This window comes from Diceros bicornis, chromosome 15 (genome assembly GCF_020826845.1).
Source record: "Diceros bicornis minor isolate mBicDic1 chromosome 15, mDicBic1.mat.cur, whole genome shotgun sequence".
In the NCBI taxonomy this organism is placed as follows: Eukaryota; Metazoa; Chordata; class Mammalia; order Perissodactyla; family Rhinocerotidae; genus Diceros; species Diceros bicornis.
In genome coordinates this window covers 59,290,819-59,362,907 of record NC_080754.1, presented here as the reverse complement: position 1 = coordinate 59,362,907, position 72,089 = coordinate 59,290,819, and the positions used below count along the sequence as shown (strand labels likewise).

The following is a 72,089-nucleotide window of genomic DNA, read 5'->3' as shown; positions in this document are numbered from 1 at the left end:
ATCTAAATTAAAAATGATAGGGACTCTTTTCCACATAGCACTTATAGAATAGCTAGATTCAACTCTAAATCATAAAATTGTGATAAGAATAATCTGATCAATGTCTAGAATCAGGAATCAAAGTCAATTTGACAAAGGATATATATATACTGCAACAAGAAACCTAAATATCAGTCTTAAATATTTAACCTGAATGATATAGGAAGTCTAGATACCGTTAGTGATCAGAAATGATAGTTCTTGCAAGAAATACTGAGATTGAAAACATGTTAAATAAGACACATTATATAAATAATAAGTAGCTACATAATGAAAACATGCCACAAGAAGCTGAAAATTCTATAATTTTAGGTTGTATTTAGATATAGTGAGTGCTTCTTCACCATAACTAGATCCTCATAACTACATCATTGGGTGATGTAGTTAACATTCCCAGCAATCTTAGAAGACATGTTATACAAGAAGGTAGTCAAAACTGACGTTTGTAACACTTTATAGAGCACAGTTGATAGCGTCCATCATCTGCTGGGGTAACATGACCACACTTTCAGATAGGCATTAATTGTACAGATGGGGAACTGGAGACCCAAGGAGATGAAAAACTTGGTCACAGCCATACAAACAGTAAGTGAGGTCCCTGAGTCTCACACCCAGGCCTGTCTGGCTCTCAGTCTAGTTCGTTCTCAGCTGTAACTTGCACTTCTACTGCATGATAGGAGCAGGTTTCAGGTGTAGAGGCCTCACCCTACCTCAGGGTCTTTGCACTTTCCGTTCTCTGCGTCTAGACAGTTCATTTCACAGATATCCATGCAGCTTGCTCACTCACCTCTTTCAGTTCTCCGCTCTGATGCCTTTCTTTGTGAGTTCTTCCCTGGTTATTTAAAATACCAATTACCCCCACCTCCCACACACACTCAAGAATTTCTTTGCCTTTTTCTTTGCTTTATTTTCCTCAAAGCACTTAGCCTCTAATATATATTTACTTGTTAACATTCGCACGTAAGCTCCACAAGGACAAGAATAAAAATTTCTAATAAAAATTGTTCTGTTCCCTGCTGTATCCTAGACCTAGAGCAATGACTGGCATCTATAAGACAATAAATATTTGTAGGATTTGTACAAATTAAGAAATAAATCCGTTGGGGCCGGCCCGGTGGCGCAAGCGGCTAAGTGCGCACGCTCCGCTGCTGGTGGCCTGGGGTTCACCGGTTCAGAGTCTGGGCGGGCACCAAGGCACTGCTTGGCAAGCCATGCTGTGGTGGCGTCCCATATAAAGTGGAGGAAGATGGGCACAGATGTTAGCCCATGGCCAGTCTTCCTCAACAAAAAGAGGAGGATTGGCAGATGTTAGCTCAGGGCCGATCTTCCTCACGCACGCACACACACACACACACACACAATAGAAAGAAATAAATCTGTGTAATTTCAGTTTGAATTTATAGTGGTAGAATTGGCTTCTATGGCAGTAGTCTAGGGGCATGATTTCTAGCTCTGAGTTCTTCATTCATTCACTCATTCGCTCTGCTCTGCTTTTCTTCACATACCTTATCTTTGCCTGAAACTTTTTAATATATTTGTTCATTTACTTACTTATTATCTCTCTCCTTCCCTTATATAATATAAACTCCAAGAAGGCAGGGACCTTGCCTGCCTTGTAAAGTGCTATATCCCCACATAGAAACAGTGTCTGGAACATAACTGGTGTTCAAGAAATATCTCTTATAATGAATTAGTAAGTGTATTCACTTAAGAAACATTTGTTAAGCACCTACTGTATGCCTGGTACAATCTGTCTTCAGTCTCGTAAGGCAGAAAAACAAGTCAACAGGGAATTGCCACACAGGTAAGACTTACTATGGAAGGAGGAAACATGGAGAGACCCCTAGCCTGACTGTGTGGGGTCACAGAGAACTTTCCATGTCGGATTATCCTGAGCCAGGCTTGAAGGGTGACAGTATGTGCAAGGGAACTGGGCCAGGCAAGAACATGGCAAAGTGTTGTAAGTGCAGATATTTTGATACGAGACTAGGACTCAGGGTAGGAGGAGAAGGGGCCAGAGGAAGTGGGAGAGCCGAGGAGCTTATGTGACATGCCAGGATGTTGGACTTTATTCTGAGGTTAGGGATTTGACACAAGCAGATTCTCTTTATCATCTCAGTGTAAGTGTCTGAGAGGAAGGACAAGGCAGCAAGAATCAATCCTCATATCAGACCCACAAAGTCAGCAAACTGTAGGTTTGAGGCAACAACTGAGCTCTTCAGTTTGTCAAGCACAGGCATGAGATGGGACTGTACAACCCAATTAGCCTCTGGCCTGGCTGGTGAAGAAACCCAATTACAGGCCTAGCCTTCTGTAAGTGGGAGGCTGGAATGTCCCATGTCTCTGTGGAGATGTTCGAATGCCAGCACAGCTATTGGTGACGGTTTATGGGCGTCTTTGAAATGCCTGCCAGGAGCTTTCTCACTAGTGTGAAACTTGGAATTAGGTAAAGCTATAAAAGTCTAAATATCTTGATAAGCTAGTAATTCACACTCTAAATAACTCTAGAGAGTAGTAGGAAGATTAAAAACTCTCCTTTACCCACTTCAATCATGCATATGATTTTAAATAATACATACAAGTACTACATTTAATACTTGGAGTTTTTTTTAAACAGTAAGGTGGGTAACAGAAAATAAGAGTGATAATATGAATCAACTTTGAGCAAATCTCCAGTTTATTGAGAGCTTATGCCAATCTGTGTCAGCAAAGCCAGCCTCCACCTGCGTGTAATAGGGAGAGAGAGAATAGGGGGCCTGTGAATGTATGCTGGGGCAGAGGGATCTGCGCCTCTAGGGGAAAACACCGAGCACAGAGAGATAAAACGTGGTGAGGAGCTAGTGTCCGTTCATTCAGCGCACCTGTAGTTGGCCTACATGTGGAAAGTGTGATGTTAACTATATACCTATAGTATTCAAGGCTGTGTGATATTAATCAGACCCACACATATACGTCTGATTTTTTAAAATTGACATCAAGTTCACATAAAATTAACCTTTTTAAAATTTTAAAAAAAATTTTTTAATTGATGTAATAATAGTTTATAATATTGTGAGATTTCAGTTGTACACTATTATTTGTCAGTCACCATATAAATGCACCCCTTCACCCCTTGTGCCCACCCCCCATCCCCCTTCCCCCGGTAAGCACCAAACTGTTTTCTCTGTCCGTGTGTAAAATTAACCATTTTAAAGTGACATTCAGTGGCATTTAGTGCATTCACAATGTTGTACAACCACCGCCTCTATTTAGTTCCAAAACATTTTTATCACCCCAAAAGGAAACGCCATGCCTGTTAAGCAGTTGCTCCCCATTTGCCACTCACCCCTGCCCCTGGTAATCACCAATCTGCATTCCATCTCTATGAACTTGCCTATTCAGGATATTTCATATAAACGGAATGACACAATATATGGCCTTCTGTGTCTGGCTTCTTTCACTTAGCGTAATGTTTTGGGGTTCATCTACCTTGTAGCGTGTATTTGCATTTCATTCTTTTTTATGGCTGAATAATGTTCCATTTTATGTATATATCATATTTTGTTTATCCATTCATCAATTGATGGACATTTATTTGGGCAGTTTCCACCTTTGGGCTATTGTGAATAATGCTGCTATGAACATATGTGTACATGTAGTTATTTGACTACCTGTTGTCAATTCTTTTCGGTATATACCTCCAACTGATTTCTGGCAAAGAGGCAAAGCAATTCAATGGAGGAAAGATAGTCTTTTCAACAAATGGTGCTGGAGCAACTGGGCATCCACAGGCAAAAAAATAAACCATGACCTACCCCCATACCTATACAAAAATTAATCCAAAATGACTCATAGATTTAAACGTAAAACTATAAAAACTTTTAAAAGAAAACATGAGAGAAGATCTTTTAGACCTAGAGTTAAGTGAAGAGTTCTTAGACATGACACCAAAAGCACACCCATAAAAGGGAAAGTTGATAAATTGGACTGCATCAAAATTTAAAAATTTGTGCTACAAAAGAGACTGTTAAGGGCATGAAAAGACAAGCTATAGGCTGAGAGAAAACATTTGTAAACCACGAGTGACAAAGGTCTTGTATCTAGAGTATACAAAAAATCCTCATGCTCAACAGTAAAAAACCAAACAATTCAATTAGAATTGGGCAAAAGACTGCAAGAGATATTTCTCCAAAAAGGAGATACAGATGGCAAATAAGTACATGAAGTATGTTCAACATTGTTAGCCATTAGGAAAATACAAATTAAAACCACAACAAGATATCACTATCCACCTATCAGATGAGCTAAAATAAATAATAATAATACCAAATGCTGGAGAGAATGCAGAGAAACCGGATTTCTTGTATGTTGCTGGCAGGAATGGCATAGCCACTCTGGAAAGACTTTGGCAGTTTCTTATAAAATTAAACATGCACTTACCATAATGACCCAGCAGTTGCTCTCTTGGGCAATTATCCCAGAGAAATTAAAACTTATGTTCACACAAACCTCTGTGTGTGAATGTTTATAGCAGTTTTATTTGTAATAGCTCCAAACTGGAAACAGCCAAACCCTGGTGCATTCATACCATGGAATACTACTGAGCAATAAAAAGTAACAAACTATTGATACGCAGCAACCTGGATGAATCTACAGGGCATTATGCTTAGTGAAAAAAGTCAATCTCAAAAGGTTACATACTTTATAATTACATTTATATAAGATTCTCAAAATGACAAAACTATGGAGATGGAGCACAGATTAGTGATGATGGGGCAGGGACAGGTGTTGGGAGGGATGTGAATATAAACGGAGAGTGTGAGAGTCCGTTTGTGATTATAGAACAGTTTTGTATCTTGATGGTGGTGGCTACATCTATATATATACATGAGATTGCATATGCATATATTGCGTAGAAACACACCCAAACGAGTGCATATAAGAATTGGTGAAAATTGAACACAGTCTGTTGTCTAGTTAACAGTATTGTACCAGTGTCAGTTTCCTGTTTTGATATTGTATATAAGTTGTCACTATTGGGGGAAGCTGGATGAAGGGTACTATAATTATTTCAAAATAAAAAGTAAAAAACTAAGTAGTGAGTAAAAAGGCTTATAAAAAACTTAAAAATATCTGTATTTTATTGGTAATTTGAATAAAGGCAATAATTTTTGAACATAAAAACAAAAGTGTGATTTTAGGCTTTGCTGAACATTCTAGGCAAGTTAGAGGGAGTCCTTGTCCTCTAGATGCTTATGGGCAGTGGGAACGATAGTTCAGTGAATGGCACATTGTCTACTGGGAAGTGAGCATGTAAACAACCTCCTATAATCTCTGAGTCAAACAAATTGAGTAATTCCAAGTGAAGTGTGGCAGGAATTAAGAAGAAGAAGATTTTAGGGCTGGCCCCGTGGCATAGTGGTTAAGTGCGCACACTCTGCTGCTGGTGGCCCAGGTTCGGATCCCGGGCGCACACCGACCCACCGCTTCTCCGGCCATGCTGAGGCCGCGTCCCACGTACAGCAACTAGAAGGATATGCAGCTATGACATACAGCTATCTACTGGGGCTTTGGGGAGAAAAAAATAAATAAAATTATTAAAAAAAAAAAAGAGAAGAATATTTTAAAGTGGCCAGAGGGGCCGGCCTGGTGGCTTAGCAGTTAAGTTCACACACTCCGCTTTGGTGGCCCACGGTTCGCAGGTTGGGATCCCAGGCGTGGACCTACACATCGCTTATCAAGCTGTGCTGTGGCGGTGTCCCTTATAAAGTAGAGGAAGATGGTCGCAGATGTTAGCCCAGGGCCAGTCTTCCTCGGCAAAAAAGAGGAAGATTGGCAACAGATTTTAGCTCAGGGATAAATCTTCCTCAAAAAGAAAAAAAAAAAGTGGCCAGAGAGGCTGGGAAAAAATTTCTTGAAGGAGGTGATTTCTGAAGTGAACCTTGAAGGATGGGTACAGAAGACAATAAGGAACAGAAGAGAGTAAGGAAGTTTTTCATGTGTATCTTAGATTTTTTTTGGTTAGTATTTTCTTAATTAAACTTCTACTTTTCCCCCAAACTTAATATTTCATGTCTTTAGCCTATGAAGCTAGATGTGTTTATATATGGTAAAAATGCACTGTGGGGACTGGCTTGAAAATGTGCTTGTCTTGCAGCTCCAAGAGTGTTTAGAGTCACTTAATAGTTCTTCAAAGAGAAGTAGTATGAGAGAGAACTTGAAGTCCTGGGACCTATTGCCATTTGCCCATAGGTACTAAGCTGCAGTCACGTGGCTGGGAACCCACCCCAAATAAAACAGTATTTCTTCCACCCTCAGAGTTTTTCTCGGGAAGAACTTGAAAAGTGAATTGAAATTGAAAACCAAGTACTGCTGACAATGAAGAATATTGCCCCAGGTAGGGACACGACACAACAAACCATTTGCCGTTAATAGAGTCTCCATTCTGTATTTTCTTGCATTTACTTAAATTTGGGCTCTAGCCCAGAGGAGCCAAATTCCAAAGGAAAGCTAAGTGCCAGCTATAAGTAGACTCGGGGCACAGGCAGTGTATTCCATCATTTGTTGTAATGAGGGACTTACATTTTACCAGGCCCTACCTTACCTTATTGGCAAGTGTTAACTGTATTATTTACCTAGTAAAGTTTTACTCTATTTTGGCAGGTATGAATTCATATTTTAGGACAATATTGAAACAGCCCTTTAAACTATTTGTAGAGAAAAGATGCCCTTGCAGAGCCAACCATTAGAGGGCATGTGCCATTACAGAAGGAACCCTGGACACCCGGCTGAAAGGAGCCCTGGAGATCACCTTATTCAACAGGCTCTTTTCACAGGTGAGGAAACCGAGACCAGAAGAAAATGCTCCTTCTTCAGAGAATAAGTGATTTTCAAGCTGTTCATTCATTCATTTATTTTTTTGTTCAATACCTTCCGAGCACCTATGAGCCAGATATTGTTCCGGGTCTTGGGGATGTAGGGACCTGCTCCCGTGGAGCTTCCGTAAGTGTGTTTGTGAAGGAGGGACTAGATAATTAAAAAGTAAGCAAATAAACTGCCAATTTCATCACAGTGTTAAGTGCTGTAAAGAAAAGAAATCCAAGGAAAGGAACTCTCTGATGGGGGTGGGAGGAGCTCACGGACGGCCTTGTCAAGGAGATGACGTTTAAGCTGAGGCCTGAATGATGAGAAGGAGCCATCTGTGTTAAGACATTGGGGGAGATTGTCACAGGAAGAGGAAGAGCCGTGGCCCTGAGGCAGGAAGGTGACTGGCAGGTTCAAAGAGTAGGAAGCAGACCAGTGCATAGGGAGAGAGATGTGCTGTTAGGTGGAGAGCTTCGGGGCTGGGACCCTGCAGTCCTTGTGGGCCTAGGGGAAGACTGTTGAGGCCATTGAAGGTTTAAATAGAGGAGTTGCAGGATCTCATCTATATTGAGTGTGATGTGGAATGGTGAAGAGGTGAGAGCACAAGCAGGGAGACTAGCACTGCAGTCAGGCCAGCAAGAAGGATATGGCCTGGAAGAGTGTGGTGGCGGAGGTGAGTGGGAGAAGTGAATGGATTTAGGGTGTATTTTGGAGACAGAATTGTGAAGACTACAGTTGGATTGGGTGTGGATATAAGGCCAAATGAGAGTAATCAGAAGGACTGAGGTTTTTGGCTTAAGCAATTGGGTAGGACCATTTCCTGAGATAGGGAAGTCTGAAGAGGAGCAGGTTGGGTGAGGAATCACTTATTAGAAAAAAAAAAAAAAGTATTGAGATCAGGAAAAACAGGAGTAGATCCATTTTGTTAGAGCAGTAAATAAAGGCCTCACTCAGAAGTTGACATATGGGCCGGCCCCGTGGCTTGGTGGTTAAGTGCGCGCGCTCCGATGCTGGTGGCCCGGGTTCGGATCCCAGGCGCGCACCGAGGCACCACTTCTCCGTCCATCCTGAGGCCGAGTCCCACATACAGCAACTAAAAGGATGTGCAGCTATGACATACAACTATCTACTGGGGCTTTGGGGAGAAAAGAATAAAAAAAAAAAAAAAAAAAAAAAAGTTGACATATAAGGTGAGATCTAAAATGTGTGAAGAGCCAGCAGAGAACGTTCCAGATAGCAGGAACCGCAGGTGCAAAGGCCAAGGGAGAAAATGGCTTGGCGAGTCAGAGGTAAGTGAAAGGAGCCATTATGGCTGCAGGACAGGGAGTGAGGTAGTAAAGAGTGGTTTCTATTTTTCATATTGCTCAGGGACAAGTTTAACACTATAACTTAGAGGTGCAAAAAGAAATGTTGCTTTTTCTCCCTTTATAACTACCTGATTTTCCTCATAGCTGCCACCCTGCATAGGAGTTGAGACTGAAAGAAGCAATGAAAACACCTGCAAATTTGTGGTGTATTCATCGCTTTCAGATGACTCCATTGCCTTTGCAAGGAAAAGAGAGGCCTTGAGTCCACACACCAGTTGTCCACTGCCCTCTGGAAGAAGCTCAGTTAGCTTCGGATACAGATTTTAGGACTCTTCATGAAAGTGAAGGATGAGGAGGCTTCCAGCTGGCAACAGAGCTGGTGTAACTGGATATGGGCAAATGAGGCTTCTTGGGTGTGTCTTTTGGCAAAAACACCCACATTGCTTTGGCTAATAACAGGAGGCTGGTAACTATCTGTGCTGCCTAGAGCCGAAGATGATGGACTAGGTGGGAGGGAGGGTGGAGAAGGAGAGCGTTCCTCTGAGGTTTGACTTGGCAGGAAACTCTGCCATTATGGTGCCTGCTCCACCTCTCTGGTATGCTTGGGTCTAGGCTGTATGTGTACCTAACAGCTAGAACAGAGTTTCATCAAAGAGGGCAAATTGATTACTGATATGACTCCAATGACATGGCCACCCCAGAGCCAGCCTCATCCTGTCCAAGGGAGCCAGGAGGAAGCTCTGACCAGTAAGGGAACATGGTGAGGAGGCCGTGAGTCACACACAGGTTAGATTCAGCTGACATGTGAGCAGGTGTGACTTGCGTTTCATATAATTATTACAAGAAAAAGCCCTATAATTTTGCACAACCCTAGGACTCATTCACGTGAAACTGAAAGTTTAAAAAAATGAGTTAGAGCTCTTGGGATGGGACACTATTTTGATATTTTTACCCTTTGCTTTTCTTCTGTATTTTCTTCTTTCTGTTCCTTCCATAGAAGAGGTGGTTAAGTCTGTTCTTTGCTTCCATGGAGGAATATGGTCAGGAGAACAGTGAACATAGTCTGCGCGTCTTCCCGGCTTTGGGAGCAGAGGCAGGGAGGGTGTGGTCAGAAAGCACAGAAACAACAGGTTGGAAAGAAATCCCCCAAAAAGATTGCTCTGAGACTAGAGAAAGATTTCCCAGGGCTGGAAGAGGGAGCATGAAGAGAAGTCCTGGGATAGAGAAGAAACATGCCCTGAATTTTTCAACATTGATTGATTGATTAACTCATTCAACTTCTGTACATCCCATGCACTCTTCTAAGAGCAGGGAATAAATACGTAAAAATCTTTGCCTCACGAAGCTTACATGTTAGTGAATATCAAAACGTATGGGATTCTGATATGCCAGACACTATTCTAAGTGCATGGCGTATATTTACTTCTCACAACCCATTGAGTTACATACTATATTCTCAGCTGACAAATGAAGAAATTGAGACAGAGAGAGGTTACATAATTTGCTGATCTCATCACTAATAAGTATCAGTGCTGAAAATCGAACCCGGATAAGCGGGCTTCATTTCCCTTAACTGCTTGCTTAATTTCCAGGTAGGGCTTTGGGAGGGTGGCGAGACATTAGAGTTGAGAAAGCTGCTTAGGGCAGCTTCACAGAGACTCCCATGCCCCAGGTAGTTTAGGGCAGCAGTGGAAAGACTATGAAATTCTAGGGCAACTGCCTGTAATGATGGTTGTCTGTGAGTCAGTCTTTCCCTGACTGCCTTCCACTGCTTAAGATTCTGGGAGTCCAGCATGACCAGAGCAGAGGAGCCCTGGCCTGAGGTTGTGTTTCCTCCCTGCCCAGCAAGATGGAAGCCCAAAACAGAAATTAAACTCAGTTAAAAGAATAAAGATAAAAAAATAGAAAGAATGACAAAAAATAATACGAGAAAGAGAATAAATATTTTTTGAAATCTTGAGTTTGTGGGCTAAGACCCAGCTGCATATTCTGGGAAGTGTGGAATTAGAGAGAGCTATGTGCTGCCAGTGGGAAGAGTTGAAAATCCAAACCTCTATCCCACATTTCCTCCTCAGTACTGGGGCACTGCAAAAGGAGGACCTAAGATTTCATGATTGCTAAAGATGGAAAGCTAATCATGCCAGAATATTCACTCATTTTTTTCAGATAAATGAGTTGTTAGAATTCTACATGGATGTGGTGTACTCTGTGTGCCTATCAACATTCCATTAAAAATAAATGCACAAGAGCCAGCCCTGATGGCCTGGCAGTTAAAGTTCCATGTGCCCTGCTTTGGCAGCCTGGCTTCGGTTCCTGGGTGTGGAACCACACCACTCGTCTGTCAGCAGCCATGCTGTGGCAGTGGCCTACATAGAAGAACCAGAAGAACTTACAACTATACACAACTAGGTACTGGGACTTCGGGGGGGAAAAAGGAAGAAAAAAGGAGGAAGATTGGCAACAGATGTTAGCTTAGGGCAAATCTTCCCCTGCAAAAAAATTAAAAAAAAATAAACGCACAATATACAATATAATTACTTTCTAATCAGTACAAATATATCAGATTATTTGGTTCCCTGATGAAACACAAACCAGGATGTTCAGTAGAGTGTAAATCCCGGAATATGCAGTTTAGAATTGAACTCCCTGGAGTTGGTGCCCTCAGCTACCCACAGTGGGTAAAGATTTTCAAATCTACCCCACTTGTTATGATCCAGAGACTGAGTAGTTGCATAAATAGATGCAGGTCCTTTCCACACAGGAAGCCTGTTCAGTTCCTCTCTGTTAAAAAAAAATTAGAAGTCACTGCTGGTACATTGGTATTTAAAGCTAACTTTTCTTGAGGTTTGAGGCCATTTCCTTCGAATCACTTTTGGTAATTCATCCAGGTGCTCTAAACTCTAGATTTTTTTATCAAGTCGATTACCACAAATAATATATTCTGACTCAGTTTATCTTGCTCCTATAAAACTTGCTTTCCCTGGGCTGTAATTGAAGAGTATGCTCTTGTTTTCTTGAGGTTTTAAGAACATCTCTATAAAACTGCTGCTTGAAGACATCTGTTATGTTACAAATTTCTCTTTATATGGGAATCCAATGCTTCATTCCTTCTAGAATTTACAGACAGACAAATTGGTTTCCTTTGACGACTAGCAGTATGAACTCGTGGTCCACACTCTCTCGCTGTCTGATTTCCTCATTCCCTGCTCGTGAATCAGCCCCTGAAACCAGGCTTTCTGCTCTCAGTGCTCACTCCAGTCAGGGAACCAGTGAGTTTCCATTTTCCATATTTCTAGTTCAGCTCTTATCACAGGTGCTGAGAGGATGTCTTGCTCTTCCCCACGTGTGTCCATGCAGAAACTCACATCACACCCTCTTGACTGTTACTAAATGAGCCTAAGGCATAAGGTGTCCCACAGCATCAGACAGGGAGAGAGATAAAGATGTTTGTATTAGTTTCCTATTGCTGTTGTAACAAATTATCCCAAATTTAGTGCCTTGAAACAACATAACTTTATCTTTTGTAGTTCTGGAGGTCAGAAGTCCCAAATCAGCTTCACTGGACTAAAGTCAAGGTGTTGGCAAGGCTGGTTCCTTCTGGCAGCTCTGCAGGGAGAATCCATTTCCTTGCCTCTTGCAGCCTCTATGGCCTTATTCCTTGGCTTGTGGCCCCTTCCTTGTTTTTAAAGTTCATCACCCCAATCTCTTTTTCTAACATCCCATTGCCTTCTCTCTGACTCTGACTCCTCCTGCCTCCCTCTTATAAGAACCATTCTGATTATATTGGGCCAACCTGGGTAATCCAGGATAATTTCCTCATCTCATGATCTTTAATTTAATCACAACTGCAAAGTCACTTCTGCCTTGTAAGGTAACATATTCACAGGTTCTGGGGATTACCATATGGATATATTTGGGGAACCATTATTCAGCATACCACAAAGATCAACAGTGAACTTGGCAAACCTGGGATCTCTCCAGCTCCTGGCATATCCAAGGCTGGGATGTTCAGCAGGCCTCCCTCAATGAGAACATTGCTCAGTATTGTTCAGGAACCCCCAGCAGCTCCGGTGCCCTCTAAGATGCAATAACAGCCTAATGCACCTGGTTATCTTCCCTTCAGAATCCAGCAATGCTGCTCCCCATTGCTGCTTTCTCTGTGTGTTCACATTCGCCCATTCACCCTTCCCAAGTGCATGAGTCAGGGGTCACTGGAGAAAAAGAGCAGGAGGATATCTACAGATATAGATACAGATATAACCAGTAGGAGATCGATCGATCGATCTATCTATCTATCTATCTATCTATCTATCTATCTATCTATCTATCTAAGATTTATCATGAAGAATTGGCTCACACAATTATGGAGACTGAGAAGTCCCACGATCTGTTGTCTGCAAACTGGAGACCAAGGAAAGCCAGTGGTGTAATTCAGTCCAAGTCTGAAGGCCTGAGAACCAGGGGGGCTGATGGTATAAATCTCCGTCCGAGGGCTGGAGAAGATGAGATTAAGTGTCCCAGCTCGCAGTGAGGCAGGGAAAAAAGGGGCAGATTCCTCCTTCCAACCTTTTGTTCTGTTCAGACTCTCACTGGATTGGATGATGCCTACCCATATTGGGGAGAGCAGTTGACTTTATTGAGTCCACTGATTCAAATGCTAATCTCATCTGGAAACACTCTCACAGACACACAGAGAAATATTGTTTAATCTGGGCACCCCGTGGCCAGTCAAATGACACGTAATATTAACCATCACACTGAGGGAGAGGCTGTGCCTGCATGGGTTTGTCACCACTTATCATGAAGGGCCCCTGCTGGGCATTGCTGAGTTCTTATTGATCAAATTGCTTCTTGGTCAGATTGACCCAAATGTCAATCAGTAATGCACAGTCTTAAAACTGCAGGTTGTGTGGAGTATTCTTGAATAACGCAGCATGGCCCGTGTGTTATATTTTGTATAGCCTAGGATATGTTTTTATTTTTCTAGGTACATATCCAGCCATTTCGAATTTAATCAATTTTGAACTTGAGATACTTCAAATAAAATGTCTCTCCCCAAAGTGGAAACAATTAAAATTTTGCACAAATTCACTGTGTTTACTGAATACAAACCACACTGACTTTCTCCCCTGAAGCCCCAAGTGTTCTCTGTGCTTGTGCTTTGGCTTGGACATCTAATGCATGGAAACCCTGTCTGTGAATTCAGCCCTCGCCAGTCACCTGCTTCTCCTTCAAGAGAGAGACTACTCCTGACTCCAGCAAGTGCTCCTATAACAGCCTGTACATATTTCAGTTGCTAAATTCATTTCGTTATCATCATTATGTGTCTGTCTACCTCACTGGATGCTGGGCTTTTCAGGTCATTTTTATATCTTCTGGCTTTGTGTCCACAAAGTGAGCATGGCATCTGAGGCATTGTAAGTCCTCCACAAATACTTGGTAAATGGATTCATTTATTGGAGGAAGAACTCATGTTATTTGATGACATGATGAGAGCTTTGCATCATTTTCTGTTTTTTTCCTTTGCATGCCAGAAACTTCAAGCCAGATTGTATGCTCTGTAACAATAACTATTTAATCCTAATTCTAAAATATTTTTGACTTCTGTTTTTATTTTTCTTTAAATTAACTTGACTACATATTTTTATTGTAAGTGATGTCAAATGCTTTTCAGAACTGCAAAGAACATGAATTATAAATAAACATATTTGGCAAATTTTGGTTCAACTCTGATTTATGTTTAAGAAAGATAAATGCCTTTCACTGTAGTTAACCTTATCACCATGATGGTAACATTAAGAAAAATCAAGGAGCAATAATTATTAGATAAATGTGGGGAGGTGCTATGTATTATGCTTATGAATAGGAACGACAAATAGGAATCATTCAAAGAATTGACTATTGATGTATAAACTACAAACAGGTGCATTTATTTGGGGAAATTTGCTGAGGTTCACTTGGCACAGATGGATATTATGTAGTTAGAAGAACCATGTGTTGAAAAAATTCATTTAACCTTTAGTTATTTAATGTTTTTTTTTTTTTTGATATCTAGGAGAAAGAGAAAAGGACATAGAAGATCCAAAAGATTTCTCACAGGAAAAGGAATATGATAAACCTGGTGGGAAAGCTGCACAGTGGTCCAATTATGAGAAAGGTAAGATACACGTCCCAAGGTCAGATGGCAGAGTCTGAAGGTGGCCCTCAATCACAAGGAAAGAAAACAGTGTCAGATCTGAGATTGGGGAATGGTTGCCTTGGCTAGTTACAGTGACGTAAATCAATAAGAAGATTATTTTGTGAAGTGAGGAGGACATTCTTTGTCACATTACTCTTGGTTTTGTTACAAGCTTACTGAGAGGCCTAGGGCCAGAGTGAAATGGGAAAACAGGGAACAGGAGAGAAAAGAAAACTCAACGCTTGATGACAAGGCAGAGCTATTTATTAAAACTTTACTTTGGAAAATTGGAGAAAGTAAATAAGTTCATCATTTTCTTGAGCCAAAACCAGACCATTGGTCTTATTTATAAAGCAAACAGTACTTTCTAAGTGAACACAAACAAATGAAAGAATCAACAAAGAAGCAGTCACCTCGCCACAAAGTGAGTCAGTATTTGCTCTTCATGGTGACCAGAAATATCTGGTTTGGTTTTTTAATTCTGATGGTATAAAATTTTATAAACTTTTATTAAAGAGTAAATAAAGGTAGTTCCGCCTACAGTAAAAAATTGGATAGAACTTCCTAACAGTAGAAGAGGTTATCTTTTATAAATGAATTCTAGTTAGAATGAAGAGTGTCCTCATTTAAAATGTTTTTGGTTGTCAAAGTTGATGGGAATATCTAGATATAGAAAGATGGGAAAAGAACATACCTATGGAAAGTCCTAGGGTCTGTAGTGGACAGGAAGCTCTGAGAGCGTTGGCTGGGCTTGGCTTGTAGTGAGTGAGAGCTCTCATCCTTGACAGTTGCTCTCAGAGGGCACAAAACATTTAGCCCATAACATGTGAAACTTCGTACATTCATTATTAACATGAGATTAGTCAAGAGATTTAACATGAAAGTCCATATTTCTGATTTATCTTGAAAAGTCTGATAGCATTCCACCACAGCAACTATTGCTGAGTAGGACTGAATAGTGGCTGCTCACTTGTGACAGAGCTGGCATCCCCTTCCCACCCCTCTACTTCCTTCAGACGTGGAGGCTGAGTGTCAGTTGCCGCCCATCCATGTGATTGCACAGTTGTTTGTCGTATGGTCGAATTAGTAGGATATTAGAATATGTCCTATACCCTTGTCTGTATCAAAAGTATGATATAGACCAACATGCCACATGATTCAAGAACAATGGGGGAAAGTGTCCTTGTGGAAGTGCAGAGTATCCTAGGGATTAATGTGCATGTAAGATAGATCCATACAGAAATCACCTGCCTGTTTTACTCATTTACTCGCTTGTAGAATTTGGGTTTCGGATGCTTGGTTTAACTTTTGTACCTGGGATTGAATCTTTGGGCACAGATCACCTCTAAGGCTGAAGTATGTTTCTTATCCCAAGACAGTCTCCTTTTCCTTCTTTTCAGTGAAACTCTGAGTTTTTTTATGGTGGCAAAGTTCCCACAACTGGGTCTATGCCAAAAATTTTAATCACATTCCCTTATTTCTCAGCTTCCCTTGTTGCTAGCCACGTAACCCAGTTCTGACTAATGAGATGTAGGCAGAACATGCTGACAAACTGGGGAATTTTTTATTTCCCTGTAAAAGGGGACAGGTGCAGTTGGTTTGGCCCTTGTGCATTCCCTCTTTCCTCCTTCTTTAAACGACAAATTCTCCAGAGATGCAAAAGCCATCTTGTACCCACAGGGAGACAACCATGGGGCTAAAGCCAATTTGTGAAGGACCCTGAGCAGAAATAAAACAAGAGTCTGGGCCCTTGGGTGCAGCTGAGTAGCTAAACCAATTGCCAGTGACTGCCTAGGTTTGGTTATATGAGAAAAATAAATCCTTCATTATTTAAGTCGTGGTTGTTCAGCTTTTCTGTTACTTGCAGACAAAGGCATTGCTAGTTGATACAGTCCTCTTCCCTCCCTTCCACTCATCTGTGCACATTGCTTTCCACTATTTCTGTGCTCCCCACATCTGCCATTTTATGCCAACACCCCTTTTCAGTTCCTAATGGACAATATTTGCAAGGCATGCCCACTTGGAATGGGGTCCTACAAAGATGAGTAAGACAAATTCTTTGTCTTTAAGTAGCTTGTTATCTAGAAGGGAGAATTAGATACATACACACATAGTTGCAACACAAAGTAGAATAAGGACAGTATCATGGAAGCCATGCAGTTGTTATGGAGGGTTCAAAGGTGGGGTGACATAGTGCTATTGCACCTAGTTCCTGGCTGGAGTTGTCAGAAGAGATTTCTTGGAGAAGGTGGAACTAGAAATGAGTCTTGAATGTTGGATAAAATTTTAGAGGATTGCCTTCTAGGAAGAGGGACTGCCAGGAGAACAGGCGTGGAGGCAGAAACATGTAGAACATCTTGGAGAGCATGGGTTCTGCAGCTCCTGCTCCTACGCTCCAGGCCCGCTGGCCTCTCTCATTCTTCCAGTGAGCAGACCTGTCCCAGCTCTGTGCCCTTACATGCGCTTCTCCTCCTGCTTGTGGGTCTGCCCTCTTCTGTTGTCTCCTGTTAAGATGTATTGAAGACCTGTTGTATTCCAGACACTGGGCTTGCCTTGTAGACAAAGACATATTAGTGAATAAAAAAGTCAAGCCCCATGCCCGTACCTTCAGGTAGTGGGACAGACAATAAACAAAAAAACATAAAATTATTACCCATTATGTTAAGTGCTAGGAAGGAAATAAGGGTAATCTGATTGGGAGAAACCTGGGGGCTAGAAGGCGGGGATAAACTCTGTTAATAATAGCGCCTACTTCAGAGGATTCTGTGATGATAATAAAGATAATATACATAAAGAGCTAAATAGGGGCCGGCCCGGTGGCGCAAGAGGTTACGTGCACACGCTCCGCTGGGGTGGCCCAGGGTATGCAGGTTTGGATCCCGGCGCCGACGCACCACTCGTCAAGCCGTGCTGTGGCGGTGTCCCATATAAAGTGGATGAAGATGGGCATGGATGTTAGCCCAGGGCCAGTCTTCCTCAGCAACAAAGAAAGAAGAGGATTGTCAGATGTTAGCTCAGGGCTGATCTTCCTCACAAGAAAAAAAAAAAAAGAGCTAAATAGAGTGACCAGCACATAGCACTAAAATTAGTAATTTTAAATTTGTGTGTGTTTCTAAGTAAACTGTTTATTGAAATACATTTTCAGGAAAGAGCACAAATCAGAAGCATACAGCTTGGTGAATTTTTTTTTTTTTTAAAGATTTGTTTTATTCAGTTGAGTTTTTTTTTTTTGTGATGAAGATGAGCCCTGAGCTAACAGCCATGCCAATCCTCCTCTTTTCACTGAGGAAGACCAGCTCCAGGCTAACATCTATTGCCAATCCTCCTCCTTTTGCTTTTTCCCCCAAAGCCCCAGCAGATAGTTCCATGTCATAGTTGCACATCCTTCTAGTTGCTGTATGTAGGACGCAGCCTCAGCATGGCCAGAGAAGTTGTGCGACCGTGTGCGCCCAGGATCTGAGCCCAGGCTGCCAGTAGCAGAGCGCGCACTTAACAGATAAGCCACGGGGCCGGCCCCAGCTTGGTGAATTTTTATAAATGAAACTCACACATGTAACCAGCCTCAGATCAAGAAACAGAATATGACTAGGACCTTCAAAGCCTCATTATGCTTCCTTCTAGTCACTTCTCTAGCTGAAAGGTAATTATTATTTTGACCTCTAACGACATAGAGTGATTTTGTCTGCTTTTTGAACATTATATAAATGAAATCATAAGGTATGTACTCCTTTGTGCTTGGGTTTTTTTTTTTTCCTCCTGAAAAATGACGTATTTAACAGTGTGGGAATTTTTTTAAATGTGTAGATTCTGTTGAAAATATTGGTATTTAAAGAAGTAGTTTTGGATCTATTCTAAAAATTTAGATTTTACCAATTAATTAAAATCATGTTTTGATTTTATTGTTAGAAGAAATATGAATTCTTGTAAGTCTTAACTGAGACAATTTCTACATAAATGATTGTTTGCTGTACACAGTATCAAATATAAAGAGTAGAGTAGTGTAGCAAGAAAATAAACAGGCATAAAATTATTTACACAGCAAAAGAAATAATCAACAAAGTGAAAAGACAACTTACAGAATGGGAAAAAATATTTGCAAACCATATATCTGATAAGGGATTAATATCCAAAATATATAAAGAATTCATACAACTCAATAGCAAGAAAACAAATAATCCAACTAAAAAACAAAAGGACAAAAGATCTGAATAGATATATTTTCCCAGAGAAGATATACAAATGGCCAACAGGTACATGAAAAGATGCTCAACATCACTAGTCATTAGGGAAATGCAAATCAAAACCAGAGACAGAGCAAGACTAATACTGTATGATCTCACTTATATGTGAAATCTACAAAAACAAAAAAACAAAACTCATAGAAAAAGAGATCAAATTTGTGGTTACCAGAGGTGGGGGTTGGGGGGAGGGGGAACTGGAGGAAGGTGGTCAAAAGGTACAAACTTCCAGGTATAGGATAATTAAGTACTAGGGATATAATGTACAACATGATGACTATGGTTAACACTGCTGTGTGATATATAGGAAAGTTGTTAAGAGAGTAAATCCTAAGAGTTCTCATCACAAGGAAAGAAAATTTTTTTTGCTTTTTATTTTTATTTTATCTATATGAAATGATGGATGCTAAGTAAACTTATTGTGGTATTCATTTTACAACATATGTAAGTCAAAACATTATACTGTACACCTTAAACATATACAGTGATGTATGTCAATTATATCTCAATAAAACTGGGTAAAAAAAGAAAAAATTTATTTAACTGGTATCAATAATCCAGACTACTTTTTCATGGATTTTCGATCCACAAAGGATCGGAAAATATTGTCATAAGATTTTGCAGCATATAAAAGCATTTGATCCTAATTAATCATCATTAATACTCCTTTCTTTAGTTCTTATGGACCTACATTATCTCCTGTCAATTCATTAGGTTGATTACATGAACCATATATGTGGGCATGTGTGCAGGCTAGGTCTTTTTTTTTTTTTTTTAAATTTTATTTATTTATTTTTTCCCCCAAAGCCCCAGTAGATAGTTGTCTGTCATAGCTGCACCTCCTTCTAGTTGCTGTATGTGGGACGCGGCCTCAGCATGGCCAGACAAGCGGTGCGTCGGTGTGTGCCTGGGATCTGAACCCGGGCCGCCAGCAGCACAGCGCACGCACTTAACCGCTAAGCCACAGGGCCGACCCTGCAGGCTAGGTCTTGAATGCCAACATCTGCCACAGGCTGCTTTAGTAAGACACGGAACTTCAATATTGGTTTCATTTACTAGGCTTTTCCTTCTTTTCTTCTGAGATGGATCATGCTATCCTTCTGGTGTTTTTTTCTTGGGAGGAATGGATGAGCTGCAAGGTAGCTAAGTAGTGCAATTGCCTACCAGGACAGCCATAACCAAGGCATGGCGGTGAAGAAAGCCATTCTGACACTGTGCTCCCAGGGCTGGGATGGCTTAGGATACACTGGAAGCAGCACCTTCCCTACTCAGGCCACATTCCCTAGTACCTCTCTGGAGTACCTTTACCTTTAGTTGAAACTGCTGCTCCTGCACCAGCGTTGGCAGCCTCAGTCTTAACTGGGCCATACTGTTGCCTGTGGTTGTAGTTGTTCATTTTTATTGCTGTATAGCATTCTATTGTGTGAACCTGCCACAATTTATTTATCCATTTTACTGTTGACAGATTCTTTTTTAACGTCTGTCATTCCACTAGGCTGCATCTCCATGCAAGGTTCAATAGATTTTTGTTGGATGAATGGATACTGAGTCAGTGATGTCAGATAATACAGGAAAAGCTAGTGGGGGCCATATTGCAGAGAAATGTAAAAGTCTGAGGGGAATGGGCACTAATTTCTTAAGCAAAGAAGCTTCAGGGAGGAAAGGTTAAGAGCATGGACTATGGAGCCAGACTATTTGGGTTTGACGGCCAGTTCTACTTACCAGCACTTACTAGCTGTGTAACCTGGGGCAACTTACCTTCATATTTCTGTGCCTCAGTTTCCTTATCTAAAAAAAAAGTGGGTATCATAGGGATATTGTGAAAATTAAATGAGTTAATATCTATAAACTGCTTAGATCAGTACCCAGCACACAGTATGTTCTACAGCAGTAATTGTTAAATAAAATGAGGGTCCACTGTATGTTTTTGAACTGGGAAGAGGCATTTTTGGAGCGAGAGTGAGAGGCTGTATAAAGGCAGGACCAGTGGTCCGGGTACAGCTACTGTTTTTGTCAGGTGTGTGATTCTTACTAACCCAAGGTGCACTGCCTGTACAAAAGACACTGGTAAGCAACTCACATGGAAAAAAAAATCTTGAAAATGGGGATGAAAAAATTGTTTCCAAGATTTCATCCTTTGCCTCTGCAGACAAGTTGTGAATGGCTAGTTGGACTTATAACCTGTAATTAGAAAATGTTCATCTTTTATAACCATTGGTTAGTGTACAAACTGTAGTTATCACAGTGGTGGAATTTCGGACCAGCAGGAGAAGAATTTTTTCCCATCCCACTAAAATGACACAATGTAAGAATCTCCTTCTGTTGCCTACACATAAGGCTGGTCTGTTGAGGTTTGCAGGAATTTACACTGGAAGTTTCCTGTAGTACAGTTGTCTGTGTTGTGCTAGGTCGTCCCACTGGAGCCAAACCATGGGACAGAGACTATGTAGGAGTCTGGGAAGAAACAGATGCTGCACTCCAACTGCATAATTTGAAAAGAGTTTAAGAAAAGAACCATTTTCAGTGTTAGGAAAAACAACAAAGGATCCAACACTAGCAACCAGGAAGACCTGACCACCCTAGGCCTGAGGGGCAATGGGAAGGAGAGCTTACCAGCACCCAGAGAAGGCTGAGGGCAGAAGCAGTGGGTTTTGTAGGGGAGGCCTCTAACCAATGGCTCCCTGGTAAGGAGGGAGCTGTGAGAATGAATACCGGACTTTCCTCTCATCCCACCCTCCACTCTCTGCCAGTGTGTCCATTGGCTGAACCTGTCTGGAAGCTGGAAGGTGCAGGAGTCCATTGATGCAGTTCATTGGGGTCAGCCTTCCCAAGCCACAGTGCAGGTGCAGAAGGTAGAGGCAGGACCTGAAGGGGAAAATAACAGATGTCCAGCAGAAACAGAGAACCATGGTATGGAGCAGGCAGCCCATTTGGCTACTTCCAGAGTCAACTTAATTTCATAAAAAGGCTGTAATTAATATTAATAGTAATAATTGGTATAGTGAAAACGTAGCTTTTATCTATTGGGCATTCCATATGGGCCAGGCATTGTGCTCAGCACATTGCCTCCTTTATTTCATTTAATCCTCACAATAGTCCCATGGTGGGTAACAAGGCTGTTGTACGGGTTAGGGAAACTGGGGCTTAGAGAAGTTAAGTGACTTGCCCGAAGTCCCATAGCTCATAAGAAGCACCAGAATCCCAAGTTTAGTCCCATGTTTTCTGAAGCTGAAGGCCATACCCTTTTTACCACTTGAGTAATCTACTGATCCTTTTTTTTCTTTTAATGTAGTTGGATTTATTTTGTATTTATTTATTGTGATGCTTTTTATGTTTGATTTGAGAAATCTTGCTCTATATGTCACAAATGCATTCTCTTCTACTACTATTTTTTAAAACTTTAAAAAAATTATAGTAAAATATACATATAACATAAAATTTTCCATTTTAACCATTTTTAAGTGTACCATTCAGTGGTATTAATTACATTCACAATCTTGTGCAACCATCATCACTATCTATGTCCAAAACTTATTCATCCTTTCATATAGAAACTCTGGACTCATTAAACCCCAACTCTCCATTTCCACTCCCCCTAACCCCTGGTAACCTCTAATCTACTTTCTGTCTCCATGAATTTGCCTATTCCAGATATTTCATATAAGTTGAATCATATAATATTTGTCCTTTTGTGTCTGGCTTATTTCACTTAGCATAACGTTTTCATGATTCATCCATGTTGTAGCATGCCTGATCTTTTTTATTTATGCGTTCACTTAAAGTATTTTCTACTCAGTTAGATAAAAATATTTCCATAAAAATGGAAATAATACAGAAATTATGGTCAAAAGTTCAATTTAGTCCTTCCCATCTCTGTCCGTCAAAATACTTCCCTCCTCAGAAGTTATCACTATTAATGGTGGAGTATGTCTCCTTCCAGGCCCTTTCTTCCTATGCATTTACAAATTTATGTGTACATAAGCACATATATAGCTATTCTATTTTACATAAGTAGGGTCATTTGTTTATAATTTTCTTCAACTTCTTTTTACTCTGGACTTTTTTTTTTTTTTCCACTTTGGATCCCTCCTTTCCATAGTGACTTGAATTATTTTATTATTCTGTGGCTTAAATACATACAGATATATAATTAGGTATAAAACTTCCCTGTGCTTCTAGGTGCTACAAATTAAGGACCAACAAAACTTCAAAATAAAAATTAAATTATCAATGTTAATGTAATGCAGTTTAACATAGTTGAAATAAAATTGTCCGTGATTGCATTTAATAATAGGAAGATGCTTTATTTTTTACTTGTTGACTTGATCCTTTTGATTTTGAGCATAATGGACCATCATTTATGTCACCATCATTATCATTATTATTATTTTTCCTTTTGTTTTTTTCCCTTCCCGAAGCCTCAGTGCATAGTTGTATATTCTAGTTGTAAGTCCTAGTTCTTCTACGTGAGCTGCCGCCACAGCATGGCTACTGGCAGACGAGTGGTGTGGTTCCACAATCGGGAAATGAACCCGGGCGCCTAAGTGGAGCATGCTGAACTTCAACCACTTAGGCCATTGGGGCTGGCTCTATTTTTCCTTTTATTTTATTATTTTTATTTATTTATTTTTTGTAAGGAAGATTGGCCCTGAGCTAACATCTGCCAATCCTCCTCTTTTTGCTGAGGAAGACTGGCCCTGGGCTAACACCCATGCCATCTTCCTCCACTTTATATGGGACGCCGCCACAGCATGGCCTGACAAGCGATGTGTCGGTGGGCGCCCGGGATCTGAACCGGTGAACCCCAGGCCGCCGCAGCGGAGTGCGTGCACTTAACTGCTTGCGCCACCGGGCCAGCCCCTAGTTTTCCTTTTAAACAATAAAAAATACATTCTCTCTTGATCCTGTGACCAATCAGTGTAATAGTGCATGAAACATTTTAAAAGGACTGTTTAACAAAAATATTTTCCATGTATCTCTACAGCTATATGTTCTGGTAATGAACTTTTGCAAGCTGATCAGTATGGAGGGAGATACGTACAAGGAATCCACTTGCTTCTTGAATGGTACTAACGATTATACCACTGTGTCTGAATTACTGTGCATAGTATGACTCAATTCTTGAACAAACTTTTCTCTCTTCATATTATTGTTAAGCTTTTACATAGCACGAAATAAGGCAATTTGGCCTCCAGTTGACCTTAGTGCCTTGTTTCCATTCTAGGTCTGCCTCATTCTTTCCTCATTAGCCTGCTCCGTTAGAGTATAATATGGCATACTGTCATTTTCATGATGTTATATCACAAACCCACTTTATTAAGTAACTTAAGAAACTAAAGTTTTAGCCCAAGAAAATGTCTTTCAATTTAGAGTATCATTGCAAATCTCAAGATTTATCTTTATAATTGGTTAAAATAAATCACCTAAATACAATAGCAGATATGTTGTCATTTGGATATTCAGGACTTGCCAGCTCCAATGCATTCAGTTATGCCTATTCATACATAAAAGTTAAATGCTATCCCTTCCAATGATCAATTGATAATAACGTGATTACACAGCAGTGCAAAAATGCAAGCACTGGAATTAGTGGCTGTTTGTGGGTGTTAGGAGGTCATCCATATTGACCCAGAATATGCCTATGTTATTTTTTCAAGAGTATCAATCATGTGAGAATAACGAATTAAAATAATCTCAAGGTATTTGTGGATATCCCCCCTCCCCCCAACTCTGTGTAAGTGAACATTCCCAGTTTGAGAATCACTGTGTTCTACTTTCCCTCATGGGGTACAAAGGCCATTAGGATTGGGGGCAGGGAGGAAAGAATTGCTAGAATAGAGAGAAAACAGACTCTATCAAACTCTTACAGAGTTTCTGTTTGCTGCTGCCAAGGAAGTTGGTGTTAAGAATGGGATACTGTGGCTTGTGTGGGTTTCTAACTCCCTAATCCCCAGGCCAAGGAGATATTTCTTCTGCAGACAGCCTTAGACTAAATTCTTTCTGAGGCTGTCTAGGCCCTGCTAGATTGATGTCGACATTCCAAGTTACCAATCTGCTAGTTTGCACTGTGGCATGAGGCTCTTTTTTCCTTTTCCAAGGTATACTCACTCACTATAAAAGAGGCAAAGCCATAATGGTGGTTGTGTGGTATGTAATGGCCTTATAAATGTATTTCCCTGCTGTGTAACTCACCCATGTGGCATGAGTGCCAGAAATGTGTTTTGTTTCTAGACCATTCCTTGGGATTAAGTATGGGTATATCCTATTGAAAGGAAAGTGTCCCCTTAAAATACTACTTGTTTTCAAAGTAACTGAGAGCTAAGAAAAAGGCACAAAAGGTTAATTTTTTTAATTTTTCTCCATCTCTTGCTCGCTCCCTCTCTCCCTCTCTCCTTTCCTTCTTTCCCCCTCTCCTCTCCTCCTCATCTTCCTCTTTTTTCTGAACGATTTCCTTTAGGCTACCTCCTTTGACTCAGATGTATAAACAGACATATTCCTGAGTTGATAAATCTCATTAGGGGCAGAGCTGTTACTGGACAAGGATCTTCAGGACTCCCAGGACTATGCATTCCATACTAGACATCTGCTGAGGAGCATAAATCAATAATATATTAAGAAACAGCCTTACAGAATTCCAATTAATAAATGTAGAAAGAATGAGGGAAATATAAAACCACCATTAGGCAAATACCACAGTAATAACTATTGCAGGCAAGATCCACTGATGGATAAAAGCAGTGGGTGAAAGTTGGAGTAGAAATAGGATATTAGCAAAATCTCAAAGTATCTCCCCCAAGGAATTTATCAATTATAAAGGGAAAAATAGTAACTTGCAATGGAGAAACCCAACACATGCCACAGTAACCAAGTGGTCAAGGTTAATGTCACTGGCATTGAGACATATCAATATTATGTACCTCTTGATATGATGCACTGAGAAGGACACAGCATCACTTTTGCCGTAATCTTGCCAAAAAGGCATAAAACCTATGTTTAATCATGAGAAAACTCAGATAAACCCAAATCAAGGGAAATTCTACAAAATATTTGTCCAATACTCATGAAAAGTGTCAAGGTCATGGAAGACAAGGAAAGACTGAGAAACTATCACAGACCAGAGGAGACTAAGGAGACAACCAAATGCAATGTGGGTTCCTGAATTGGTCCTGGAACAGCAAAAGAACATCAAGGGAAAAACTAGAGAAATTTAAATAAGATCTGTAGTTCAGTCAATAATATTGTACCAATATTAATTTCCTGGTTTTGATAATTGTGCTATACAACATGTTAACCTTGAAGAAGCTGAGTGAGGGGTATATGGAAACTCTCTGTACTATTTATGCAACTTTCTGGCAAGACTAAAATTATTTCAAAATAAAAAGTGAAAAAAAAATACTCAGGACAGAAACTCCTCTTGAGAAGCAAAGAGAAGTTTAAAATCTTTAGGACATCTTTAAAGGGTCAGGCAAGTTGACAGGATAAAGATCTTTGACAACATTTGTATATTGTAGTTTGTGTGAGGAATTTTATTGATTTTATTTTGTCCTCCCTTTCCCATCCTCCACCAAAATATCTTGCTTTTCCTTGACAAATGCAATTTGAAAATTGTGTTGTATTTTAAATGTTATCATTATAAAATTCTGAACACACAATTTTTCCTGTGAGAACTCATTTCCAACTTTACAGGGAGATTAAATGAGTTTTGACTCCTCCAGTTATCTATGGTAGTCTGTTTTTAGGGACTGTATCTCATCTTTTAAATGAGTCACAGTTGTATCTAAATCTGATAAAATTAGTCAATCAGCAAGTTTCTACTTACTACTTGCTGAGAACTAAATCTGATAAAATTAGTCAATCAGCAAGTGTTTACTTACTACTTGCTGAGAACTCAGAACAAGCTTCACTCCTCAATAAGCTCACAATCTCTTTGGAGAAACAAAGTGAACAGAGAGAAATCAGTGCAAAACCCTAAATGAAGCCCTGAATGAGGTCGTGGTGCAGAATTTAAGCACTATGGGAGGAGAGGGAGTTAGCGGACTGGAATGGTCACAGTAAGTTTCCTGCATAAGAAATTATTTGAATATCAAAACGTCAAGTTGTACACCTTCCATATATACAATTTTTATATGTTAAATATATCTCAATAATGCTACTAAAAGAGAAATTATTTGATCTCAGTCTTGAATTGTGGGCAGAATTCTATAGATAGTTGTAAAGGAAAGGATTCCAAATAGGGAGAGGACAAGCCAACACTTGAGTGGTCAATGACAGAAGCGGCCTGCCTGGAGTGGGCAGTGGATGTTGACCTGAGGTTGGATCAGTTGCCAGTAGTAGGGGAAGAGGGGAGACTGGATTATGGAGATTCTTGAAAACCAGGTCAGGGATATTAGATTATAAGCCTGCAGCAGATAATAGAGAGTCTTTCTATGTTTGGGAATAGGGAGGCTGTTGTAATAATCCAGATGGTCCCTGAGGCCTTGCTAGGTTTGCATGTTGATAGTGGGGATGGAGAATGGATGTGACATAGAATATCATAGGAAACACTCAAGATTTGATGAATACGAGGGAAATGGAGAGGAGTCACAGATGACTTGAAGATTTTAGGCTCAGGTAGGTGGATACTAGTACCATTGACAGCAGTAAATTCAAGAGGCAAAGGAATTTAGGGAAGAAGCACATCATTTTGGTATAAAGTTTGAAGTATTGCAAGAGAATCAAGTGAAAACATTTTAGTAATAGTTTTATAAATTCATTCATTCATTCAATAAACTTTCACCTGATTTGTGCCAAAACTTATGCTAGGTACTGGAGATATAAAAACCGATGACGTGGGTCTTATCCTGAGGAGGCCTGGTGGAGACAGACATATAGGTTATGATTGTAGGAAGGATGAAAAGGCTCTAGGAGCACAAAAGAGGGAGAGTTTTCCCAAGGTGTTGATAATATGGAATTACAGGTCAGGCAAAATGTGGAAGATCTGAAAATTTGGAGTCATCAGCAAGAAGTGGTAAGTGGAAGCCTAGATTGGCTAAGTCTAGTTTTAATGAAAGAAAAAAGGCAGAAGGTCAGGGTGTGCGTCCTGCTGAGACTCACACTGAGAGAATACAAGTCGAGAGTCAGTGACAGAAACGGAGAAAGTACTGGAAAAGTTGCAGGAGAATCTGCAGTAGTGTCACAGACACTGAAGAGAGTTTCAAGGGGGAGAGAGTTTGCCAATTTTTTGGATTTAGAAACACCTTTGAGGGGATTGTTTCAGTGGAGTGGAAAGGACAGTAGTTGTAGAGTAACTAGAGAGGAAATGAAAGCATTGAGCACTCATTTGAAAAGTATGGTACTAAAAGAAAGCTAAGAAATTGGAAGGTAACCAGAGGCTGGAACCAAGAGTGAGTGAAGTAAAATCGTCTCCACTCATTCACTCCACTCAAAAAATGTTGATTCAGTTGCCAGACACCGTGAGGTGTACTTCCTATATATTTTCTCTTTCAGTCCTCACAACTTTTAAAGTGGGTATTATCTCTTCAGCAAACATTTACTGAGGGCTAGTTGGTACTAGATAGTGTTTCAGGTGATGAGGACAAAATAGTGGACAAAAATAGACACAGTTCCTGCCCTCTAGACACTTGTTGTCTGAAGGGAGAATTGACATTAAATAAATTATGTCACACATTATGAAAAAATGGCAAAAAAAAGAAAGTATACTCTTATGGCGCTTATTCAAATAGGGCTGTGCTCCAGTTCACCTTTGTCCTGTGAACAAAAGTTTTGCTAAACAACTTAATAAAGGCTATAACATCTTTATGAAAAAGGTTCCAATTTGCAGAGGAGTGTGTAAATGGCCACACTGGGTTTGCTGTGACTTTTAGGGTCACTCTGACTGTGGGCACTAACGTTAGATGACTTCAGGAGGAAACTTGTTCTGCTGCCCTCCTGAATCTTTTGACTCATCAAGGCACCTTTTCAAAGTCAAGAGTGGTGCCAAGAGTGTGCTCCGAAAGGGGTGGAGCTGGTGTTGAGCACCGAACCTGGGAAGCTGGATCAGATTGACCAAATGTTCCATCCACCCCAAACTCCCAGGGGCAGCCTGGAATTTAGAGCCCCCAGACAGTCCTTACCAGGAGTGGGAACCATGGTTTCCAGGCAGCATTTCCACTCCAGCCTCTGGAGTTTCTCACTTCGTCTTGACACCATATTTCTGTTCTCCTAGCTTCTGATTATTTTCCTTTTTTCCCAGATCCTGATCTTGGTTTTTAAGACCTGCCTGATAAACTGAAATGGACTTTGACTGCTTTTTTGTTGTTTCTAAGTTGGTATCTGTCTCTGGAAGAGTCAGGCTCCCACCATCCTGATAGGTTTCATCATTTTTCCCCTGTCATTGATCTGGGAGGCAGGTAACTTCAAGTTTCTAGGACATACGATCATGTTTAAAGCAGATCTACTTTTGAGCTTGGTTTGAGTGTCTTATTATGGTAGTTAACCCAGAGTCATCTTGGCATGACTTTGAAGAAGTGAGAGGCCATCATGTCCTCCCTGACATTTCTTCTCTGAGCTTCTCAATGCTTTCAGGTCTTACAGGTAAATCTGTCTTACAAGGTTTGTATCTTTGCATGTCTGTGGAACAAAGTTACCATCACGGTCAGGGTGAAAATTATTCATTATTATAAACTTTGAAAAATATGACTATTAAATAAAAAACATGATCACCAAACCAGAAACAAATAAAAATAGGATTTCAATGTAGTCCCTTTTTATCCTCTCTCTGATCAATGTGCTTTCCTATTGGCCCAACTATCCCTAAACTAGGTCTCAGAGTATATAAGTGGAATCAATCTTTACTTGTCTGGAACTCACCAAAATGTAGCATCTTTTCCCTCACATCCTCATGGAGTTACCAGCTCACTACCTTTGATTTATTGGAGAGTCTAAAGCTCTTGACTGTAAGAGAGAACTGGTGCTCTGAAATATTGTCTCCTTTCCTAATCAAGAGTTTTATTAAAATCTTTCCCTCCCTTTCTAACAATACAAGAACACCACCTGGAAGTGACATTTGAAGCCTTTCATATGTGAAGCAAGTTACACAATTATGATAGGACCGAACTTTATTCTTGCAGGTAATTTAACATTTTCTTTAAGTTTTGGGGAGGGATGGTCAACTCCATTTACAAAAGGATGGATTTTGGGGTCCAAGAATATAACCAATTGGCAAGGGAGAAGTTTATATTAGAGAACAAACTGATTTTAATGTGGCTAGTTGCTGTTTATCCTTTAGTATGTAACTCAGGCATCACTTCATGTAGGAAGCCTTCTCTTAATTTCCCCACCTCCACCCAAAGGCACTGAGTGGGCAAAACAGAATGTATGGTCACCCTGTATAAAGTTCTGTCTAAATCTCAAAGTGCTTACCACATTGACTGGTATCCTGTAATCACACAGAATTAGTAAATGATAGAATACAAAAAAAAAAAAAATAAGCATGGTGTAGGGGATGGTTGATATGGATGTTCAGAAGTGGGTACCGTTTCGTCCAATGGTTAAACACATTTCCTCTGGAGCAGACTGCCTCAGTTCAAATTCCAGCTCTCTCATTGACTGTGTAACCTTGAGCAGGTCACTTGAAAAATCTGTGCCTCGGCTTTCCCCGTGTGTAGAATGAGGATAATAGTATCTACGTAACAGGGTTGCTGTGAGGATTTTACATATACGATTACATACGCAAAGGCTTACAGCAGTGCCTGACACATAGTACGTGCTACATAAATATTACCATTCGTTATTACGGCATGTGGTTGGCCCAGCAGAAGAGGTAGAATTTGAACTGGAGCTGAAGGGTAAGCATGACTGGTAAAGACAGCTATATGCCAGTATTGTGTACACATTTTTATTTGGCTATAAAGATGAGCAGTTAAGGTGGTGTAAATAGTTGTTTTCATTTTATTTCTACTGGTCTTCATCTATTGCATTGGGTTGGGAAGGTAATTCTCTGGTATCTGGCCTGGTAGAACTTAAACTCCGCTTCCCTTCTCCTAGCCTCGTGACAGACACTGATATGTTGATAATGATATTCTTTCCAGTGAGCAGACGCAGCCTCAAAATGCTTCTCAACACGGCCCTCCAGGGAGGCCCTGCCCGTGATTGGAGGAACTAGAAGATAAAAACACATATGCCGTTCCCAGGTGAGTCTGTCATGCACAGCAGAGAAACCTGGAGCCTAGAGAAGCTCTAGGTGACTTGCTTAAGGTGGCACACATCTAGCCAAAGCAAGAACTAGAACTTGAGTTTTTCTACTCTCTGGTTGGTATTTATCTTTCCATCATACATGACTGGTATATATTTTTCTATCATGCAAATCAGTTGGTTAGCTTAGTTTCTAAGTAGAATGGCTTCTGCCACCAATTACATTGGTGTAGCTTTAGATGGTTAAGAAAATATACATATTTATATATATGAGTGTGTGTACAGGTATGTGTGTATATATATTATCAAAAGTTAATAAATAGCAGAAGTAAAACCAATGAATCACTGAAGTAGTAATTAGTAAAAGTTCATTGTGCACACACCAAAAAGACAGTTCAAGAACTGGGAGCACTCAAACCAAAACGTGGAATGAGGCTCAGGGGTAGATTGTTGTAAAGCAATTTATACAGTGGGAAGGCAGTGACTGTTTATTCTTCACAGTGATTGGTTCTAATATTAAAATTTTCTGAAATGGTAGAGAACTGGTTAGTGGTTATCTCATATCAATTTTGGAAAACATTTTAAGTTTTGCTTATGATTTCTAGGAGCATCAGCAAGAAATTAGCTAGGTCCAGTTAGTCTTGCAAAATAAGCTAAATTAAGCTTTGCTCGTATGACTAAACTGGTTTTGTCTGCTTAGGGAATTTTTGAGGCTGGTCTCTGTTTTTGATTTTAACAATATCATATACATCTATATATTACATTAAGGACATAGAGCTGAAAGTAATTAAAAACAAAAGGAAGCTGGGTATAGTCATTCATCCACGAGATGCCCGGCAACATTCTAGTGAAGTGTGCAAGCCTTGCACGCTCTGCAGCAGTGCTGATGGCACCATCTATCTGGCTTACCCAAATTAGTGTGACATTATCTTGTGTTCAGGTTGCAAATGAAAAAGCTCCACCAGGCTCAGCAGCAGCAGACCGAGTGTACTCAGAGCTTCATGCCTATAGGCATAAATGGTGATATTTTACTGCTTTTAAATGATGCATGATGAAGTGATTGAAGACATCATTAAGTGGAACGAGATCCAGTGGGGAGTGTGATGTTCTTAACTGTTGAGCACTTCAAGCTCTTATGGGAGTGTTAAGTACTTTTACTGAAGAACTGTAGAGAAGTGGTGTTTGTTACAACGAAGACTGGATCTAGAGAAACAGTGGAGCTTTGACCCTAACATAGACATGTTCACGGAACCCGGCTAATGGGAGAGAGTGAGTGGGGTGTCCGGCTCTAAGCTGGAATTTAATGACTTAATTAGCATTCACTGAGACCCTGGTAAAGTGGTTCTCGATCTTGGCTGAATATTAGAATCACCTGGGGAGCTTTTTAAACGACCATGCTTGGGGCCCCCTTCAGGGATTTTGATTTAATTTTTCTGGGTAGGGCCAGATATTAGTAGTTTTTAAAGCTCTCAGATGATTCTAACGTATAGCCACAGATGAGAACCTATGGTGTGGTACCTGAGGAGCGAATATGTCAATTAGCCTTGTTGGATCCTCCTCCTTTTTAACAACGCCCATGCGGGGATTGCTTTGAGAGTCAAAGTAGGAGTGGAGAGAAGGGGGCAACACGTGGGAGAATACAAGGGCCAGTCAGTAATTTCTCAAAATCTTCACCTACTCTTCTTTTGGGTGAATCACGCAATACAGATTCTAATGACAAAGCATGTCTGGAATATGACTCTGTGCCTTCTCATCTGGAATTGTAAAAATGAATTGATGTATTCATCAATCTGCTCATTTAATGAGCTTTTACAAGAATACATGAGGCAGAAAAATATGGCCTGTTCTCTCCAGAAGCGACACCTGCGTAACTCTGTGGGCATTGACACGAGAGAGGCACTGAATATGCATACGTGGGCCATGACTTTTCTTTTTCCCTCTCCTTCTTTGGAGCCAGGTACTTTCTCTGGTTCAGGAAAATGTAACTCAGGGCTGGGAGGATGGTACTGCCTTTGCACAATAAGGTGCAAGAGATAAGCTACCAGAAGGTTACATTTGACGGCTTATTTTTTGAATACTTTGCCTATTGGATAGACCAGGACATGAACCGCTGCCCTCTTTTTGGTTCTACTCAGAGCCAGCTCTCCTCACCCTCAATGCCTCATGTTCCTCCCATTCAGTGGTAAAAATTGAGGTTGCAGAGACTGACAGTAAACCCTTCCCAGGGCTGCATGTAAGAGGAGGCAGGGTGAGGGCTGTGAAGGGGTTAAACAGACTGAGGGACGGTGGGGGAAGGGGAGGAGGGGGTGCAGAGTAGGGGTCGTTACTGAAATGCAAGCTGAATCCCCCAGGGAGGCATCTCGCACAAACCCACTACCCATTGAATGAATTAGATATTCTCACCTGCATCTCAGGTAAAGGACTGATTGATTGCTCTTTGGGATTTTGTGTATTTGCTTGTTTGCTTGTTTTTAATGATGGACTATATTACCTTTCTCCAACAACAGTGATGGTTAGTGCTAGGGTTACAAAGGTCATGGAATTTCAGAGAAAAGTCAGGTTCCTATCAATAACCAGGGAAATCTTTAGGAAGCTGAAATGCTGGGAGTCACTAGAATTTCACGGACTATAGACTTTTTAATTGGAAGAATCTCTGGAGAGATTTAACTCTACCTCCTAATTTTGTAATGAGGTTATTGAGCCTAAAGAAATAGTGACGGAGTGGGGTTGGGGATGGGGTGAGGCAGAGGGAACCTCATAAGCCAGGCCATAGAGGAGGGAAGACATAAGACCCACTGAAGGATGGAGACATCAGTTGCATGATTATTCAGATTTATTTTAACCTTGGGCAAAAGTGAATTATTTTAACAAAAGAATCTGAAATATTAATATGAACAAGATGTAAAACATTTAGATATGACTTATGTTAGGGAAAAAAAATACATGAAATAAGGGAAGTTCTTTAAGGGATAAGGACAGAGAAGAAGCATTGCAATTTATTTGGAAGTGGGGCCTTCCCAGTATAAACTTAGAAAACAAAAGGATAGTGCTTCTTCCTTCTTCTCTCTTCCCTGACCTCCCTCGATCTCTCTCTCCTCTTCCTCTTGTCCCTTTCTCCAGTCTGAGTGACAACTTGGATTCCCACTCTCCTCCATTGCTGTGTGCCTAGTGATCAGGATGGTGCCATCAGGGAATTTACCTGCTGTGTGTGGGTGTGGCTGTGCTGGGCAGATGCTGGGAGAGTGGGACACAGAGAGCTCTCTCCCATATTTTGCAGTCTCCCTCTCCCCCACAATCAGACATCTGGGTTAAGTGCTGCCTCTGTTAGAGAGACACAAAAATACGACAATAAAAAGGAGCAATTTGAATTTTGAATTTCATATGGAAATGATTAGAAGTGTGAATACTGTCAATGGAAAATGTCATCATTGTTCACAAAAGCTCACAAAAAACCTACAGAAATAGGCTTTGCCATTATAGTAAAGGCAACTGTAATTTTATTTTGGCACTCCTTCTGCCTCCTATTTCCATATAATTTCTAAGCAAATAAGTAAAATAAAAAATTGGTCAGCTTCCTCCTAACTCCACCTTATATCTTCTCAATATTATTACTTTCCTTATTGTCAGCATAATAATTCAGGAATAAATCAAGGAGAACCCAAACCCTGATGTTTGCTCTCCAAGCCTTTTCAGGCTCTAGAATGAGCATTGGGATAACTTAATCTCTAGGAACAACCATGCTACTGACATGTTGGCTCATCTGTTTCTATGATGCAAAGTACCTAGAGGATAACATTCTGTTTCATGATGGAAAATTCGAGTCCTTTCTTCCAATCAGAAGTATAAACACTCTTGATGAGATACAGTGAAGCTTTAAAAACTGGAAAAAATGGTAGAAATATATAGAGATTCTTTCCTTCAACTTCTCAAAAGGTTCTGTCCTCTCTTACAGGCTCTGGAAATAACTTTACCTAAATGAGGAGGAAGTTTCCTTTGGATGGGTTAGATATTTAAAGAAAAAGATTTTGAGTATTTAATGGAATTACTCCTTTGATCCAACCTATAAGAAAGATGTGTTGACTTTCTAGTTCCAAAATATATGTCAAATCAGACTGAGTGTCTCTCTCTGTCTCTGATGCCACCACCTTGGTCCAGCTCTCGTCTACATTGGCTCTCCCTGTCCTGTTCCACCTGCTCTCACACAACAGCCAGGTTGTCATCTTACAGTGTGAAGGACACCTCCTTCCCCCACACCCCCCCCTGCTTCAGGTCCTGTGATGAGAGAAGTTTGGGTTTCACTCTAACGCAGTCCGCTAAGGGCTCCCCCATCCCCAACCCTCTGCTGCTTTCTCTCCAGCACTCTGCTGTTTCTTTCATAAGACCTTATTATGATTTGTAAATATTTTGTTTGCTTATTTTTTTCTTGTGTCATCTTGCTTACCAAATTGTGTGATTCATAAATTCAGGGATGTTTCTGTCTCACTCATCTTTGTTTCCTAGTGGCAAGCTCAACAACTAGCACATGGTGGACCTTTTCTCCAGCATTTTTTTAATAAAAAATTTCAAACATATAGTAAAGTTAAGAGAATTTTACAATGAATACCTGAATACCTACCACCTAGTTTCTACTGTTTTTTATTCATCACATATCTAGCCATCTCTCCATTCCTCTATCTATCCATCAATACATGGTTGACTTTTAATACATTTGTTGGATGAATGAATAAATGAATGAATGTTATTCTTTTGGTCAATAGCGGGAAGCTGTCCGAATAGGTTGGCCCAGTACAAATGCTGAGCTTCCTTGTTTCCATGTGGACACAGGGTGTGGGGAACTATGTAATGTTCCCTAGGATGTGTATCTGCTAAGCTCTGTACCAGGCATTGGGCTAGATACTGGGGATTCAGAAATAAGGACAAATTTCCTACCTTCCAGGAGCACATGCTCTACTAGTGAGAGGGCCTGAATATGTTAGTGATGGAGGAAGAAAGAAGTAGAAAATGTGGACTAGTGATTTTTTTTTTTGCACACACAACTTATTAATAAAGACTGCCCAATGTTATCTTGATGTTAAAACGGCCTGATTTCTTGGCATTTTGTGTTTTTTGGTTGCACAAGTAGATAAAAGCAATTGTTGACCTGACCAATACCGGTGAAAGAACATTTTATGATTCTTAGTTTAGTGAGTGACAAATGCAAGCCCATTTGAACCATGACACTTTTGGCTTTTCTTTTTTTTTTTTTTTTTGTGAGGAGATCAGCCCTGTGCTAACATCTGCCAATCCTCCTCTTTTTTTGCTGAGAAAGACTGGCCCTGGGCTAACATCCATGCCCATCTTCCTCCACTTTATATGGGATGCCGCCACAGCATGGCTTGCCAAGCAGTGCATTGGTGCGCACCCGGGATCTGAACTGGCAAACCCCGGGCCGCCGCAGCGGAGTGCATGCACTTAACCACTTGAACCACTGGGCCAGCCCATTGGCTTTTCTTTTTTTAAAAGTTCTGTACACGCCATTGAAATATACAAATAATAGAAGCAAAGGAAAAGCATTTAAAAAGTGTTTCTAATCTAGGCTAACTATGGTCAAGGTAAAGAGCATCTCTGCTGAGGCTAGAAAATTGAGAGGGCAGGCCAGGCAGGTAGAGGGTTCTACCCTTCTGCACATGGATAGGTTTTTTTCCAAATTATATTTTTTGGACCCTGTATTTATTATTTTGATTGCTCGGAGAAATGTTTACCTTTGAAGTGACATCCTGGGGCGGTGTTTTGCAATATCTGTTATTAAGCTCTACTGTGTCTATTCACATTTATTTTAATTCTTATTTTTAGAATGAGGATTTTAAGGTCAACACAGCCTCTTTGTGATCGAATTCCCAGAGTACTTAGCAGGGGTCCATGTATATAGGGTGTGGAATCACTGTGAACCAGGAGTGCATCCAAGTTCATGCTTAACTGAGAATCCTCTGTTAAATATTTAAAAGTGAAAGCAATCTTTCAAAATAGGCATATGGGCCTGGACAGCATAGAAATGGGTGAACATAGCACCCAGGCAAGCAGCAAAGGTGAATCTGGGACCTGGGCTTGTTGCTCCTCTGACCTCTGCTGTCTCCTCATACCTCACCCCTTTTATTTGATGGGGTTCTGCTTTCTAACATACGGGAGATCTCTATCCCATCAGCTTTCATTTGCTCACATTGTCCTCCCATGGGCTTCTGTTGGCCAGTGTGGTCCTGACTCGGATTTGCTTCCTTGCTTTGCCATTAGTAGCTAAAGGACCTTGAACAAGAAAGGGACCTTTTGCAAGTTTCAGGTTCCTTACCTGTATCTGGGGGACCTTAGTACCTACTTCAACATGTAAAATGCATCCACCATGGAGAAGACCCTTGATAAATGTTAGTTTTACCCTACCATTTTAAGATCAGTTGCCACATTATATTTGTAAGAAATGATAAGTTTGGGGAAAAATACATATGTAAGCACCTAGATATTCAGTGCAATATGAAGAAAAAGCAAATCTGGAGGTGGATATTTTATTTATAAAATTAAACCTAACTTTATTTTGCAAAAATCAATGAATACATGTTCATGTCTGGTTTATCTTCAAAACACGTATTTTTGTTTTTTAACAAACAAGCAAGTTAATTTGGCATGCCAAACATCTGTCTCTCTAGCTCTCCTTGGAAAATTTTTCTCATAACACAAACAAGGGTGCAAACATTGTCCAAAAACTGTTTACACTTTTACCCTCCAGAATTACTAACATTAATATTTATTGAGAGCAAAGAAAAACCACAAAATTTGGTCTTTGATGTTCACATTTGATTCAGCAATATAATTAAAAACTTGTATTTGTTTTTAAGATGAACATTTTGAAGGAAATTTAATAAATTTTGTTTCTGCTCTGCAAAGGAGCCACTAGAGCAAAGCATTTAGCTGGAGCTATCGAGTCCCTGCTGGTAGAACATTACTGCCAGCCTGTTTATTAGCTTCCTTCCTGTAGCCCATACGTGCTTCCTCCCCACCGAGTGAACGCACGGAAAGAAAGCAGTTTCTTTTCTCTTTTTCCCCCAGCATCATGCAAGGCAAGACAGCATCACAAGTCACAATATCTGAATTTACTTACTTTGATTATATTTTGTTTCTTACACTTAAAAATTATTTTGTATTATAATACTTACTGGGTTATCTAAAATCAACATTGTTGATTTTAAACTATTATAAAGCCAGACTTTTAGAGGCATTTAAAACAATTCCTTAACCATGTCTGAAAGGAGATAATTGCCTCCAGCCTATTCTTTAGTACTTGAAGTAAAAGAAGTTTAGGTATCAGTAATTTACTAGAAAATAAGACTTTAGGGGGCCCATATAATTTATTCACATCTTTTTACATATTGTAAACAAGGATAGGATACTTTTGACAGTAGCCTATGAACAAATTTTAAAAAATATATCCCTTACAATAGAATAGGTACCAAGGGAGCATTTTAATTACGATTCTGGTAGGTCTCTTATGAGCCTACTTTCCAGAAAAACTTTATATGAAATTTCCTGATTAAAAAAAAACTAAAGTCATAGATTTAAGTTGAGAGAATATGGTATGTGAGGTAAGGTCATGGTAATATCTATGGTCTGATGCACAATGTAGCATGTACAAAAGAACCTAAAGAGACATCTATCTCAAATTTCAGGCAAGATATAAGAGTGCATAGAGAAGAGAGAGCTTTTCAGATCAGATAGTTAAAGAAGACACAGTATTCACCTAAATCAGTAAGTTGTAAGCAACATATACATATGCAGTGCCAATCCACAGAATGCAAACAAGATCAATTAGAAATTGTACTGTGATAGCCACATATTTTGGAGAAAAATTCCCAAGCCAGGCGAATGTGGATTGGGATAAAAACATAGGCGGTGTACACCACCATAGCAAAAATGGTTAGTAAGATGGTATTGAACATGGATTGCTCCCAGGGCTCCAAGACAGCACAGCAGCTAATGATTTGGTATTGATAGTAGAGCCAGGAGAAATAGTCCTTCACACGCCTGAAATCCATGGTTGGCTCCTTCAAGCTGCAGAAAGTTTGTCCTGTTAAAGAAGGTAATAGATTAGAAGAAAAATCAAATAAGGAAGTGAACACAGACTCTTCTTAGATTTTCATGATCTCAGCATATTAAAACCTTTCAAAGAATGTTAACGATACTTGAATGGACTATTAATGTGAATATTATATAGAATTAATAAATAATATATTAATCATAGGAATTAATAATATTTCCACCACTACTACTAATTTATTACTAGAATTAATAGCAACATTATTAATAACAGTAACATTTATCTAAAAATGATAATTGCTAGTAATAACTCTAGTGATAATATCTAAAAACTGAGGCTGACCACATTTTCTTTATCCACGTATACACTGAGATAAAAGTGAATTTTCTATTTCCTACAACATATATTCTGGAAGATTTAAAGCGTGATGTACAGAAAAGTGTTAATATAGTAAGCCTGAGGCTACTTTCTTTATAAGGGCCTGCCTGCAAGTTTGGCCCTTGGCTGGCATCTGGAAACTTGGCTTTTGGAATGTTCTCTCCATTCCCTAATGGATAAGAATGAGTTACTATGCCTAGACTATGCAAACACTATAATTTATCGTGAACACCTGCTTTTTTCTAGGAGTCTGGAATTTTGGTAATTGCCAGGCAAAGGGTGACCAGCCCTAATAAAAAGCCTGCTGCCATGGGCTTCCCTGGGCAGAAACATTGCACATGCATCACTGCACTTTTTGCTGGTAGAGAAAGGAGCATGCTTGATGTATCTACTCATGGGAGGGAGAGAGCATCGGAAGCCTGTAAATGGATTTCCTCAGACTCCACCTCTGTCTTTCTTCCTTGATGATCCTGTTATATGTATATCCTTTTGCTGTAATAAACCTAAGCTGTGAGCACAAATATATGTTGAGTCCCGTGAGTCTTTCTAGTGAGTCACTGAACATGTGGGTGATCTTGGGGACCTCCAAAACAAATGAGAAGCCCAAAGTGTTCCTGTGGATGGTCATTTGGTTTTTGGGTAGATAACTTATGAAAACCAGACAAAAAAGTTTTGTTTTGAAAACCATACAAATGTTTTGTTGGCCTCAGATAGGACCATAGTTATAACCACATGTAAAACTTCCTAGAAAGAAGAGCATCTGTCAATTCTTAAAGATTCTTGGGAAGATTTTGCAGACTTTCATAGACATGATGGGTGTCTATAAGGATATAAACTGACCTGTGCCTGTTCTGCTTACTCCTAAGAACATAATGGTGCCACATCATCTAAGTCCACTTTGATAACTTTTTCTGTTCAAATCACAGTTAAGTTTTTTTGAAGATCATTTCTATCTTCTGACCTGAAAATGTCTCTCTTTTCTTTTATTCTCTTTTGAGTAAAAGCAAGATGTTTTTGCTCCATAAGACTGTGGACCCCTCAGGCTATGGGGAGATCCATGATCCTAACGCCTTGCACAAAGATGGTCATCAGTAAATACTTGCTGAATGAATGAGTCAATGAATGAATGACAAGTAACCAACTTAAATAATTATGTACTGATCAACAGAGTCCCAACCTAAGTAGGATGCGGTTAACTATTGTTGACTTTCAACAGCGTGGCTTTGTTAATAAGTAACTCTTTCTGATAAGGATAATTTCCACAAAAACTTAAAATGGAAAGTCTTTGTGTTACCAGGTCTTGATTTTCTGTAATAATGGCCAAGATAATCCAAATAAATAGATAACACAAACTGAAGTTGTTTTACTTTCCTATGAAAAGAAAAGTCAGCCTCCCTTCTTTCCTAGAAGCTAGAGTGGGAACTAAGTAATTGGATTTACATGCCTTTCCTGGTAGGTGGACCTCGGTGAGAAGTTATCTCCAACATTCTTTTTTCATTCCTAGCTCTGGTTGTAGAGAAAGAGCAAAGGCCAATAGGGTAAGGTCTTGGAGGAAATGATGACAGAAGGAGAAATAGTTTCAGTGAGTGATATTATCCAGGAAACCAAGATTTTCCACTGATAGGCCGAAACAGAGTAAATTAGAAGTTATCACTATTTGAGCTTTTAGGCTGTCCCACTAGACAACTGTATATTTCAAACTAAACTTAATTTTAAAAATCTCATTTTTAAATTTAAAACTGCTACCCACCTTTGCTTCCTCTTAATTACCTAGACAGAGTTTGGGGCAGGGCCAGGTAACTGATCAGAAGCGTGAGGGTCCATTCATCAGGTATTAAGTTCCAGGCTGTCCTGGGTGAAGGAGGGAGAAAGATGGCTCAGACAGACACAGACTCTCCCCTTAGGAAGGGTGGTCCAGTTGGGGAAACAGGTAGCAATCAAATAACATATACAAATGTTTAACTATCAAGTACATTATGCCCTAAAGGAAAAAGCAGTACATAAGGGGCTGTAGGAAACCTGATCCAGTCTGAGCATGCCTCTGAGGAAGAGATATTTGAGATGGGATCCAAGGGATGATCCAAGTCAAACAGATAAGGTGTGTTGTCAGGTGGGGAGAATGGCCATGACAGAGGGGTCAACTGTGTATGCAGAAGTTAGAGGTGGGAAGGAGCCTCATAGGTGGCCCAAGGAGGCAGGGAAAGGAGCACAGAGATCTGGGGAGGGAGGCTGGGAGTATGAGAAAACTGAGGAGGAGGGAATGGCCAGAGTGAGGCCAAGCACTCAGGGCCTAGCTGGATAGGCTAGGCCAGGTATTTTGTCTTTGTCTTGTGAGTGATGGGGCTCCAAGGGTTTTTAACAGGGGAATGCTGTGGTGGGTTTGAAAGGATGAGGCTCTAAGCTCATAGGGACATGCTGCCTTCCCTGCCTTCCAAAGCCCAGTTGAAATGGTTTTGAATACCAATTTTTTCAGAAAATCTAGGCCTCTGCTCTCCCATGAGTGTCACTCAATCAGAATCAACCTGAAAATCTGTTTAAAATATTCTTAACACTCTTTTCACTTTTATAAATAAGATAAATGACTCACTTAGAAATATCATTGACTTTTTCTCTATACATTTGGCTTTTAAAAATGCACTAAATAATTGCCTGGACATTGCTTTCTGTTCTGAAATTAAATTTCCTGCTTGAGCACTCCCAGTGGACACCTTGATTGCAGCCTTGTGAGAGACCCTGAGCCAAAGGCACTCAACAAAGTTGTGCCCAGATTCCTGAGCCATAGAAACTGAGATAGTCAATGTTCACTGTTTTAAGCTGGAAAAGTAAGTCAATCAGTCAAGGAAACGACAGATCTAAAGCATACAACATGCTTTACACGAAGGTGGACACCTGGTAAGACCTTGGTCACAGACTGCTAATGATTTGAAGAATTAAGATTAAAAAATTGTTTTCTTGCCAGTTTCTACAGTCCCCTGAATCACTTCCCAGCCCTCTCAGTAGCTAGTTCCGACACATAAAAAGTGCTCTTATTCTCACCCCTCACTTCAGTCTCAAGAAGTCTAAGAATCAGTCAATAAAAAACATTGATTTCTCTCCTTTCTTTGATTCTCTTTTCCCTTACTGATGAAAAGCAATTTTAAGGATTGTTTATTCATTGTTTCTTATTATGAAAAGGTGAGAAGAGAGAGAGTTGGTTATTACTGGTAAACCATCTGCTACAACCTATTGTTAGAATATGCACTATGTTTAGGTTCTGGATGTGCTTGGGTAATATATTTCTACTTCCGTTTGAGTCCATTTTTTAATCTCCTAGGGGACTACATGCAGGATTACTTTTAAAAAACCACTCTAGACAATTTAAGATGAGTAATGTGGGTAGGAGAATTCATTCACTCATTAAACAAATACATTTTGAGTACTACTCTGTGGTTTCTTCTGAATAGTAATGGCTTCAGAAGGAATCTGTCCCCAAACAGCACTGCAGAGAGGAGATGTTCTTCTAAGCAGCAGCAAACTGGACCATGTAACAAACACGTAGTGAATGAGGGGCCAGGAATGAGCACTAAAGGGGAGGAAAGGATGTGGAAAGATGCTAAGACGGAAGCTAGCAGAAGAGGCTGAATTTGGGGAAATAAGATGACAGAAATGCCATGACATTAATTATCTATAGGTAACCTAGAACTAGATGACAGCAAACATATTAAGGTCTTAATTTTTCACAGTGAAATTTGAAATTAATTTGCCTACTTCCTTAAAGACCTAATGCCATACCCCAGCACAGCTAAACAAAGAACTTAAAATGTTTGCTTTATTTAAGCACACCATTAATCTCTTTGTTTTAAGTTATGTGTTTTTAAAACATGATTTCGTGTATATGGAGGGAGTAGTTTACTTGTGTCTTTTTTAAAAAATTTTCCCTCTAAACTTGATGATTTTGAAAACCCTCTTAGATCTTTAATGAGGTTGTGCATTCAAAGGTGGCATTGCCTAGGCTGATAGTGGTATGTCTTCAGGGGCACAGTGGCCTGGATGGGTATGACTCTAACAGCTGAAGCTGTGTGGTGATTCCGTCGGGCAGAGCCTGGAGCCCCTGTGGAACACAAAGATTTGAAGCCCCCTGTAAGAAGTGGAGGGGGGGGGGCAGAGATCAGCACTGTTACCTGGAGGAATGGATTGTGAAGCCTGAGGAAAGGCTTTCTCTGGGCCATTGTTTTAAAAACTGATAAAGTCTCTTTCTGTAGGAGGACCAGTGTAGGACATTCTAAGATGCCTAATTGATTTGATTTTTCAGAGTTCTCTAGTAATAATAACAAAACAATTTATGTTTTCATAGGATTATTTGTAGTTTAGAAAGTGCTTTTATTGCATTTACATAATGCAGAGCATGGTTTTGGGACTAAAGATACACATTGGTTCAAGTTCTGATTCCTCCACTTACCGGCTGTGTGACCTTGGCCCAGTTACTTACTTGTTCTGGGCCTCAATTTCGTCACCTGTAAAGTGGAGATAATAATCCCTACTGTTTAGGGTTGCTGTGAGGATTAGCAGAAATTGCTTGAAGATTAGCAAGCAAAGAATCAATTCAAGAGATTTGCATATGGAGGAAGTACATAGATAGGAAGATAGAATCTAACCTCTCTCCCTTCCTTTTATTTATTGAAAATAAGTATTGACATGCTGGTAATTGCACTAGGAACTGGAGATTCCATGGTGACTAAGACAGTCATGGCCATTGCCCTCAAGGATTATAATTCAACTGAGTGTATTCTACCAATATACATTTTAGGTAATATTTACCATATGTATTAGGTAGCTAAAGCAGAATCTTAGAATGTTAGTGGCTGGATAGACTGTAGAGATCTCCCAGACCAAATCACTCATTTTAAAGAAAAAGACCAAGCCTATGGGGCTAACATTGAATTGATATTAAATTGGTTGACATTAAATTGGTTTGTTAAACCGAATTGAAGTGACTGGACCAGGTGGGGAATACCTTGTGTTTTACGAATGGACGATGAATGAAAGAAGTAGAAATTCCAATGGAGGTTTTCTATCGTCTTCAAAGACTCAAAGTTGAGCAAGGACAATGGAATCAGGTGTGTAGGATATCTGGAAGGTCTCAGCCCCACCCTCTCTGTTTCCCCAGACTCTACTCTTCCCTCACTCAAGACTCTTTCCTGAAACCCCACAGTTCAGATTCTTCTCTAGCCAAATGAAGGCCTGAATGCCTGTTTATTGCAGATATTACTGGGAACTGGCAAAAGCTAACGTTCCTGTCAGTAATATACATCTTAGCATGGATAAAAGACCAAAAGCAGTGTTTCTCCAGGTTGAGGGGAGGAAGAAGGAGAAGGATTATGAGAGTCTTGGGAACCAGAGGGAGAGACTGAATCCTAAAGGGAATCCAGTGAATGAGTAGGGACTCACGAGTAGGGAGACTGGAAAATAGTAAGGACTTGGAAGTCTCCTCAGAAGTTATCTCATAATTGATTGGAGGATAAGTGACTATTTTTTTATTTCAGAATGTCATTGCCCTTTTATCAACAGGTAATGATTTCTTCTCTCACTAGATTTGTGTACAGCAGGGAAGGAGATAAAGTTTCATCTCCTCTCCCAGAATGAGAGGGAGAAGACTTGGGACTTATGATCCACATGACTCAGGGGCAGGACTTAGTTCTGGCCTGAACAAAGAAGAAAGTTAGAATAAATAGACCACGTGTTCACATGAACCCACATGTATGAGTCACGAAACCAGAGCGCTGAGGGGAACCTTGCAGGGAAGTCACACAAGTAGAGGTTGGGCTGGTTCAGGAAGCTCTGTGCTGCTGTTTCTGTCCACGGCAACAGGAGCGGTGGAAAGTTAGGCAACTACAATGAAAGATGAGTGGTAGGTGATTTGGTGGGGTGGAATTTACCTCAGGAAAACTGCAGAAAATTTGATCCTGCAGCCCTCCTCTGCCTAAAGAAAGTACTGCAAATTACTGGATTTCTTAGTAAGGGATTTCCCTTTCTAAACCTTAGCTAAAAATGAATCTTCCTTCCTGGGGAAAAAAACCCTAACACATTTTGGTTTAAATTTACTTTAAAACATCAGAATCTGGGCCTGAAGAGAAAAGTTAGAAGGACCTGCAATTGATTTTGGGTTAACTCTTTCTCAACTTATTTTGGAATTCTACATCAATCACTCAGCTTTTTTTTGTGCTTCATGTTTGGAACCTGAAAAGCTGAGAAGTGAAAAAAGTGTCCTGCCTGCTGCAGAGAGAGATGCTGTATCTAAAAAGAGACTGTGTCTGTGTTCAGAATTAGCTTTCTTTGGAAAGAACTCAATATGACTTACTCAAGTTCAAGCCTGCCTTCATTCAAAACAGGAGCAGAGTGATTACCTTCCAAAGAGGATGGTATTGAAAGGGGGATAAAAAAGAGTAAATTTACAGTGGAGAAGACTGATAAGCACTACCTCAGCCAGCTGATCAAGGCAAACATCAACAGTGATAAATCATGTTGATAGTATGAATCCACGATATCACGGCATGAAAATGACACTTCACCTCTGTGGTCTTTCTCCCAATAACCAGTAACCATAGGCTAATCACGAGAAAAAACATCAGACAAATTCCAACAGAGGAGCATTCTACAAAATACCTGACCAGTACGCCTTAAAACTCTCAAGGTCATCAGAAAAAAGCAAAGTGAAAAACTGTCACAGCCCAGAGGAGCCTAAGGAAACATGACAGCTAAATGTAATGCCTTATCCTGGTGGAATCCTGGCACAGAAAAAGGGTATTAGGTAAAAACTGAGGAAATCTGAGTAAAGTATTAGCTTTAATTAATAATAGTGTATCAATATTGGCTCATTAATTTTAACACGTGTCATACTAGTGTAATGTTAATGGGGGAAACTGGGTGCAGGGTATGTGGGAACTCTCTATACTATCCTCTCAATTTTTCTGTATGTTTAAAACTGTTCTAAACAATAACATCTATTAAAAATTTTCGAAGGCAACAAAATAATTAGGAAAGTCTTGAAAGGCCCTGAGTTATCCCTATTCCAAACTCCAGTGAACTTAGCTTATGCTGTTCTGCCCTTCAGGAAAACTCTTGCACATAACTCTGAACACAGTTAAATAATACCCATCCATAAAAGCTTGGCTTTCAAACATTTTAAAACACAATAGAGAGGACAAGTACATTTTACATTGTGATCCAGCCATATAACTGAAACAAACATCTCTCAAAATCATACTCTGTGGTGGTACGTGTTGATATTTTCTTTTCTGTTCTGTTCTATTTGATTCAATTAAATTCTACTGTATTCTTTGTTATTCTCTTCTCTCATTAAAAAACACCACAATTGTGAGCTACCACCTTGATTTCTTAACTTGCAAATTGCAACCTGCAGTTGGAAAAACCCTACTTTAAGGCTTAAGTGCCAGCTTCTCTATGATGTCTCTGCACTGTTCAATATGGAGGCCACTAGTCACACGTGGCTCATGGCTACCATACTGGACAGAATGGATATAGAATATTTCCATCAATGCAGAAAATTTTATTGGGCAGTGCTGTGTACTCTCTCCATTTCTTGCTTGGACTAATGAAATAGCCCACCAACTTGTTTCCTTTCACCTTACAATCTTCCATGCTGCTGCTGGAATTAACTTTCTAAAATTACAGATTCATTTCACTGCTTGAAACCTTCAATGGCTCTCCATTTCCTGTGAAATGAAACATTCATTTAAGGCCCTTCACGGTGTGATTTCTCGACCTCTCCAGCATCATCTCTGAACTCTCCTCCTAAATGCCATTCACTCTTAAATTTCCACGTTTTTGTTCATCTTCTTTTCTTTTCTAGAAATGTCCTTGTGCCCCTTCTCTTCTAGATAAAATTCTATTTACTTTCAAGACCTAGGTCCTATATTCTTTCTTCTATGAAACGTTCTCAAGAGACCATCCCTTCCAAGGAAAAGAAATTGCTTTCTTTTATGTGATACCACTGCAGCAACGTTTCAGCACTTACGTTGTATTATAATTAGCCATGTACAATCTCTTTCCTTACTAGACTATGAGGTCTTTGAATACTGGGAATATGCTGCAGTCATCTCTTTATCCCCAGTGCCTGGAATGTGGGATACTTGTTTGCTGGCTGGTGAGCTGGTTGGCTGGCTGGCTAACTGACTGGATTGTAAGGTTGTTGAGGGCAGGGAGCACACTTGTATTTATTTAATAATTCCATAGCACAATGTGTGGCACATAAAAGGTACTTATGAATTCTCATTGTCTGCTTTCAGGCAATGAGTTTTAGACAGATTGTTTTCTGCAAATTCAGTACAATCTGTCTTTTTGTAGGATGGAAGGGAACTAGTACTAAAATTTTTTTTAATATAACAAATGCTTTTTAATTTTCTCATACTGTTAAAAGTTCATGGACTCTGTGGGGAATAAAAAACACTTGTGAAGTGGTTTTAAATCTCATTAAAATGGCTTTTACAATGCTTACTCTAGGTAAATAATAATTTAAGATTGATAGGTAGAAAAGTGGTTCTAATGGAAAAAATTCCAGGATGGGAACATCTGGAGACCTGAATTCTATTGCAACTTTTTTCTTTTCTTTGCTTTTCTTTGCTTTGCTTTTCTCTTCTCTTTACTCTTTTCTTCTTTTAAATTCATTCACTCATTCATTCATTTCACTTGGTGTCCCTGGGCAAGTTCCAAAGGTGTGTCACAGCTTCTCTGTGTAAAATGAAGATAATTGATAATTGCCTCTAAGTCTGTCTCATGGATGTGGTAAGGAGTGGAGGCATAGGTTGTGAGCTCTTTAGAAGTAATTGTAATAGTCATAGTAATAGTAGTGTTTATTATTGTTCCTTGTGGATTGGCACAACTTTCAACTATTTGCAGGATTTTACTAAATTATAGAGTCAAAGAGTCTTTGTGGAATATTCTATAATGATTACCTCAACAATGGGGTGCTTTGTATATTTTGTAGGAAAAAAACCTCAGCCCTTATTTATGTTTGCTAGTTGAATTGCCTAGTACATTAAAAAATAATAATAAAACAATGCATGTATACAGCTGTTAGCACAAACCGCTACTTGAAAGGCATTGCAATCTCTAAACAAATTTTCAAATGTGTCTTGGACATGGCCACCACATACCATTGTGTGGGCTGTGCACTGCACAACCTTATGTGATGGTTCTTGTCTTGGGGACCTAATCACAAGCTGCTTCTTTATGTGAACACCATTTGATTCCCAAAGATACAAAGTTCGTATGATTAATGGCAAAACCTCATACTGTGTCCATGTAAGAATCGGGCATGACATGACAGTAGTTTCTTGGCTTCCCAGTTTCCAGATATCTTGCACTAGGTTTTCTGTGAGTGACTCCAGTGTTTTCTGTGCCCCACAGAAAGTTCCATCCTTGCTTAATATTTTCCTGGGAATTTCCTTTCCATCTTAGAATACTCTCCAGCCATCCTTTGGCAAGCAATTCCTCATGCTGGTACCAGGGTGAATATTAGAAGTCAGACCAGAAGTGATGGATTTGGAGTCCAAGTCTTTAGAGGGAGCTAAAAAAATCAACTTAAAAGTTTGTGATGAATCAAAGCCAGAGAAGAAAACCAAACAACCACAGGGCAATTAAGGAACTTTCTTTACACTTTCATGAATTATTGGACAATTCGACAGACTCTGCAGACAGGAAGAAACAAACAGTTGTAAGTCAAAGCATGCTTTTAGGCAACTAAGTTACTCTAACTTTTATAATCTTGTACTTAGAAATGAATTACTGAAATAATGTCCTAAAAGGAAAAAATTCTGACTGACAATTTAGCCAAGTTGTTGGTACAGTGTCAGTTTGAGTTATACACAAGAGCAGTGTTTTTGTGGCTATCTGAACCAACCTTATTGCCTCCAAGTTTCACCAACGCTAACAAAGGCAGAAAAACAGAGATCATGTATTTCCAGCCCAACTATCAACTGAGGCCACTGGGCAACACGGCGTGTGTGGAGTAACTGTAATTTTAAAGCAGTCCTTGTTTTTTGGCATTTTCTGACAGACTCCAGAGGGATTTATGAATGAAAGACTTCTGGCTGGGAAAGAAAATTTGGAATTTGACTTTAACAGAAAATTTCATAAAAATTTAGGAAACACTAAGTTCAGATTAGATCAATCTCAATGTTGTATGTCTATCAAAAAGAAGATATACATTTTAAAACTAAAAAAGAGCAGCAAGTACGTTAATGTTGAGTAGATCTTATGAATAGGAAGAGAAATTTGTAACAGGGGGATAATATACCTTGTCTTCTGCCTGGTGTCTTTCATTTACTCACAGGGAAACAGGGCAAGTACCCCTGTTTGTTTCTGCTAATATCGGAGTGGAGAGTAGGGCTTCTGGGCCAGGTTTCTAACTACAATGTCATTTCTTAGGATGAGCCTCTTGATTACTATTTTATTTAAAAAAGGAAACCCTGTTATCCTATATGAAGGAAAGAGAAAATAATATAGCTTCTGGGGAGCAACACTAACAGTGGCCTTAAAGTCATTAATAAAATCCTTTTTAAAAAGTCATTAAATATACACACATGTTAAAGCAGCATTATTCACAATAGCCAAAAGACGGAAGCAACCCAAATGTCCATCGACTGATGATTGGATATACAAAATGTAGTACATACACACAATGGAATACTATTCATCCTTAAAAATAAGGAAATTCTGACACGTGCTACAACATGGATGAATCTTGAGGACATTATGCTAAGAGAAATAAGCTAGTCACAGAAAGACAAATACTGTGTGATTCCACTTATATGAGATATATAAAGTAGTCAAATGCAGAGGCAAGGCAGAATGGTGGTGATCAGGGGCTGGAGGAAGGGGGAAATTGGGAGTTGTTCAATGGGTATAGAGTTTCAGTTTTGCAAGATGTAAACATTCTGGAGACTGGTTGCACAACAATGTGAATATACTTAACAGTACTGAACTGTACATTTAAAAATGGTTAAGATGGTAAATTTTTATGTTAGGTATATTTTACTGCAATTAAAATTTTTTAAATATCAATGATTAACTCTAAAAATTCTGAAGGACTGAAATTTAAAAATATACTTTAAAATGCCCTGAATAATATTTTTAAAAAGTCATTGAGATTCTCAATTTGTAGAGGGGCATTACTAGTCTAGCAAAATCACATAGATGTACCATCCAAAGCTGACTAAAGAAATAACCCCAAAAGGTCTTCAAATAATAATTATGGCATTCCAGTTGGGGTTCCCTTCTTGGTTTCAGGATATAAGAGGAAAATTAGAGACTGCCAACCTACAAAGAACCTTCTGAGAGGAGGATTGACCTGTTTAGGTTTATTCTTGGCATCAGTGAAATTCTAGTAGCTTAATCTCCTATAGTACTTGTGGGAATTATAAATTCTATGATATATGCACCTGTTTTTGACAAAGATGTGAAATAAGGGGTTCATAAGATCCCAATACCCAGAGCACTTAAAGGAGAATAAGAGTGGAAAGTTGCTGAAACTACTTTTCTTTTTTTTTTAAATAATTTTATTTATTTATTTATTTATTCCCCCAAAGCCCCAGTAGATAGCTGTGTGTCATAGTTGCACATCCTTCTAGTTGCTGTATGTGGGATGCGGCCTCAGCATGGCCGGAGAAGCGGTGCGTCGGTGCGCGCCCGGGGTCTGAACCCCGGGCTGCCAGCAGCAGAGCACGCGCACTTAACCGCTAAGCCACGGGGCCGGCCCTGAAACTACTTTTCTACTATCATTACAAATCCATTTCCTGGCAATGGTATTCCATGCACATCATTACACTTCTGCCTTTCTCTTTTCTTTCCAAGCTCTTGGCCATCAAACCCACAATTTGGTAAAGGAACTACCTGCTTACTGCTTGTTTCTAAGGACTCGGTTTTCTTAGGAGCTGGAAGCCTGACCATGAAAAATTAAGCCTTTATTTCATTCTTACCTGTCGTCATTATATTTGATGTGTCTTCAGAAACAGAAGACATTTTTCCAAAGGACAATTTGAAGTCAAGGAAGCTGAGTTACTGCAATACTGATTTGTCAAAAGCATACCTGCTGAACATTTGTTCCCAGAGTTCTGCCAAGGGAAATCTGGTTGCAAAGGCAGCTGGTCAACCAAAGCTCTTTCAATAGTATTTTCTAATACTAATTTTCTGTTTTCTTTGCCAATTTTTTTGGTAACACTGAATAGATTTGCTCATAAAACTTTTTGTTTATTTTTCTGTCCTTCTTCCTCCTCTTCTTCCTCCTTCTTATTCTTCCGGCTTATTCTTTATTTCTTATGACACTGTCTAGAAACCTTCTGATAATGAGGTCAGGGTCTTTCTTATTTTGGTGACCAGCAACACTGAACTTTCATAGGTGTGATTTTTGTGACAACAGTAATATAGCCTGTTGCTTTTTCATTGCCCTCAACTGACCTGCTTCTGTATCTCAGTGATTACTGCTTTTAGGGAAATGAGTGGAGAGCTAGGTTGACTCCAGGGGGCATGGAGATACACACAGCGTTGTTGAGGTGCTCTCTGCCAATCCCCAGATCAAGCAACATTTCCCTACTGGGCTGGTTAGCATTCTAGGTCAGCTAGTTTCTGGGGTGGGAAGTAGAGGGAGAAGGAGGACGTGAGAAGGGAAAGGCAGGAGTTTAGAGAGTTATGTCAAAACATGTTGTTGCTTTTAGGCAATTAAATTACTCTAAGTAGATTTTGTAATTTTGTACTTAGAAGTGAGTTACTTAAATGATATACTAAAAGAAAAAGGTCTCACTGACATTTTAGCCAAGTGGATTTCTCACTCTCTTGGGAAGAACAGTGTGGACATATTACTGCTGGCTTCATTCTCTTTCACCTGCTTCAAAGTGCGTGTCTGCCTGCATGCTTCTAGCGAAAAGTGGAGAAACGCTGAGCTCCAAGTTTGTTCTTTTAAATGGGTAGCAATTGTTTGTTTCATAAGAACTTTGTTGATTCTCACATAAATGTGGAGAAGGCTAATGGCAACTGGGCATATTAAGAAAAATATTTTTAACCAACAGATTTTGTAAACAATTTACCTATAGGCCTAAACTGGGTGAGATGAAATATTCTTTTCTCTCTTTGAATAAATGTGGGCTTGTTTGTCAAGAATACCAGAGAGAATCTCCCAAGACATAAAAATATTCGGATTAAGATATTGTGGTGGGTTGAATGGCGGCCCCCCAAAAGATACGTCCACGTCCTGGAACCTGTGAATGTGACCTTATTGGGGAAAAGGGTGTCTGTAGATGTAATTAAGTTACAGATCTTGGCAAGAGATCATCCTGGATTACCCATGTCTGTCCTAAATCCAATGACAAGTGACCTCAGGAGAGACACAGAGAGGAAGGCCGTGCAAAGATAGAGGCAGAGGCTGGAGGTATGTAGCCATAAACCAAAAAACACCTGCAGCCACCAGAAGCTGGAAGAGGCAAGGGAGGATTTTCCCCTAGAGCCGTTGGAGGGAGCACAGCCCTGCTGACACTTTGATTTCAGATTTCTAGCCTCCAGAACTATCTAAGAATAAATTTCTCTTGTTTGAAGCCACCAATGTTGTGGTACTTTGGTATAGCAGCCCTAGGAAACAAATTCAGATTTCTTCCTTGAAAACACTAGAATGTTAAAATGTAGAAGTCTCTTCAGGTAACAGAAACAGCATTTAAGTACCACTGTGGCAGGCACTTGCTAGATGCTTAACTTGAATGATTCTTATTTTAAAGATGAAGAAACCGAGGCCCTATGGAGGTGACCATGTGGGGAGCTGGGTGAGAATCCTGCTGAGAGGCAGCATGGTGAGTGATTATGAGCCCTGGCTCTGGATCCCGTCTGGGTTTGCTCCTGGCTAAGCTACTCAACCAGTGACTCAATTTCCTCAACTGGAAAATAGGAATGATAATAGAACTTCATTCATTTGATTCTAGAAAGATTAAAAAGTGTCAAGTATTTAGAATAATACATAGGAAGGTCTAAATGAATGTTCACTGTCATGATTACTACACACTACGCTAATAGACTAATACACCATTGCTGAGGCTATGAATACCAGGCAAAGAATACAAGAGAATGAGACCATTTTTAAGGCAGAAGATGTGAACTTTATCAGTTATTAAATTAGAAGCCACTTTTAGAGAGCTTATTCTTCAGAATGTTTATCCAGTTCTGGTGTGGCTGTCATAAAGGAGATAAAATATATATCACCTCATTTCAAAGAGGAGGAAACCGAGGCTGTTAAGTTTTTGTACCTTGCTTACTGTCAGGAGCCAAGGAGGAAACAATGCTGGGGTGAGTCCTAGGACTCCCTCACTCCAGTGGGCTCTCCCTCTCACCCCGGACTGCCTCCTAGAACACTGCTCCAGGGTGCTAAGGGTCCAACAAGTATCTTTGAATTAGTAATTAAATCAAGCCTCGTTATCAGTAACTTGAAAGTAATATTGGAGCCTCCCCAACTATTTTGAAATGAAGACATTGTTGCCAACTGTTTCAGAACCATAAATCTCTTAAAACGTTGTAGCAAAAGGGAAGGATAAAGAAACAATCATTCAGAAGATAAATCTATTTCTTTTGGTTCACACCTCCTACTCTTTTTTCCACTTACTGTAGATTTAATAAAAGTGGGCAGGCAGCTAGTGGTCATCTACGTTTCTTTCATTTTGCTATTTCCTTTTCTTTCTTTCTTGGGAAAAAAAAAAAAGAAACAAAGAAAATGAATGTCCTGTGATGAACACTGACCATCCTCATTTTCATTGTTAACATTTTTGAAAGAAAATGTTTTCATTTTATCACATTTCTCTCTTAATTTGTCCTATCTGGTTAATTAAATTCTTATTAAAACATTTACTTCTCTCTTGTATCAAAGGTCTTCCAGGATAAGATGCTGCTCCGTTTAAATAAAGTATGAAGGCTGCCGAAACAGAAGCAGCCTTTAACCAGCAGACCATACATAAGGTAGCAGCTGATGCTCTGCAGTCCTGACGTGGCACAGGTACTGGGATTGGCCAGAGGTTCTTAACCTGGAACTGGGTGGGGGTGTGGGGCATCAATGAACCCATTGAAACGTTTGCAAATTTTACATAAACATTTTTCTGCATAGACTTTAAAGGATCCTGTAATGTGTGTAAGCTAAGCACCACTGTTTCAAGGCCTTATTACTAAAGCTAATTGCTACATTTTACTCCTTTGTAACATCTTAAATGCCATTATAATACCAAGTACATAATAAATGTTTGTTGGTTGCTTAAGTGAGAACCAGAAGCTTCATCTTGTTAAAGATGTCATCTTCTAATCAAAAGGGTCAGATTTCTAAAAGCGTGACTCCATGATATAATCAGAAGAATTTACCTGCCTACGAGGGTCCAGGTCTGAGTTTTCGTCCTTGATCCTCCACGGAATGATCCTATGTGAATTACTTATCACTAGGGGGCTGTTTCATCTGTGAAATAAAGATCTGAATTAAATAAACCCAAAGATTCCCTCAAACTTTAAAACGATTCTGTTACACGTAAAAGATTATTAAACCTCTTAGATGGAAGATCTCCCACAAAATTCTAGAATGTATTATAAAAACACAGCATGACAAGCTAGCCTTATTTTAAAAATTTTTAGAGATGGCTACAGTTTGAGGACATGCCATTGACTAGTGACTTCCCAATCTACTCTGAGGACTATAAGTGCCACATTACCATCAATGGAAGGTTGAGGGGAGGCCCCAGCTGGGACAAAGGGACAGAGGCTAAGAGCCCTCCACCTTGCTTCTCAGAGGAGTCTGTTTGTAGAAAATATTTCTTGGTTTTAATTAGTCTCTGTTGATATGCATGGGGGATTAAAAAAAAGGAAAGAGAGATTAAGTTAATCACTGTATTTAAAAATCTGTCTTTGAAAAAGCACTGGAAACAAAGTCAGAAGCCCTAAGGCTTGTTTCCTATTGTGTCATTTATTAGCTGTGTCACATCAGGCAAGTCAGATAGTCTTTCTGAATCTTTGTCCTCACATATAGAATGATGATAGTATCTTATTCACAGCGTAGTTGTAAGAATTAAACGAAATAATGTTTGGGAAAGTGTTCTGTAATTGGTGAAGCATCATAAAGATGGTCAGTGGGTCTTGTGTGCTGAGCCCCAGCGCTCTGCCTTTTGTCCTGACCATTGTAGCATCTTTGTCCATCTGAATTAAGTCATAGAAAGTATGGGTGACCAAATCTGCAGATGTACCCAAGTTGTAGGGTAGAGTTATAAAAGATTTAGCAGATTACAGTGTTCCAAGAACAACTGATGATAAAACTTCAGGGGAAACATAAAGTCTTATCTTCAGTTCAAAAAGTCAATTGTCCAAGGGTAAGATGGGGAAAATGTGGCCTACGATCAGTTCAAGTAAAAAAGACCAAGGAATTTTACTTCAAGTTCATTATGAGCCAACAGTCTTGTGAAATGGTTGGCAAATAAATAAATAAGTGATCCAATCATCTTAGTCCATTTGCGCTGTTATAACAAAATACCACAGACTGGGTAGCTTATAAACAACAGAAATTTGTTTCTCGCAGTTCTGGAGACTGGAAGTCCAAGATCAAGGAGCCAGCATGAAGTCTCCATCGTCATGACCTAATGATCTCCCAGAGGCCCCACCTCCTAATACCACCACCTTTGGGGGTTAGGATTCAACATATGAATTTTGGGGAGACATGTAACATCAATATTCTTATATATTTATAGAAGTACTGTGCCACAGATGAGAAAAGGGGGCTATAGCTCTGTGCTTTGATTAGCATCCTTCTTCTAGCTGTTAAAAATGGTCACTCCAGCAAGTTGAGCACATCCATAGGAAGCTAGATAGAGAAAGTCTGGCAGGTTTCCAGTGGGAAACGTTGTGAGAAGATTTTGGGGGAGGAATGAGTCATGGAGCTCTTAAAAGATCTAAAAGGTTTTAAATGGTGTTACAGGTTGTCATGAGGGGAAGGTTTGGAATTGTTTTATTGTTCTCAGAGGTGACTCTCAGGAAAAACTTTAAACAATGGAGCTATCTAAAGGGGAAGGGGTTGCCTGGTTGAAGTAGTGAGAATTTCATTGGGGAAACTTCACGCAGAGGCTGGACAACACCTTCTCAGGGTTGTTATCAATCAGGAGGAAGGTTTTAAGAAGAGATTACTAAGATTCATCAAATCTAAGATCCTATTTCTACAGTAGAATTCAATATCCCACTGGAGAATGATTTGCTTCATTAATTTTTTTTTCCCAGTAATAAAAGAGTATCGGTTTTGAAATTGGTAAACTGGAGTATGCCATTGTGTGATATTCAGGATGTTGTTTAACCTTGTGAACATCAGTTGTGTCACCACTAACATGGAGATGAGTAATTATTTCTGCATTGTTGTGAAGATTACACAACACAACACCAGTAAAGGATGCTTAATGGTGGCTGGTCTTAGTAAGACCTCAAAGATGGTAACTTTTATCACAATTATTATGTATTCCTCTTATTTTCTACATGCATTTTTATTTCCTCTCCTAAGAGCTTCCTTTCAAGTGACTCTGTTGAATCTTTCAGAGACGTATGTTGTAACCCCATGAGTCCAGGAGAAAGAATTCATCCCAAAGTTCATGGGGGTACCATATCACCTATTTTGTGTTTGCATCAGTGTTTGTTTCCTCCTAAGTGGAGGAAACCTGTGGAACAACATTTTTGTCCTAAATTATAACCTGATTTTCCAGTCCATCAAAACCAGAACTAGGCCAACCTGATTGATTTTTTTCTTTGTTTAAAGTTATAGGCAATAAAACATCCTATTAAAAATTTAAGGACCGAGCTCTCCCTGTGGAGCAGATAAAGTATCTGCAGACTCGAGGAATAAAAAGAGTTGCTAACTGAAGTATTGGGGTCAGTTACATAGTCTTTCTTTTTTTTCTTTTTTTTTGTGAGGAAGATCAGCCCTGAGCTAACATCCGTGCCAATCCTCCTCTTTTTGCTGAGGAAGACCGGCTCTGAGCTAACATCTATTGCCAATCCTCCTTCTTTTTTTTCCCCCCTGAAGTCCCAGTAGATAGTTGTATGTCATAGCTGCACATCCTTCTGGTTGCTGTATGTGGGACGCGGCCTCAGCATGGCGGGAGAAGTGGTGCGTCGGTGCGCGCCCGGGATCCGAACCCGGGCCGCCAGTAGCGGAGCGCTCACACTTAACCGCTAAGCCACAGGGCCGGCCCTACATATTCTTTCTATGCCTAATTTTTTCTATCAATAAAGTGACTCTAAGCTAATTTTACTTAAAAAATACTCTTTAACGGATGAGTTAATAAAGGAGAAACAGTTTACTATTCTTAAAAGATAAAAAAACATGAGATTCCCCCATGGCTAGGGAAGAGGCCAAGTGAATTCTTGCTGATAGAAGCAGAGGGAAACATTAAAGTTAGCTTTCCATAGGCTGGTCACAGGTTGGAATTTCATCTCATTTAGAAGGAAATAGATAACTGCATATGAGGAGGCACTATGACAATTCTGACTAAAGGTCTTAAAGAGAGGATTATTTGATTTTCAAAAGAAAGATAATATAACAGGTTTAGATAAGACTTGACTTTAAATAAAATTTTTTTTTTCACTTTTCTTTCTTTTTCTGCATCAGTGAACATTTACTGATGCTTATTGGGCATGACATTCTATGAGGCACAAGTATGTTCCAGTACAGAGATGAACTGTACTTTGGCTATCTGTGGGGGGATGTGGGTGTGAGAGCAGTAGAGGTATTATTGGCCCAGAAAAGTTGCTTTGGATACGCCATCTTGAGCTTTTTTTCCTTCTTTCTTTTTCTAGTCCTTTTAATTTTCTTGTACAATATCCTACTTATATTCATTCCCAAATTCTCTTCTTAGTCTTTTCAAAGATCTTGAACACAAAGTGATAACTTTAGCTTGGAATTCCTAACTGACATCCTTTGATCTTATAATGGAGCTGAAAGGGCAGGGATGTAATATTCGAAACAGCAAACTGTCACCCAGGAAACTGCCATTCTGTATTGGTAATAATAGCAGATATTTATGGAGAAACTTATGTCCCAGAACTTTGCTAACCACTTTATATGTATAACCTTATGCAGTTCACTTAACACCACTATAATGGAGACACTATTTCTATACCCATTTTACAAATGAGGAAACTGAGTTATTGGGAAATTTACAAACTGACCCAAAGTCTCAGAGCTAAGGTAGAGCACATGCTCTTAACCACTCTGCCAGACTGCCTGGCCATGCAAAGAGCTCTGATCATAACCTGACAAATCATCCATCCATCCGTCCATCCACCCATCCGTCCACCCATCCATCCATCCAATTAAATACTCAGCAAGCATGTACTAGGGATATAAACTATGAGTAAGACAGACATGGTCACTCTCCTTAGGCCACTTTCTAGAGAGGAGGAGGGACAGTTCTGCAAGCATCCCCATCCATGTGATAAGTGCAATAACAGGGAAGTGTAGACTACTCTGGGGCATAGAAGGAGGCTCTAACCCAGTCTAGATGGGGGTGTCAGGACAAGCAGGTCAAAAGTTCTTGTCCTCATCACTGTGTGCTTCAACTATTTTGTTGCAAAAAGCATATAATGTAACCTGTAGAAAGAAAGGTCTTTGAAGCAAGGTCTTCCTCTGTGTTGTTCCCCCAGTGCTTGGCATATAGTGGCTACTCAGTTAAAATCTGTTGACCAAATGAATGGGAATTCTAATGCTCCATAGTAACTCCCTTGTGACAGGGAGTCTTTTGACTTATTTCTAACTTGACTCTGAACATTCTTAAAGATAAATGTTCCCTTTTGACTTTAAAAAATCAAGTTGCTGCTCCCTTTTAAGCCATTTTCTAAAAGCTCTATTCCAGGACAGCTGTCACACCCATTATATTTTACTAGAACAATGTATCCTCAGGTGTCTTTTAAACCAGGTGCCCCCTTTTTTCCAGTTGATCTGTGAGATTCCATGCTCTGTTCTGCAGTTTGAAAGATCTGTTCCCCCTTCACCTGGAAAATTGTCTTCCCCTCAACCTCTCTCTCACCCTCTCACTTTTCAAAATGTGTTAACTTTGGGGAAGCGGCTCTTAATTATTTATCACAGAATCCTCTGGCAGACTGCAAGAATCCAGGCCAAAGTGAGAGAGAGCAAGGCCAAAAGAAAACCGAACGCCTGGGCGAATGATTTCTCTCAACAAGAGCTTCTGTTATCATAAGGCGGTGTTCTATTTAGGTTGTCGTTCTTAGAGCAGGTATAGGTTACGTCTTCCTTGTGCCTGCTTGGAATGTGTTGGGGCTAACAGAATATTTTTCATAGTGAAACAGCAGCAAATCCAAGGTAGCAAAGTAATGCTGAGGGGAAGGGGAAACCAAAGTAAAGGGGAGGAGGAGGGATCTTGGAGCTGGTCATCCTTCTGGCCGATCCCAGAGTCACCGCGGCCAGGTCTGTGCATGACCTTTACATTATCTAATCACATAATTTTACTTCCTAGCCTGATGCCACAGTTCAAAATTGTATGTCATTCCTCCTTTCCCTGCTTAATTTTTCTCCAGAGACCTGAATTTTTCATACACTATATAATTCACCCATTATTATTTTTTTAATGTCTGATGTCCCCTCCAGAATTTAAGCTCCTCAAGGGCAGGAATTTTTGTCTGTTTTGTTTATTACTCATCCAGAGCCTACAATTGTCCTGGTACAGGGTAGATGCACAATAAGTATCTGTTGAATAAATGAATTATTGATCTCCATCAAAGCAATATTAATAAATAATAACTACAATCAAGTTTTTCCTACATGTATTTAATTTGTAGACAACTAGTTGGACATTTAAAATTATTTTATAGAAATATTATAATTGGACAAAATATGATAATAGGACCCCTACAAAAGCTTTGATGGTCAAAAACCACATGGAACCCATTTTCATCAGCACGGTATGCTTTGTGCTGGTAAGAATGGACAATCTTGGGGTTTCCTGACACTGGTAGACTTACTTGAATCCCTAAAGCTAAGGGTATGGTTTGGTTCAGTGTACTCATAACTGTCCCTGGCAACAAGCTCAGGTGCTGCTTACCACTCCCATGAAACTCGGAGACTCACTAATTTCATATTCCCATTTCTGGACAAAGCATTATTCCAGGGTTCCTAGTACCAGATCAGGCAGTTTATAGGAACTCAAAACATCAAAGATGAATAGATGTTACTAATTATTTGGGAGCTTCTCCTGTGTTTGAGATTGTTATAATCACAGGAGATACTTCTCAGCAAAGACATCTCAGCTTGCTCTAAGGACCGCAGTGGCTGCTCCAGCTCTTCCTTCCCCCAAGACTCCTACTGCCGGGGCCAATCTCGTGTAAGTGAAGCCTGGCTAATCTGAGTGGCAGACAAGTACGCTTTTGGCTGAGATTCAGGTAACCTCCCTCTCTCACCAGTGTGGCCTCTCTCAACAATTGGCCTGAAAAACTGATAAAGAACTGACTTATCTAGAAGCAGGAGGAACAAATGACCTCACTGGGCTTGGATTAATATAATGAGTGGGTGAGTCCAAGAAGATAAAGCATTACAAGCTAATTCTCTATAGGACTGCATTAATGACATTTGACTTGTTTCTTAACAGAGGAAAGCTTGAGCAGGTGTGTAAACATATGCAAATCACATAGCTGTATAACACCTGTGCCACTCTTAATTATTTCATGTATTTCAATATGGCCTTGGGAAAAAGCCTCATGTAAAGTCTTGGTCTAGAGGTACACGGGGATTCATGAACTCCAAGTTCTAAACCCATCTGTTCTTTTAATAACTTGGATAATTTATAAAAAACAGTTTTATTGGGATATAATTCACACACCATATAATTCACCCATTTAAAGTACACGTCAATGGTTTTTAGTATACTCACAGTTATGCAACCATTACCAGTCAATTTTAGACCATTTTCATCACCCCAAAAAGACACCTTGTACCTGTTAGCAGTCATTCCCCATTCCTCCCCAACTCCACCCTGCGACTCCAGCCATATGCAACCACTAATCTACTTTCTGTCTCTCTAGTTGTGCCTATTGTGGATATGTTGTATAAATGGAATCATGCACTATGTAGTCTTCTTTCACTTAGCATAATCTTTTCAATGTTCATCCATGTTGTAGCACATATCAGTACTTCATTCCTTTTTATTGCTGAATAATATTCCATTGTTCCAGTCCATATCACATTTTATCTATCCATTCATCAGCCAATGAACACTTGGGTTGTTTTCACTTTTTGGCTATTGCGAATAATGCTGCTGTGAACATTTCTGTGCAAGTGCTTACATGGACATACGTTCTCAATTCTCTTGGATATATTCCTAGGAGTGGAATGGCTAGGTTATATGGTAACTCTACGTTCAACTTTTTGAGGAGCTACCAAACTATCTTCCACAGCAACTCACCATTTTACATTCCCACCAGCAATATATGATGGTTCCAATTTCTCCACCTCCTCTCCAACAGTTGTTACTATCTGTCTTTTTGATTATAGCCATTTTGGTTGGTGTGAAGTGGTATCTTGTGGTTTTGCTCTTCATAATGACTAATGACTCTGTAAGCACCTTTTCATGTGTTGATTGGCCGTTTGTGCATCTTCTCTGGAGAAATGTCTATTCAAACCCCTTGCCCATTTTTAAATGGGTTATTTGTCTTTTAGTTGTTGAGTTCTTCTTTTGCCTTAAGAACGGAGGAAGAGAGCCTCAGACCTCTCACCTGCTCTTGCCTAGAAGAGGGCTTCTGCAACACAAAGCTGGGGTGGATGAAATGCTGATGGCCTGCTTTCCCAGGGATATACCACAGCGGTCGACTGGGCTCTGGGTTGAGAGGGAGCTCTGTGTCCTTGGCTGCACCCACCTAGAATGGAGCACCATCACACCCAGCTGGAGGGGATGGGAATGTGTGCTGTGGCTCAAATGCTACCAACTCTTGCTGTTCTTACTGAAATTTAGTAGATTGTCTTGAATAAAATTTTCTTCATTGTTGTATTTCCTCAGGACAATTTCCAGAGACTAAATAGTTGTTTATCTCTAATTTTCACCAGCTATTGTTGTTTTGCTAAGGAGTAGGTTCACAGAGCTCCTCACACCACCATTCTGGAAGCTGAGTCCATTTGGATGACTTTTTTTCTTTTTTGGTGAGAAAGATTGGCCCTGGGCTAACATCTGTGCCCATCTTCCTGTACTGTACATGGGACGCCGCCACAGCATGGCTTGATAAGCCGTGCATAGGTCCATGCCCAGGGTCCGAACCTGCAAACCCCCAGCCGCCAAAGCGGAGCACGCAAACTTAACCACTACACCACTGGCCGAGCCCCCCCTCCCCATTTGGATGATTTTTAATGAAGATTTCGTATCTTGTATACTCCGTGGTAAAATAGTTTATGCCCCCATAGTAGATATAGAACTACAAAGGATAGTTTTTACAAAAGTATTTGGAAATTTACAAACAGTGGATAAAGAAAACCAATTGAAGTTGACTACTGGTTGACTTTCAACTTCATATCCAGTCAAACCATTCTTAATTTATTGTTATTAAATAAATAGTTGTATAGAAATATTTGAATAATGAGGGTGACATGGCATTTCATATGAGAGTTTATTGTTGGTCTAGTAATCTATGTACAAAGCGATCACAGCCATTGAAACAGTCACATGATGCTTATTTTAAAAGCACAGGAATAATCCAGAGGTGAAAATCAAGTTATTAAAACCTCATTAAGTTTTTATGCATTAATCTAAAAAGTTCATGAGCAAAAATGACTACATATCTCAATTTTCAATTCAAAAGAATTACCACACCACAACGTCTTTTAGAAAAACAAAAGACCTGCCCAGGTAGCACAAGCCGTTAAGCGCGCGTGCTCCGCTGCGGCAGCCTGGGGTTTGCGAGTTGGGATCCCAGGGACGCACCGATGCGCCGCTTGTCGATCCATGCTGTGGCGGTGTCCCATACAAAGTAGAGGAAGATGGGCATGGATGTTAGTCCAGGGCCAGTCTTCCTCAGCAAAAAAAAAAGAGGATTGGCAGATGTTAGCTCAGGGCCAATCTTCCTCACAAAAAAGAAAAACAACTTTTCCTACTTCCCTGATGCATTTATTCGTAGTTTTAGGGCTAAAATTTACATTTAACAATTCTTCAAATTCTTTATTTGATCATGGGCTGGGCTCATATGTTAATTGCCAACCAGTTGAATGTCGCCTTAGTTGAAACAGATCTAGAATCTCTGCTCATATCTAAAACCCTTCTCTAACCATTCTTCCACATCCCCACCCCCACAGCAAAATTAACTATACCTTTGTCCTTGGGTTTAGAAGTCTGGTTACTTATAAATGATCACTTAAGCATCTCTGAGAAAATATGTACTGCTTAATAATCACGAGAAAATGTAAAAATTCCTTGTTGGAAATTCTTCACTCTTTGGGCAGTTGACTTGTGTGTATTATTGCCTGAAGTAGCTTATGGGCAAAAAGTATTGTATAAGAGCATGAAACTAGATAAAGATGAATATTTAAGAATGAAACCAAGCACCTCCCAATGATATTTCCCTCAATAGTTGTTACACAAAGTTATTACACAATAGTTACTACACAATGATAAATAATGAAAGCAATTAAAGTAATTTTCTCTTCTTTAGGCTGGGAAAGTCTCAAAAATAAAGTTTGGCTTCTGTTGAGTCACACATCTTACTTCCTAACATAGTTAAAGGCAAATGGAAAAACCCATTCAATTCTTAAAATGTTAATGCAGTTAAATAATAAACTGATAAATTGTTTTAAATCTTAGTATTATTTTTTTCCCTTATAAAGACAGGAACTCTATCTTACCAAAGCTACTTTACGGTTCAAGCAGGTATTTTGGAAGATGCTTACCTCTCGGTTGGGTGTATCTTCCTGCGGCTTAGGTGAGCAGCGGCGCTTTGGCTCCTCCCCAGCTGCTGCGAGCTTCCCACTGCGCTGGGCACCCGGGAGCCTCCCGGAGTTAGGTGTTCGGCCCCGCCCTCTGCACTAGTGCTAAAACTCCAATTCTGCCAGACTGATTCCGGTGATTAATTATTGACAAAAGGAAAACACTCCCACGCCAACTTGTGTCCAAGCGCACTGCTCCCAGCGACTGCTTGCAGAAGAGAATGCCGGCTGCACCACTCCCCTCCCCCCTTGCTCTATGGTCCCAACTTCCCACACGCTGCCACTCTCAGTCCTGGGCGATCAGGCTCGTCCTCGGAGGAATGCAGCCCAGCGACTTCTACATTTTTAAATTTGGTTTTCTGCAGCTCGTTAGCACTTCTTCGGGGACCAGCCTCTCAGGAGGGGGCGCTTTCCGGATGCAGGGAAAGCCGGGGCTCCGAGAGCAACGGAGGAGGCTAAGGCGTCGCTGTCACCTCCGGCTGCTGCAGTAAAACCCCGAGCCGCGGCGGGGATGGGGAGGAGGGGATAGGGAGGCGCCCTCCCCCTCGCTGGGGCTGGAGCCCCAATGCTTTGGTGGTGGTGGTGGCGGGGGGTGGCAAGGTGGGAGCTTTGAGGCTTTAGTCTAAGCCAACGTGAACCCGCCCAGGAAAAGTCTGGCCCAGCATCCATCCATCTGCAGACTTGGGCTAGGGGCGAAGCCCGGCGGACACTAAGCAGGACTGCGATCTGACACTCAGCAGCAGGCTGCGACGTGAGCCCGGGGCTCCGGGCCGGGGCAGCAGTCGGCCAAGCAGGGGTCCCACTGCGTTTGTTTGCCAAAAACCAAAGAAAGCAAACCTTTTTAGCGTTGGCAGCTAATTTCGGTGCCTTTGAACGTGCAAAATGCCTTTCCCCGCCCCACTCCCTTCATCCCGCCACCTTCCCTCCGCTCCGTGGCTGGGAGGTTAATCGTTGAAAAACTGGACTCCCCCGGGAGAACAGATGGAAGGATCGTGGCCGGGGAACTTGTGTGTGCTCACTCACAAATGAAGAGAGTTAATTTGGGCCCGGACTGCGGCAGGAAGGCAAACTGGGTAAAAAGGGCTGGGAGGCGGCTCGGCGGCGCAGACGCGCGCGACTGTCTGCGCGATTGCCTCCCGGAGCAGGCGCGGGACCGCGAGCAGCACCCTCCCTGGAAACCCGCATCCAGAACGCCATCGATCCCTTCTCTACCGCGGGCAGAGCGCTTAGTTTTCACGCCGCGGCTGCTTGCTGAGAGCGCAGAGGGCCTCGAGGCTCCCAGCCCTGATGTCTCCGTAGCCGAGGCTCTTTCTGCCCAAGACCCAGGGGCGTCCGGGCCAAAGCCTCTTTTGATTAATGCGCATTTGGGCAATATCTGCCAGTCAGCCCCCGCTGCCTAAGGAGGAGGCACCGCACATGCTGGGCCGGGGCTGATTGTGTTGAAGCGCAAATTTTAGCTTCTGGCAGGTTTCCGCTCATTTTCACAACACTCTTCCAGCAGGTTCCAAGCTGCCGGTGCTACGAAGAGGAAGACTCACGTTATTGGGCTGGGATTTCTCCATGCAGGAGGGAGGGTGTCTCCAAAGGAAGCTGAAGGTGGCTGGGGCCGGGGAAGGGAACCAATAGAAACGGAGCACCTTGGAGCCTGTGTTGGCGGTTTTACATCGTTATCTTTTCCTTCTCTTGTATCTAAATATTACCAACCACTGCTACTGTTTTTTATATCTTTATTACTTCATGTTGTTCACATTCCTTATCTCCTGGCTTCTGACAAACCTTATAATGTTGGCAGAGCAAGTATGACCACCCCCATTGGAGGGATGAGGAAATAGAAACCCTGACAAGTGACTTGTCCAGGGTCACTGCTGCCCGTTTTGTGATAGGGCCAATACTATTTACACTAGTTTTTAGGTCTCATTATTTATTATCTGGTTTTCTCGCTAGATCGTGACCCCCCCCCCCCACAAGTGACTGAACATTTGTGGAAGTATAGAAACAGGTCTCAATTCTCCTTGCCGAAGGTTTGTGAACTGGATGTGAGACCTTGCAATTACTCCAAATGGAGAGTAGGAGAAACTGGTACAGCTGGGAGAAGCAGCCAGACCATTAAAAATAATCTTAAGTGACGTATATGTAATATAACCACACACAGATACAACTTTATGTATATCTTTGCACCCCCAAATGGAGAATATAGAACATTCTCAAAACTTAACTAGATCACAAAATAAAGATGGACACATTTTAAAAGGCAGCAATCATGCAGACCACGTCATCCATCAAAATACAATAAGGATAAAATTGGCAACAAAAATTCCCCCTGACTGATATACAATTGAGATTTTAAGATGCTTTAAATCTAGATTAAAGAGAAGCACAAATGGGAATCCACAAACTCGTTTGGAACAGAAGAAAACCAAAATTCTACACAAAATAAGGAGAGTATAGAAAAGTCAAACTCATACAAAGTTAAATGTATTTACTGCAAAACAATGTATAAACCAAGAAACTTGGAAAAAATTACAAAATTACAAAAAAAAAATTACAAAATAAAGATAAAGGCAGAAATTAATGAAATAGAAAAGTAAAAACCCAGGAGAATTGATCAATAAAAGAAATAACTTATTTATGGAAAGATCAGGAAAAAGTCAAGAAACAAAGACACAAGTAACATTAGGAAAGAAAGATAGTATATAACCACAGATAAGGAAAATATTTAAAAAAAAAAAGAAAAGAAAACTCAAATGATGTTTTTTGCCAGTAAAGCGTATCCTCCCTTTGTGCTGATAAACTAGGAATTGTGAGATAACAAATGATTAAAACACACCGCAGCTTATGGAAAGGGGCGTAAGATTTGAAGAACCAGGCAGAATTGTTTAGACTATAATAGTATAAGAATATAAAGTAATGATAATTGTATCAACCGAACATTTTGAACCAGGCCTTTCCTCATTATTGTAAAGCAGCTGTCGACTAACTAAAGAGCACTTACTTGCTGGAGTAGAAAACTTGTAAAAGTAATAAAAGTATATTCCCTTAGGTAACTGGGGAGGTTTGGGGACAGATATTACAGGAAAGGGAATGGGATCACTTTGTAAAAGTTGTATTTATAACCCAGAAAGGCTGTTTGGAATATCTCTGGAGTCCAAAATACCAGGAAGGAGAAAGGACCTGATGTGAGAATCCACTTAAAATGACCAGCTGTCAGGTACCCAATCTTGTATGCATCTGCTGGGGATGGTCTTACTCTTAGGGGACCAAAATTAGCAGCCTGAAATGTGAGTTTTCTCAAGCCTCCACACCTGACTGGGGTGGCATGGTGGAAAGAGTATGGACTTTGGGACAAAATAGCCCCGGGTTCAAATCCCAGCTTTTCTACTAACAAACTCTGTAGTCTGAGACAAATTATCTAGTATCTCTATACCTTAGTTTTCTCCTCTATGAAGTAGGAATAATATTGACCTCATAGGGTTCTTCTAAAGAATTAAATGAACCTCTATTTACAAAGTCCTTACATAATTCTCCATCTCCCCCTCCTGCCTCCCTCCTCCCCTCTTCTTCCTCTCTCCATTCTGCCTTCTCTAAATACCATCTTTCAGAAGCTTCCCTTTGTCCATTGACGTTTCTCCTATTTTGTCAGTGGAACTGTAGCTTCCTTCTCTTCCTTCCAGTGATCCAGCCACCTCCTCCAAGACTCTTCAGCATTCAGAAATCCAAGCGTCATGCCTGAGCACCTTTGGAATGCTTTGGAGAGATCCCTCTGAATCTAAAAGTAACTCAGCCCCTCTCTTATAAGGTGGATGGCACAGGCAGGATTGCCCTTCCTTCCTCCCTCGCTCCCTCCCTCTTTTCCCTCCTTTCTCCCTTCCCTCTCTCCCTACCTTCCTCCCTCCTTCCTTCTTTATTTAATATATTTTTTGAGTTCCTGTGGGGCTATGCTCTCACAGCATGCGTGACATTGCTCCAACTCACCGATTCTAATTTAACAGATATGCATATGCTTAAGGCTGAAGTCTTTCATTGTGGAAAGACCCTAACCCTTAAACATGCTCAATTTTAATATTAGAATAAAGATGATATTAATAACAAGAGTCAGTAGTTTGTTCTAAAAATTGGAAAAGCAGTATTTCATTAAGGCGCTAATGTGGCTGTCCCATTAATCATTAACAAAAACATATGAGATGTATCATAATAGGCACAATTCTTGCCCTTAAAGGGGTCTCTCCTCTTAGTGATAAAGAGACCCCAGGAGGACAATACAGAAATCCCCAGAGCAGCAGTAAGACCAGTTTAACTAAAGATTTTCTGCAGCATCTATTCTAAAAGAGCCTCAAACACTACCTTTAAATACAGTGTCCAGTGTGTATCTACATCTATTTGGACAAGACAAAGAAGACAATGGAAAGTCAACTGAATCAAGAGAAAAGAATAAGGCTCCAACCAACTATATCAGCAACATCTCCTTTATGTATCAACTCTTACTCTGTTTTGTTGACCTTATTATCAGGAAGGGAAAACAAAAGAAACCAGTAATAGATGTGAGTATTTAAAAGCAAAAACAGAAATTGGAGGGAAATTTTATTTATTCTTTCTGGTTTGCTTTCACAATGTGCAGATTAACTCTTGCTTATTTCTTTAAACCTTGTTAGATTAGCACTACTTATTTTTATGGTGGCGTAAAATACTATTAATCTCTCAGATTAGAACCCTTGATAACACTCAGTAGAATTCTAAAGGTATTTGAAGGGATCACCCTACGTTAATGAAGCTTACATATGCTAGTCTTCGCTGAGTCACCAACAAGCTGTGCACCTTTGGCTAAACCAGCTAACTTCTCCAGAACCATACCATGGTTAAACCAGGTACTTGGATAAATTACTGGAATACATTAATCAATTAAAGGAACCAATCTCAATTTCCTTCTGCCTAATATAAGGAAAGCCCCAATCATAATCTTAAATTTATCCTTGTTTTCTCAAAATAAGTGTGTAATTCTATTTTTCTGTAAAATGGAAAATGTTTCCCCTCCCAGTTATGTTGTTATAAAGATGCACCTGATATCCTCCATTGCTATCAGTTCTTTTGTTTCAGTTTCCCTCTATCAGCATAGAATTTTATTTTCTTAATTAATTCGACTTGTGAGGTTAAAAACAAACACACAAACAAACCAGGAAAGTTGTATGGCCGCGTCTGAACTCTGTCAAGCTTCAAAAGAGCAATAATAATAATGATAAAGAGAATGATGATGATAATGACTATCATTTATTGAACTACTCCCACCAAGGTTTCCATACATCATCTAATTTTCTCGCTACAAGTTTGCAAGATAGGAGCTTTTATCTCATTTTACAGACAGTAAACCAAGAATCAGAGAGGTCGTAACTCTTTCTAAGCTGACACAACTCTAAGAGTTGGATACCAAAACCTGTCTTTTTACCCTGTACTTTGTTGTCTCACTTTAAACAATTTCTCCATGACTTCTCATATATCATTTTTCTCAAAGAAGGTGGCTGTGTTATGCTGGTTAGGAGAATGGATGTTGAAGCCAGACCTCTCATATTTAAATCCCAACTTGACCACTTAACTTGTGAACTTAAGTTGTGAATGAGGATGGCTTACTTAAACTTCTCTAAAGCCTCAATTTTCTCATCTGCCATCAAGGATAATAAACATATTGAATTATTTAAGTTAATATACAAAAAGCATGTAGGGCCGGCCCCGTGGCTTAGCGGTTAAGTGCACGCGCCTCGCTACTGGTGGCCAGGGTTCGGATCCGGGGCGCACACCGACGTACCGCTTCTCCGGCCATGCTGAGGCCGCATCCCACATACAGCAACTACAAGGATGTGCAACTATGACATACAACTATCTACTGGGGCTTTGGGGGGAAAAATAAATAAATAAATAAAATTATATATATAAAAAAAAAAAAAGCATATAGATGAGTGCCTGGCTCTGAGTAAATGTCCCATAAGTGTTCACTACTATTGTTTTGAGAATTCAATGAGATTATCAGGCATGTAAAGCAATTAGCTCAGTATCTGGCCCTTAGAAATGCTCAAAACATCTATTTTACTTTTTAAAATGTTTTATTTTTAAAACATATATAATTTTAAACTAGGCTTTCAGAAATATGATTAGTGTCTCGTTCCTCCCTTCCTTTGTCCCTCCTTCCCTCCACCCGTCCCTTCCCCTCTCTCTCCCTCCCTGTCTTCTCTCTCTTCTCCCTTTTTGTGCCGAGTAACCATGACTTACTCACCTGTGTTTTCTATGAGCCATGTTTTCAGGGAGACCTATTGTTTACCCTAATGTTCCAGACCAACATAAAACATACTTTAATTCAGTATCACGTATTCAGAGACAGAACTCTTCACTTCCCTCATATCTTTCAAAGACTTTTACTAAAGCAATAGTTGATTAAAAAAAAAAAAAAGAATAGTCAGATTTTGAAAGTAGAAAATAGCTTAACGATAAAAACTTTCTATTTTATGAGAGAGAGAGATTGATTAATCAATTAAGGACAATAATGACAGAACTATCAATATCTAAAATACAGATTGGTCTAAAGTGGTAGTATTAGTCAGGATTCTCTGGAGAAACTGAACCAATTATACATGTGGAGAAAGAGAAGTGGGGGGAGATTTATTATAAGGAATTGGCTCACTCAATTACAAGGCTGAGAAGTCCCAAGATCTGCAGTTGGCAAGCTGGAGACCCAGGAGAGCTCATGGAATAAATTCCAGTCTAAAAGTTGGCAGGCTCAAGGCTCAAAAAGATTTGGTTTTTCTTTCAAGTCTGAAGGCAGGAAAAGACCAACATCTAGCTCAAGCAGTCAGACAGGAGGAGTTACCTCTTATTCACCCTTTTTGTTATGTTTAGGTCTTCAACTGATTGGATGAGGCCCACCCACATTAGGGAGAGCAATCTGCTTTACTCAGTCTGCAGATTCCAATATTAATCTCATCCAGAAACACCCTCACACACACACTTATAATAATGTTTGAACAAATTTATGGGCAACCTATGGCTCAGTCAAATAGACACATAAAATTGATCATCACAGTGGCCCAAAATTTTGAATGATCCAATGATTTTACTTTGGATTTTGACATGTAACTGCATCTCTGCCCAGAAGAAACTTACTTTTGCCTGTCCTTTGCTAAGGGATTTATTGGTTCTTTTAAGGCTTTTGATTTAGCAACAATCTTCTCCGACTTAGTCTCTTATCCTTGACTAGTTGGAGTAAGACTCTTGGCTGTAATGAATATCTGTGAAATGAAAGAGGGAGGACCCCTGCCCCTCCCTGCCCATTTCCCAGTGCGTGAGTTGTCGCTCATCTTCAACAAAACGTCTCTTTCTGACTCCCATGTGCTATGAAGATTCATAGCTGCTCTGCTGTCATGACATGTTTCTGTGGAGACTTTGGCATTCGTTTTAAAGGTATTATTTTAATTACTGTCAATGTAAATTTTTGGGTCATGGTTGCTACTAGGGATAAAAAGAACAAATCCATAGTGAAAATAAGAAACGAAAATAAAGTAATAAGAAAATACAGACATCAAGATTAAACAACAACAGGAAAAGAAGCTCATGGAAACACAATGGCAACTGGAAATGAAGCCATGGTCCTTTTTGGGTAATCTGTCCCAGTCTTCAATATCTGATCTAGAGACCTGTATTTGAAATTTATATGACAGCTTTGTGGGAGGCATTAGGGGAATTTGGTGAAGCATCTACAAACCACACAATAGTCACCTGAGAAATTCTTCCCAGCAGGACTATTAAAAATCGGGCAGGTCACAACATGCCATTGCGTGTAAATTGAAACAGAATCTTTAGAAGTTTATATTGATCTCCATCTTTTTATTTTTTAAATGGCTGTCAAACCCTTCTACCTATTATTATTTTTTTAAAAAGCATTATT

The 72,089-nt window shown here is 40.1% G+C and overlaps 1 protein-coding gene across 3 annotated transcripts; it reads right to left on the bottom strand.

Moving 5' to 3' along the window:
* Window positions 1–37,798: 37,798 nt before the first annotated feature.
* Window positions 37,799–64,725, bottom strand: SPTSSB (serine palmitoyltransferase small subunit B). Of its 3 annotated transcripts, XM_058556423.1 has the most exons (4): window positions 64,130–64,725; window positions 54,592–54,682; window positions 48,366–48,899; window positions 37,799–38,865 (listed from the first exon to the last, which is right to left on the bottom strand). In XM_058556423.1, exon 4 carries the CDS (start codon window positions 38,831–38,833, stop codon window positions 38,603–38,605), a length of 231 nt encoding a protein of 76 aa, XP_058412406.1. In that variant the 5' UTR covers window positions 38,834–38,865; window positions 48,366–48,899; window positions 54,592–54,682; window positions 64,130–64,725; the 3' UTR covers window positions 37,799–38,602. The 3 variants fall into 3 exon arrangements, with proteins under 3 accessions (XP_058412406.1, XP_058412403.1, XP_058412404.1); XM_058556420.1 differs by lacking the exon at window positions 48,366–48,899 and having other exon boundaries at window positions 64,130–64,724; XM_058556421.1 differs by lacking the exons at window positions 48,366–48,899; window positions 54,592–54,682 and having other exon boundaries at window positions 64,130–64,724.
* Between the last annotated feature and the right edge of the window lie 7,364 nt (window positions 64,726–72,089).

What these genes read in the sequence shown, in the direction of transcription:
- SPTSSB (XM_058556423.1), bottom strand. Translation starts at nt 38,833, where the DNA reads ATGGATTTCAGGCGTGTGAAGGACTATTTCTCCTGGCTCTACTATCAA.